The sequence below is a fragment of the Brienomyrus brachyistius genome, chromosome 3 (genome assembly GCF_023856365.1).
Source record: "Brienomyrus brachyistius isolate T26 chromosome 3, BBRACH_0.4, whole genome shotgun sequence".
NCBI classification, from domain to species: Eukaryota; Metazoa; Chordata; class Actinopteri; order Osteoglossiformes; family Mormyridae; genus Brienomyrus; species Brienomyrus brachyistius.
The window spans coordinates 23,615,990-23,688,078 of NC_064535.1; the positions used below are offsets into that span (position 1 = coordinate 23,615,990).

The following is a 72,089-nucleotide window of genomic DNA, read 5'->3' on the forward strand; positions in this document are numbered from 1 at the left end:
TCAAAACATTTCTGTTTACAGCACCGCAGTCGTGTCAATTAAATCTGATAAATAATTCAAACATTTATCTTCCTAGCCAGGGGAATTTTTAATCAAGCCTCATATTTGCTTTAAATTAGCACTGTCAAGTGAGCATTTGTATAAAATCCCTCAAATCATTAAAGATTTATCAATTGAAATCTGTTTAGATTATCCGCCTGTTAATTGGCTGGATGGAATCTCACAACACTCTGCAACAAGTGGGCGGGACTTTGAGAGGAGTGTGGCTGATTGGGCGCATCTGCGAGCTGAGGCTCTGAGGGTGCAGCCACAAGCTCTGTCTGCCCGGCTTATTTTTTACATTGTTTAGTCGCTAAGCTTTGTGCTTCCCCTTTAAATGCCATTAATACACCTGGATATTTTTCCAAAGCTGCTCAGGTCATGTACTTTATTGAATGGCGGAACGGCAGACCCCCCACACACACACACACAGACACAGACACACACGTGGGATTTAAACCATCCCTGCCCCCACGGGGTCGGCTATTTAACCAGAACGCCTCACATGAGCCGGTTCGCTTTTATCTAATGGCACTCGGTCAGGTGACCTTTGCTCTGGCAGGTGGCCTGTGTTTCTGTGCTGTTGTTCTGGGCCCAGGGAGCCACCAGAGCCGCCCTTGGCGTGGATGCCGGAGCAGCACAGGGGTGACAGCTGAGGCTCTATCGATAATTCATGCGCCCCGAGACGTACAGATGTTCCTCCGGTTCCTCCTTGGCGTGCGGGGGAGGGGGGGGGGTGTGCTACCGTGGAAACGGCGTCGGCACATCGGTGCGCGGAGCGGTGCTGTTTGCCAGATGGCGGTTAAACGGGGGCTGCAGTTTACCGCAGCGTGATTAATGGGACGACACAAACGGGCGCGTACGTCGTCGCCAGGGCCTGCACCGGATCTGCCGGCATGAATAAAACGGCAGTAATTAGAGCTACGCCGCGCCTCCCCGGGTCGCCACCAGCCGCGGGGAAAGCCCTCCACCGTTTTGATGTTCTCCTCTGCTCTCAGCCGCCCGCTCCGCCCTCCTCAGGCGCACCGCGCCGCGCATTTGCAGTGTCTTGGCGGGACGCGGAGCAGCTGCGGGCCCTTTGACGCGCCGTCGCCGCAGTTTGTTGTTCTCGTCGCCGGCATCGAGGTTTTAAGCGCAGTAGATGCGAGGCTGTGCCTGGAAGCTGCCATTCCCGCCAGCGGACGGAGAGGAGCTTCCGGGAACTTGGACGAAAAGATTCGGCCGCTCGGCTTGTGCCTTCTGTGACATCCGTAAGATCCTGACGGGGCGTGCGTACGCGTTCCGCTCGGATTGGAGTCGGAGGCAGATCCGCCCCAAGCCTGTCTCGCCCAGGAAAGCTCCGTGTCCCAGATGGGCCTGCTTCTGGCCCGAAGTTACAACCTGAATTTTTTTTTTTTGGTTTCTTTTTGCCCTTAGATCCAGATGCCAAGGGTCTTTCCGTGGACTGCTGGATGTTGGGAATTCCGCCTTGATGGAGCAGCCACAAAAGATGTCCGCCTGACACACTTCCAGTATCCAGTCCATCCCCAGGGGAGGGGCCAAGGACCGACAATGTGGGGCTCCGCGGCGTTTTTAAAGACGCGGCGAGGGCAATATAAATGAATGCATTCATTACGTTTATTTATTTAAATATATTCATAAGGGAATAACCCACAGGGAGTGGTCGCTCTCTTCCTAATGACATGCAAATGGAGTGTAATACCCGGCGTTTCGTTCTGTCTCAACTTCGCGGGCACATTTTGGGTGGCAGCACAGGGTGGGGGGCGGGGGGGGCGGGGGGCTGCCGTGCACCGCGGGCGAGCAGGATCTTTAATTCATGGGCCTGGGGGCAACGTGGAGAGATAGCCAGGGAGGAATGACACAGGAGTGCGTGGCACATTTCAAACGCTTACCTAATCTCCCAGACGCCCTTTGGCGAGCTGAGAGGGGCCCGTCCGAGATCTGCACCCATTCTCTTTTTGAGCGGTCATTGGCTACAGTTAATATTCCTCTGATCGTCACCATGGCGACTTTACGGAAATCGCTCTCATCAGAGCCTATAATTGTTATACTACCGCACGAAACTCGTTTGGCCTTTCCCACAAACTATCATTCTGCTTGTTGTATTACTATAATACCCACATTACAGCTTATTTATTTTTAAATTACAAGGCACATCACAGAAATGAATCCTATTTTTAATTAAAAAACAAGATGAATGATTCGACTCTGACATTAGCTGACGGAGACCCCAATCTACCCCGTCTGACTAATTGCATCTCTCCTGAGAGGCTAATGAACTGACCTTCAGTTTCAGCATAACACGAGGCTGTGTCAGGCCGGGAAGAATAGTCGCTCGCTCTCGCTGCGTACGTCCATGATGCACACTGCTCCTCATTTGAGGGAGCCCCGCATCTGGTGTGGTTCAGTTGACCAGTACAGGGGGAAGTTAACGCTGCGTTAAGGTGATATTAGGCTGTCGGAAAACATGCGGAGAGGGAGGCCGCCTTGCATTTGGATCATGCCGAACTGGCATCTGCGATGCTGTGTCAGGGCATTATGTAAGACGCAAAACGGGCCTGCTTGGTGTCTGAACGGTGATGGTGCGATTCACATTCCTCCGTCTGCAGTGTGTCAGGCACAGGTCCCGGGCAGGCGGGGAGCCACACTCCATCCCGAAACACTAAGCACACTGCAATTGTGATACAAAGGATCGATATGGTCATTAGGACATGGATATTTCCGTATAGTCCATGTTCCTTCTGCCTGTTTGCCATACAAAGGAACCTGCATTCTCACCGCGTCCCCCATGAAGACTGCATTTGCTTACGTCAGAATTAATTGCTACCAATATATTGATAAGAAATGCTGCTCAATTTCTCCCGCTTCAGCTAAGTTTCATTCACATGATGTAACCAGACGAAAACAAGTTAATATATATAATTTGGTTAATGGTGAATCATCGTTTATGCTTGGAAATCCAGATGGGTCACAGCAACGCTGACATTTCAGGAGACCCCGAATCACGTAATTAGGCATTTTGATGGCAGGTTTGTAAATCCCATTCTTGTCTATTGCCTTTTTTTCCCCTTGCACAGCTCACACTCAGATGTTAATCCCAGATGTTCCGGGGATCATATGTGACATTTAAAAGAAGATGTTAAACTGAAGAGGCCTTCTTTTAACCCTAAGCCACACCCCCTGCTAAGTCAAAGCCCAATCATACGTCTCCATCATACTCAGCCAATACAGGGCCCAGATTGTTTTTTTTTTTTCTTCTTTCCTCTGCCACCCAGCCATCTTCTAACCACTTATACTGGTCACGGTCACCTGGAGCCTATCTCAGATAGCATAATGCACAAGGTTGGGGTCCACCCTGGGTGCCATGCCAGTCTATTGCAGGACTTGCACACACACACAGGGACAATGTAGGGAGGGTGACTTTCTTAATTGCATGTCATCAAGAGAAAATCAGGGTGCCTGCAGGAAACCCACACGATTTGGGGAGAAGATCCAAACTCCACTCACAGAAGGCGGAAGCAGGAGTCTAACCTCCATTGCTGCAGGTATCAGTGCTGATCTTCAGCCAGAAAAGCATCTCAAGTCTCCCCAGGGTCTGAGCAGCCCCCCCTCGTCTAAACACCAATGTAAATACCACCTGTGTCTCCCACAAGTCATTGCTTCTGGTAGGTTACCTGGAATTGCAAAAAATAAAATTTTCTGCAGCTGCATATCTCTAATTATCTTTAATGACTGAGGTGAGGGACTGAGGTTATTGCTATTGTTATTGTTAATAAAAAATGAAACTAACATTGAAAAAGTGTTGAATCTAAATAACGGTCTTTTAAAATCAAAACTAGGCAAAGTTATTAGCTTAGACAAAAGAGCAGCACCGGCCATCCCTACACGCAGAACACGCGCTGTGCGTAGGGCCCCACAATCCATGGGGGGCCCCATTTTCCGCAAGGAGACGCATTCATTGCAAATGCGCAAAGGATGCGTGTTGCTGCCGTGAGGCGCGTAGAGCACCAAGGCAGGAGAGAATGAAAAAGACACGAGTAATCTGACACCGCACGCGTTTGCCGCGATGACTGACAGCAGGCAGCATCTGACCAATCAGCGGTCAAATGCGCCGGCAGGCAGTTGGATCCATGCAGGTGGAGAGATGGTCTCCAAACGGCAATATGAATCCGGAGCCAGCAAAAGAAAGAAAATGTCAAAACAAGAGGAGGCTCGTGCTTCACGTGAAGGTGGGTCTGTTGCTGAAATAAAAAAGAAAAACTTTGTGTCATAAAGACCCCAGCTGCCACCCTGCTAATCATGAGACAGAAGAGAGGATCATTCTACATGTGGACTGGAGATTAAATATTCCAGCGGCCCTGAATATCATTTATTGAATATCTTGTTAACTGCATTTTGTAATTGCCTCAAAATAAAATTCTACTTAGGGCCCCAATTTGGCCAGGGGCCGCCTTGTAAAAGAGGACCGCGGTTAAATAAACTAGTTTTAGAGTGTTTTTCTCCTTTTGGGTTATAAGAAGGGTGTTTGGAGACACTTTGAATACTGTAGCCTTGTGTGTTATCATCTCAGGGAGAACAGATTACAGTAGAATCCCGCAACTTAATAATAATCTAAACCTGAAATGAAAACACACAATAGAATAGAAATAAAAACTGATTTAAAAATGAAAACTGGAATAAAATCCACGCATAGGTCACCGTTAACACACACGCTGCAGATTGCCTCTCTACAGGTATCTGAAGCTATACGCCACGTGAGTTAATTAAAACTCATATTTTAAAAATGAAAGATTCTTTCGCATAATTATGCCGATATTTAATTATAACCTGTGTCAGGGCCTGGTCTCTGAGCTGGGTGAACATTCAATTAATCCAAATAGCCAAAAAAAAAGAAAAGAATTGCACCGGTGTGTTCAGTGGCACGTTAATAATGCATGCCCCCATGCGGTGTGTATGACGCGACTCCACATCATTCTCTTTACGGGCCTCGCTGATGTCAGTTTGCTCCATCAGAGTCTAACCTCATAACACACAGCCATCACATACTCTGATCATCGCTCCTGCTGCCTCCGGGTCTTCTTTAACACCGATGTGAAGTCTTGATCCTGTACGAACATAGTTTCTGTATAGACCTTGAATATATTTGATTTCTATCCATTCTGTTTTCCATAACTGCTTAGCTGACATGGGCTCACAATGAGTCTCAAGGTAGGGGACACCATGGACGGGGTGCCGGTCCGTCACAGGACACAAGGCAAGGGGACACCCTGGATCAGTGTACACACACACACACCCAATGGTCAAATTCAGAATGTGATCACAGCTGCAATGAAGCAATCAGATAGTCAGGTATTAAAATTATTGGTTTGACACCCTGCCACCAGTTCTATCCTTCCCAGTTCAGGACAAAGATGGCTATAAGCAGCAGGTCATGTGGAAGATAGGGGATGGGACAAAATACTCCCTGGAGAGGCCAGAATGGAATCGACGATGTAATCAATAAAAGTAATTAAATAACAAAACATAAAAAATTCATAACCAGAAGGACCTTTTTGCAACCTATTGCACCACCTAATTATTGCTTATGTATTTTTCCACTCCCTATATTGTCTTTTGTCTTGTACTGTCTCGTCTCCTATTGTTTGTCCTATTGTTTGTCCTATTGTTTGTCCTACTGTCCCCCCATGCACCTGTCCCCTCCCTTGTAGAGCAAGAATTTTACTTTGTTCCTCGGAACACATATGACAATAAAAACTTGAAAATCTTAGTCAATCACGGGACTCTAGTAACTAACAGATCAAAGTTTGTTTGCACGGCGATCGCATGTGACCACAGGAAATTCCTAAATGCGTCCATCGGCCGAGCCGTTAGCTCGAAATGTAGAGCAAGCAAATGCTTGTTAATTAAATGTGATCTGGCTCAGGGTTTAGCCCGTGCTAAGCGATGTGTTGCTTCATGCCGATGTCATCTGGCAGGCTCGTTACCTGCGCCGTCATGGCCGCAAAGAGCAATGGCAGAGTTTCGCTGGAGTCTGGAAGGTAGTGCTCCTGCTATTCCCGCCACACCCGCTACCGAGTATCTTGGCCGCCGTCAGCAGAAAACAAACACGCTGGCCTGCGGGCGGGTAATTGCTTTGGATCTCATGTTATATATCACAAAGTTTGTCCTTGATCTCCTGCACTTGATCTTTTATTCATTGCTGTCAAGCTATGTTATATGTTTTCCACTGACACACGTGTTGGTTGCGTGCATGTGCTCTGCAGCTGCTGTGAATCACATGACCTGGCCTGCAGAGTACACCAATTAAACAGTGTCAGATTGTTAATGTCCCCATTTACTGTGATGAACTTTGTTTGGGTTGTTTAAGGCTTTTTGACAGTGTGAAGTTCGTAAATGCAAAGAAATGCCTTTGTTAAAAACCTCTGGATTTTCGAAGCTTGCTGCTCTACATCAGGACACTAACTGGAATAAGTTTGCCTGTCTTATTGGTGGTGTCAATTACAATGTATGTGGTCATACTTGACGGGCAGATCTTTAGACTCAGTTGTGTAGCTAAAACAACTGAACGCTTCTCAGATTTCCATTCAGCAGAAATCCCTTCTAATTTTGGAGGACATTCAGTGGCTTAGTCAACGGAGTGGAAATATTAGTGATGAATAACCTCCTGGTTCCCATCGCAGGAAGATAATTGCCGTCGCACCCTCTGGACGATGCGAGGGTAAAGTGCTCTACTTTTAGTCACTTTTGATATAAGCGTCTGCTCTGCAGCTAAAATGAGTAAAACCTGACTTTCCTCTGCCGAAACAGAGCCTGACACCCAGTCCTGGGTCACTCACACTCTGTACGCACGTGCACAGCCTCCTGATCACACCAACCCTGCTTGGCTAAGCAGTTACTGAAAGTGGATGTGTGACTGGAATTTATTTTTTGATATACACACTTCTGCACTGTTTTGTTGTACAGAGGAGTGGTAGAGTCCATGAAGACCTTCTCTGCTCCCAGAGAGTAGGTGTTTGGAAGCGATCAGAGCTACCCTTCAAAAGAGGGCATGTAAACATTACAATGATGTCTGCCCTCATATGGAGGCTTGCTGTTCATCCAGATTCATAGCTTGGAATTGGACTTTTCTTCTTCACTTCAAAGCCTGACTTGTTAGGGTCCACATTTTTTATACCCCTGCCGAGACTTCTGTGAGGCTTCTTTGATGATCCGATCAGCTATGGTTCTGTATTGTTGCTCCAGTTCAAAGTGACACCTGCCTTTTTTTTTTGGGGGGGGGGGGTGGCGGGGGGGAGAGGGGGGCATGTCAAGATGAGAGTGGAAGGTATAAGTTGTGATTTCTTTATTCGAGGCGCAGAGCTGGAAAATAAGCTCATTAGAGCTAATTACAGGTTTCCTGTGTCATTGGTTTGCAGATTAACAGCTCTGACCTGCTTGATGCCTGACGCGAATATTTCACTTAAAATCTCACAGCTGGGGGGGGGGGGTGCAACGACCAATTAAAATGAAAGACACATGCCTCCACTTATGTCCACCCATAACAATATACAGCATATGCAGATACATAATACTGTACAATGTGTCCTGTAAGACAAGTTTGCAGACTGATGATTATCAGAGAGTGGCCCCAGCTGAAAGATGATTGGCTCCTGGAGTGCCCCCTCCCCTGTCACTCATCGATTAAAAATGCGACCGGAGCCACGCCTCACACGGAGCCACGCTTCAAGGCGGAGCCACTCCTCAAGGCGGAGACACGCCTCACGCGGAGACATGCCTCAAGGCGGAGCCACGCCTCACACGGAGCCACGACCCAAGGCGGAGCCACTCCTCAAGGCGGAGCCACACCTCATGCGGAGCCACGCATCACGCGGAGCCACGCCTCACACGGAGCCACGCCTCAAGGTGGAGTCACGCATCACACGGAGCCACGACCCAAGGCGGAGCCACTCCTCAAGGCGGAGCCACACCTCATGCGGAGCCACGCCTCAAGGCGGAGCCACACCTCATGCGGAGCCACGCCTCAAGGCGGAGCCACGCATCACGCGGAGCCACGCCTCACACGGAGCCACGCCTCAAGGTGGAGTCACGCATCACACGGAGCCACGCCTCACACGGAGCCACGCCTCAAGGTGGAGCCACGCCTCACGCGGAGCCACGCCTCACGCGGAGCCACGCCTCACGCGGAGTCACGCATCATGCGGAGTCACGCATCAGGCGGAGCCACGCCTCACGCGGAGTCGCGCATCAGGCGGAGCCACGCCTCACGCGGAGCCACTCCTCAAGGCGGAGCCACGCCTCACGCGGAGCCACGCCTCACGCGGAGCCACTCCTCAAGGCGGAGCCACGCCTCACGCAGAGCCACGCCTCACGCGGAGACATGCCTCAAGGCGGAGCCACGCCTCACACGGAGCCACGACCCAAGGCGGAGCCACTCCTCAAGGCGGAGCCACACCTCATGCGGAGCCACGCCTCAAGGCGGAGCCACGCATCACGCGGAGCCACGCCTCACACGGAGCCACGCCTCAAGGTGGAGTCACGCATCACACGGAGCCACGACCCAAGGCGGAGCCACTCCTCAAGGCGGAGCCACACCTCATGCGGAGCCACGCCTCAAGGCGGAGCCACGCATCACGCGGAGCCACGCCTCACACGGAGCCACGCCTCAAGGTGGAGTCACGCATCACACGGAGCCACGCCTCACACGGAGCCACGCCTCAAGGTGGAGCCACGCCTCACGCGGAGCCATGCCTCACGCGGAGCCACGCCTCACGCGGAGTCACGCATCATGCGGAGTCACGCATCAGGCGGAGCCACGCCTCACGCGGAGTCACGCATCAGGCGGAGCCACGCCTCACGCGGAGCCACGCCTCACGCGGAGCCACTCCTCAAGGCGGAGCCACGCCTCACGCGGAGCCACGCCTCACGCGGAGCCACTCCTCAAGGCGGAGCCACGCCTCGCGCAGAGCCACGCCTCACGCGGAGCCACGCCTCACGCGGAGTCACGCATCACGCGGAGTCACGCATCAGGCGGAGCCACGCCTCACGCGGAGCCACGCTTCAAGGTGGAGTCACGCATCACGCGGAGCCACGCCTCACGCGGAGCCACGCTTCAAGGTGGAGTCACGCATCACGCGGAGCCACGCCTCAAGGCGGAGCCACGCCTCACGCAGAGCCACACCTCACACGGAGCCACGCCTCACGCGGGCCTCTTGGCCTGTGCCTTTGGCTGCTGCCTGTCCCTCGCTGCCCTCCGCTCCCATTCTGTCTGCTGTTTTGTAGCCGATCGGCAAGTGCGGAGCCCCAGTGGCCCAAAGTCCGTGGCCACACCGCGGAATAACCCCCAGAGCTTCATGCAGAAAGTTTGGCCCATATCTCTGCAGTATTTTGCGTTTCACTCTCATCCATCAGTTCCCTCCCGGTGTCAACCTCGGTTTTCTGCCAGCCAACAAAGATCCATCCTTCTTCCCAGTGCTATTCCAGTGCCGGGGTTCTGGGAAGCCTGGAGCCTATCCCTGGAAGCACAAGGCAATGGAACGCTCAGAATTTCGGGAGACACACACACACTACAGCCAATTGGTCGACCCCAATTTGCTGCATTTTTGGGAGGTAGAGCAAAGATAATAAATAAACTAATAAAGTAAAAAAACTAAAAAAAATACAACACATCATATGGCTGGTGCATCAGTTGTTAGTGCTGTACCGTTACAGCTCTAGAGTCATGGGCCCAGTTCTGTGTACATGGGGGGTTGGGGGGGGCGCAATATAAGGATGAATATGATGATATAAGATGGGGAAGGGCAGACCAGCCACCCCTACGGCAAGATCTGCTCATTTCACACCTACCTGTCCAAGTGCAGCTGATTTAGTGCAACATCTCCAGCTGATGTGGGTACCTCGGAAACCACGGCCGCAGTTTAAAAATAAGAGATGCTTTATGGTGAACATACCCTACGGCCTGTCAGGATCCTCAGGCCTAATGTAATGCTGGCCCACAGCACCCACTGCCATTTCCGATCGCGCAAGTTTTAAAAAAAAAAATAAAAAATCAAGTTTTTCAAAGGTGTGACTTCTGAAACTTACAGTGTCCCTGGTTTAAACTTTCTCCCCAGGGGGTTGGGATGAGGAACTTCTGGAGAAGGAAATGTACCCCCTGAGGGGGGGGCAAGGTGAATTCTGATTACAGATCAGTGCAGTAGTGAGTCAATAGTGTGAAGTGAAGACCTCTCTGTGTACTGAGCAAATCTGCAAGATGGATAATGTGGGCCCTCCAGCCTATACCATTGACATGGATCCATTGTAAATCATTCTGCCACAGACCTGGCATGATTTCTACAGTACATTAGAGTGAGAAGATAGAGTTCACCCAATCAATGAATAGGGTATATTTCATATCATTCACCCAGTCCTTATGCATTTATATGAGCTGCGCTGTAAATACAAGTACCACTGCTTTGTACATGTGGGTCACAGGCAGTGTCCACGCTGAGGACAAATTCAGATTAACGGTCTTTGAACAGACAAAATAAAAGCTGATTTTTATGGTGGGGGGGAAGGGAGGATAAAGCATCATTGAAAGGCCCAGCTGAAATTCATAGTCCACCATGATCAGGCGATGGAGCGCGTGAAGATCTTCTGAAGCTGTGCGAAGCGTGTGTGAAGATGCAGAGCACATTGACGTTAGTTATGGCCAACAAGACGCTGTTGCAGAGGTTACCGATTCGGGTCTCAGGGGGCTCTGCTGCTGTTGGCCCCTCGGGAGAGATACTTAACCTGAATTGCAGCAGTGAAACTCCCAGCTTTATAAATAGATTGACCTCCAAGTAGCTTTCGACAAACGTGTCAGCTGCGCAATTAAATTATAGTGTATACATTACACTGAATCAATTTTAATGGCGGTCCTTCTAGTATTTCCCATACATGCCGATAACATTTCGTCATCCATAACCCACAGGTATACGAGCGTTACATCTCCAAACATCTAACATATCATAAACATAACCTTGCTATCTACATCGTGATAAAATTGCACGCATTCGTGGGAAGAACAAATACAAATACAAATAAAACGCAATTAATTGCAGTGACCTAATCGACCTGCCCGGGCAGCGCTCTCCAAGGAGCGCCTCGGGTACTGACGCCGCCCTGGATCCCCGTCCCGGTTCCCGGCTGAAGGGGTGCCGCGGTTCGCCAGTGACTGTCGGAATCCGGAAATGATGAAAAAGCGCCTGGCGAGGGAAAAGGTTGCATTTCTCCAGAGCAAAACAGCACAGGCGATCAAATCAAAGTGAGTGACTTCGGTAGAAGGTGGCAGCGGCCGGGGATCGGGCTCCAAAGCGGCTGTTAGAAAGGAGTTTACCTGCAATCAGGAAGGCAGCTGACTGTGATCTGTAAGAGCTGACATGTTTCGGACTTAAACACCCCGGGTGTGTGTTTATTAATGTCACTGTTACATGTAGCGAGGGCCTGTACACGTCTATCAGTTTGTATTAACGCAAGTATAAATTATTGAAATACTGATTATATAGCCTACTGTTGTTTTAAGGGCTGAACTAACCTTATTAACTGCCCTGTCTTCATCTTGTAGGTCTGTATTGTATTATTGTATGAAATTATTTTGTACATGTTAAAAGATCTATGATAATCTTTCTCGGTATAATATTTTTCGGAAAGTTACTTTCTTATGTGAAAGGAAGGGTGGATAAGAATGTCCCAGGAGACAGCGTCCCCCTTGAAGAACGGCTCCTCCGTGCGGGATGGTCTGCTTCTTTTTAACGGTAAGAGAAATCCCCAGAAAGTCAGCGATTCATTGCGGATTTCAGTACGGTGCCGCTGTGGATGTGCGCTCATTAAGTGCCATTGCCTCTTAAATCGGTTTGGTCTCCGGATTAAACTGCGCCTGAAAACGGCTCCGCGAGTAATCCAAATTAAAAGATACCTTATATATATATATATATATATATATATATATATATATATATATATATATATATATATATATATATATATAATTTATTATTTATTATTAAATATATTATTTAAATCAGTTCCACTTTTAGTTGCTGCACGATTGTATATAGCAAGATTTTATTAACAAGTTATTTTCCATAATAAATTACACGTTCAGGTACTTCGAGTTAAAAACCTTTTAGTATTAAAACGTGCCTTATATCGCTGGTCATTTCGTGTTGGTTTACATTATAACAAGAAAAAGCCCTACAATACATTACAGTGATATTGTATTACAACGCCAAAATATCCCCATAAATCGTTAAAACGTTTTTATAAGCCCAAATTAAGATATTCCATTATTATTACAATTGCAGAATTGTCATTTTGGTTGTCACCTTTTATTATATAAACGCATATCTTAACTATTAGGCCAATAATTTATAGATATTATATAAAGGTTATATACCTATAACAGTTTAAACAAAAATGCATAGAAAATGGTGTTTTATGGCGGAACAACCTTTATGTGAGTTTTTCAGGAGTGAGTTAATTCGGTCTGACATGAACAAATACCAGGCGTAATAATGTTTTCATTATTTCTAAATAAAAACTGAAGCAACGCTCTGCGAATATTAGAGGCAAGCACGGCCAATTATAGTTGTTTTAATTAACTTGCTGGTTTCCTTTAAGATTATCATACGTAAAATAAGACGTGCCCATTTTTAATCAGCAGTCGAAACTGCCTATTTATACCCGGCATCATTAGGACTCTGTCAAAAATAGCAAAGTAGGACAAAGTAAGCAATCAGGAGAGCTGCTGGCGAATGGCTTTTCTGCGGGACCTTCAGAGGCACCCCTCCGAAGGGCTGTAAATGGTTTGGAGATCGGCCGATTTATTTCCAGCGGTAAGCGCTAAATACTATGATGCATCGCAGCCGTCCGCAGGGGATCAAGCGCCTATCGATCTGTGCGGCGGCGCGGCCAATGCGGCCCGGGATGAGACCCTATTTATCACCGTGTCGGGGGTGCTGCCTGATCTTATCCCATCCGCGCGGCACATGGTAGCAAAGAGGCTGCACACGGGCGCGCTAACATTACAAATACTGTGTTTACACTGGGAACTGTACCGTGTGATGGATGAATCATTTTTCATATCCCTCCTAAAGAGTACTGCTAAGGCGGGCATCTGGTCCATCAGGCTTGTGTTGTGGTTCACATACCGGGGGAACTGCCACTTTCCTTTTCATTTTTTTACGAGGGTCAATTGTTATCTGGGGGCTTGTTCAGGGCTCTCAAGCTCTGCTGGCGGCTGTCAGCTGTGATCACCTCTGTGCCTGGAGATTTTTTTGTAGAAATCGTCAATTGTTGTGTTTGACATCTTGGACACCGCGAATATGTATTTCACTCAGATGCAGCAGTTGTTGTTTAAAAATAAACGCAAACACAACTAAATCCTGAATACATATTAAATATATATTGAGACAAATAAATGCACATTTCTTTCTTAAAGATATATTTACTTATACACTATTTGCAGCTAATAGATTAACATAGATAAGCATGTTGAGCGATAAGAAGAATTGATGCCAGCATAATCTTTGCATCTTGTTATATGTTTTTATTTGTTGCTGTATTTGGGAAGACTATTCCTTGTATTATTCACCCCCACGAAACCTGATGTGTGTCTTGTTTACAATTTAGTTCCTTTGTTGCCTTGTTTACTTCAAGAAGGATGTGGCTTTGCAGACAGCCCAGCTGACTCGGAGGGAAGACCAGGAACCCTAGCTTCCGCTGAGGAATTTCCAGGACCTTGGGATCACGTGACCACTGGAAGTTCCACTAATGGTGACCTCGTTAGAAGTAAGTGATGTATAAGTGCGTGGTTTAGTGTGGGAGGAAGATCTGAGCTCATCATAAGAGGATACTGGGTGGCATGGTGACTCATTAGTTCACACTACTGCCTTCTGTGTCCAGGGTTGGGGGTTCGAATCCTGCCCTTGTGCCGTTTGGAGTCTTCCTCCGTCGTGTGGGTTTCTGGTGTGTGTTCTTATTTCTTTTTATAGTCCAAAGACCAGCACTTAGGATAACTGGAGTCTCTGACTTCCTTATGGTACGTGTGTCAGGGCCTGGTTCCCTGTCCGAGGGAACCCCCTCGGGTAGATTCCAGGCCTTCTTGACCAGAGTTTGGAAGATGGATGGATGGATGGATGATTGCATTAAAAAGATTTAAGATTCAGCAGGTAACAACATTCCGCTGCGCTGTTATTTTGAAAAAATCCCCTAATTCAGTAGCTACTATATACAAAAAACAAAAAGTTTTGCTTATATCTAATATGCTGTTGATGACCATCCCATGTTTACTGAGGAGAGCTCTCGTGTCTGTGAGCAGGACATCTGCTTTCATACCAATAAGAAAGTTAGTGAAAATATTCATCTGTGAGCAGTGCATAGGTAGATAATACAGGCCAGAAAATTCTTTGAAAGTTGATTTGCAATACAAGCACTTGGCAAGCAACTTAATAATAGTTTTATTGTATGAAAACCAGAAAAGCGAGTCTGCAGTCTAAGATCAGAGGGTATAAATTATAGATAGTCTTCCCTGGGTCCTTTGAACTAGCTCAGAAACTGGTGCTGTTCACATCTGCACTTGTTCCGAAGCCTCCGTGAACCTCTGGCTGCTTGCATGTCTCCAAACAAAATGTTTCAATAAAATTTCAATATTGATAACTCAGCTGGTACCGTTGCCGCTCATCACTGGATTTTTACATGATGCAGTGATTCTCCATTCACAGTGGAATGCGAAGGAACAGAACATCTTTGATTCAGAACTTAATCCTCTTTCCCCAATAGCAATAATGATATGAAGAAATAAGGTGCGCAGTGTGAATGTTTCTACAGTCGGACTAGCAGGTGAACCGATACTCTCAAGGCTAGAGATTTGGGTATTGATGCTAGGTACCTATCCCTACCCATACTGTGGGAGTGCCCTGTGTGTTTGGGGCGGGTGGGCGTTCCGGACGGATCTGGTTCTTGCCGGTGCTGAAACCAAACTTACGCCCTTGAATGCTCTCTTTTTCAGGTGAGTGTTCACCTGCAAATTGTGACCTTTTCTTGGAAACAGTTCTGGGCTGGTCAGCTTTGATCCAGTTTTGGGGATTCCCTTTCTCAGCATTTTGGATCTAATTAAGTGCACGGCCTGCTGGCTTCCTGAATGTCATCACTGCCTGATAGGAAATGACCCACTGCTCAGCATCCTCAGGAACCCGCACCATGTTCCACAGATGGTCTGACAGCTCTGTTCCTACAGGACATCCTCCAATTTGAATAAGAAAGGATGAAGCCTCCTGTCTGTTTTTCAGCTCTGAAGGCTGTTCACCTCAACATCATGCATTAGTGCACGTCGCATTTTTGAGCAACAGTGATACCAGGTCAATGTTCCCGCCCCAGCCTCTAGACCCTGCCCTACCCCCCCCCCCCTCCCCCTTTGTTTCAGGGGAAATGCGCCGGCACAAGATGATGTAATGCGATTACTCCACCCTGCATTGTAGTTTATTAATCTCACCACAGTTTCAGGAGAAGCAGAGGTGTAGTGGTGTTGTCTTGGTAGTAGAGTAATTCTAGCTGCCTACCTAGTACAAACTTAGGCTTTGTGACCAACCTGTTGTGGATGGATTTACTGTTGTCAATCCTTGCTTGGTTTAATCACTTGAAAGTGGACTGAATGTGTCAGAGATTGACAGCACAGAAAATATACTTCATAATGTTTTGTATACTGTATAGTGAAGCGGTGCTTACCTTTGTGTCTGTATCTACTTGTGAGATAGTGAGTGGGTGGCGTCTGATGAGATACATTCCCTGGTCAAACACACGCAGCTGAGAGATGAGAACATCGGCTGGGCTTTTTGTACAAGGGCTGAAGCCTGGGAGTCTTATGGAACAAAACTTCGTCTGCCTTTGACGGAGAGGCTTGTGCTCCTGACAGAAACGGCTTTTGATATTATTTAACGCATTGGGGTAATTCCGAGCCGATCTTGCCGCAACTGAAGCAGGGCTTCGAGCTGCCCCGGGGTCTTCAGCCTGTAGGCCTGCTGGCTCCCTGCACGTCCTCGGCTGCTTGATCCTGTAATTGGTGCTGGCTCAGCGTGTGGGACGTATCAGAGCAGGCCTCGCCCTGGCCTGCAGGCCTCCTGGTGCGCGTGGGGAGGTCTTGGGCCAGTCAGGTCGGGTGCTGGGGGGGGGCAATAAAAGAGGGCTGATAAGACTTTTTGGGGATCGCACTAGAGTGTCTGTCTGCAAGAGTACATTTCAGGAGAGTCTATATGTAGCATGCTTTGATTTAATCCGGATTTTTATGTAGATTCGTCTTATTTAGGGTTGGTGTGGTGGTATAGTGATTAGCCTGGGGTGTGAAGTTCCACCATGGCTCCAAGTGTGTGGAGTTTGCATGTTCTCCTTGTGTTGTCTTGGTTTTTATTCTGAATACTCCTGGTTTCTTAAGATGTTAAGATGAATTGGGGTTACCAAAGTGTGTGTGTGTACGTGCCCTGTCATGGGTTGACATCCCATCTTGGGTTATTCCCTGCCTTGTGCTGATAGGCTTCCCCCCCCCCCCACCCCCCGAAACCTTGTGTAGGACAAATGGGTACAGAAAGTGGATGGATGGCTTATTACTATTTAAAATGACCATGTAGCTGCCCCAGATGTTTTAAAAGTGAACTACAGGGCAGTAAAATGCCTCCTGAATGTCGTTTTTGGTCAGGAAAATAAATAATTCCTGATTAAGAGGCAAGCGGGCATTAGCAGAAGAGACTGAGCGTGAATGTTGCTGGTGTGACGCACCGTGAATCTACACGCCTCAGAGCCAGGATGTAACATGCAGGGAGGATGGGGGCTAGCTGACTGCTCTCCTGAAAGCCTCTGCACCTGTATTGCTAATTGAAGCCGAATCATATTAGTAATCATATTAACCGTGGCTTTGTGGCTGGAAACAGCGGTCGCAGTGACGTTCCTGGAGAGACGTTTAGAAAGCGTGAGTCATTTTAATCCTGCCAGATATATTTTGAGGAAAGTCTGTAACATGACTTTGGTTTTCATGGATCTGTAGCTGGAGAGCTTCTCTTGGAGCCGATGCGTTAGCTGTAGCAAATTGTGGCCCGTTTAGGTATCTTAACATTGCATTATTCATTGAACTGTTGAATACTTCAAAGTGTTCTCCCGGATAAAGAAGAACAGATATTTTTATCTTGGGGAAATTCTGAAGTGAGGCAGTAAGGTCAAGTAATGTCGCCGCGCTTTGCAGAAGATATTAACCTCTTTCGCGCATAATGGGGACTGTCTGCAGGAGATTGCGCCTTTAATTTTAAAATCTCAAGGTTGTTAGCTTGGCTGAGGGACGACCTTTTGGCCGGGAGCTTTTCCGTGGAAGGGGACGTGGCGTGTGGAGGAAGGTGGTTACGTTGATGTAGCGCTCCAGCAAAGGGTGCCGTCGATGCGTCTCAGATGGCTCGGTGACCCGGACTCTGACGGTACGGCGCGGACTCTGACGCTAGTGTTGTTTGTGTGATCGGGAGGCGTGAAAGTGAAATTTTGCCCGTGACATAGTAGCGTTGCTGTTGTGGGCTACATACATTGACCTTCGTTGACCTTTATGACCTTCACGATGGTTTTTTTTTCTTCTCTTAAATTCCCTCACCAACCTTTTACCCAAAATCTGCAAAACATGCAACTTACCAAAGAGCGTTAAAGTGGGTTTTATTAGAACTCTTATTTTTCTTACGGTTGTTACATCTATAAAATGCTATTCCAAATGCTTCAGAGATTGGCAACTTTTGATTAAATTCTGATGCAAATTTTCGATATTGTAGAATTGAGTCTGATTGTCGCTGCATTAGAACTTAATCTTTACTTTAATCTCAAGACCCCTGGCTACTCTGAAATCATCTGTTAAAACTAAGAGGCCATTAAAAACAGAGGAAATAATTTTCAAGTGATTACTTAGCAGTGGGCCATGGAATCATAAACTGTATAAATAGGGTGAAATGTGAGTACAAGGGTTGATTAAAAGGCTATTGTAAGCCTTCCTTGGCGGTAATTATTTCCTCATTCTGTTGTTATAGATGCATTTCAAAAAGAATTTCATTTCACTTCATTAACGTCTTCAGAAATGTAGGAACCCGCGCGAAATGTTTTCTTGTTATGAAGTGAGGGGGAAAGAGTAATTACTCACAAAGGAGGCAAAGAGCGTAATAACTGCGAGTGAATTTCCTCATTTTCATCAGGAGAAGTAGGTCTTTACGGATGTGGAAAATGGAAAAAAACTGAAAATGGAACTCTCGCTTAACTCTCGGTGGCATGGTGGAATCCTAGTCCTGCTTTTGACCATCGGTACCGGACTTTTACAGTTGCCAGGTGGCGGCTGTACTGTGTTTTTTTTCATGTTGTGTGACAGTTTTCCTGAAACGTTGGGCTGTTACTATGTATCTATCTATTTGGTGTCCGTAGAGCTTGTGATGATTCAACCACGATGGAGGAAACACTTGACAAACTGAGAAGAGCCTTGGATGTGGATGGTAAGGACCAGAGAAGTGGCGTCCAGTGAGGCCAGCATCCAGTGCGGCCAGCATCCAGTGAGGCTCATATCCAGTGTGACCGGCGTCCAGTGTGGTCGATGTCGAGTGAGGCCCTTGAACAATGAGGTCAAGTGAGGCCTTGTTCAGTGAGGTCGGCGTCGAGTGATGCCTGTGTCCAGTGTGGTCGATGTCCTGTGAGGCCAGCATCCAGTGAGGCTCATATCCAGTGTGACCGGCGTCCAGTGTGGTCGATGTCGAGTGAGGCCCTTGAACAATGAGGTCAAGTGAGGCCTTGTTCAGTGAGGTCGGCGTCGAGTGATGCCTGTGTCCAGTGTGGTCGATGTCCTGTGAGGCCAGCATCCAGTGAGGCTCATATCCAGTGTGGTCGATGTCAAGTGAGGCCTTGTTCAGTGAGGTCGGTGTCGAGTGATGCCTGTGTCCAGTGTGGTCGATGTCTTGTGCCTGGCTTCCAGTGAGGCTGGTGTCTGGAATGACCCTGTGTCCTCGTTCCTCTCCCATTATCACAGCGGCTACATCTTTTCCACAACCCCTCTTTTTTTTGCGACAAATCCAGCCTTAAAAAACTCCCCTCCGTATAATTGTGCAAACCCCTTAAAGCAGCCTCGCCTCAGAAGGAACACCTGTAAAATTGAATTAGGTGGTGTGTTCATAGGAAACAGCAACTGTAGTCATAACAGTGGCATCGCCTGGAGACTCGACACTTCCAAAATAGCTCTGTTGATTCAGTGTGAAATTAATACAAAGGTTTCTCGCTTGCTCGAGTTGTGGGGGGGGGGGGGGGGGGGGGTCGTGGATACGAGACATTTGAGGCCTTCTTGTCTGGCACGGCCTCCTGTTTGTGTTTTAACACCAATAATGCCCCTCTGTGAAAAGGCTACACACTGTCAGAAATCCTATGATATGGAAAAGTTGCACGGCAGCATGGTAAATCAGCTTAACGAAACTAGTGGGTGAAAATACTACGGCCAGTTACCTTACCATCAGTACAAACGCCCACTTTGTCAGCTGATACTGTACATATTACTTATGGAACACAGGTCATTGAACCCTTTCTGCTATCCATATCCACCTTATCCATAATCATAATCATACCGCAATCCATTTTATTTATTTATTCTAGTTTTGCTACTGTTGTGCACTTGCACGTGAATTTTTCGTTCCCTTGTACAGGTGCTCCTAGACTTACGATGGGGTTATGTTCCGATGAACCCATTGTAAGTGGAAAATATCGTAAGTTGAATATAAATATGATAAATAAATAAGTAAATGAATAACTGCTGTCACTGGATAGCTAAATAGTTATTGTAACTAACTAAATACCAGTAATTTAAAAATAAATAAAGGAATACAAGTTTATTTGGCTAGAAACAAAAAAACATCATACGGTACAGTGTTAAACACTATATCGGATGCTTACAATCATGATAGTTACGATCACTGCTATCGCACCATTGTCAAAATATCGTAAAACCACCCACATACAGCGAGGAACATCCCTACTTACCAAGTATCAAGTTATGTGACAAAGTGATTTGATTTTGATGTTGCCGATCTCGGTCCCCCCTCGCCCCCCGCGTGCATCTTCAGGCGAGTTCACATCCAGGAGTGTTCAGCAGCTGTGACTGTGTTTGGTGCCATTAACACAGGTGTAGTAATTAAGTAGTACAGTCCAATAGATAATATCAGAAAACTTGGGGAATATCACAGGCTTAATTACAATTTCAGCTTTGACATCAAAAATATACTGTAACATCACAGTCAAATCGCTCATAAAAACCTAAAAAAATCTGACAGGGTAAAGGAGATGGATACAGAAAGAATATTGCAGATCTAAACTGTTTCTTTAAAGCCTCTTTAAAATAAATTAAGTACTCATAGTAGCTTAGGATCTTCTTTTATAATAACAATTTGTAGTGGTGGACAGAGAAAGATAAGGTTTTTTTTCTTCAAATTTAACTTCTTTTTTTACATATGGAAGAAATGCAAACAGTTTAATTAAATTACAGAAACCTATTTTCGAGCAGTTTGACGACAGATCATCTGCTTTCATATAACACTTAGATGGAATGGGAAATGAACCGGGTACAGTTTGAAAATATTAGGCTGAGATGACTCTGGCATTTATTACCGCAGGAAAACTCGCTGTCAGGTGTTTCAGTCAGACTTGTAATTCTGTCACCCATAATTGTTTCATAGGATCAGTTTTAATTAAGATTTCGATTTGTAAATTTCTTGCGTCATACTCCTTCACAACAAAAACACTCATTCAAAACAGCAGTCGGGTGTGACAGTCAGCTCTGCGCTGTGGATGTTTGCCTCAGTCTCGTTAAAAGGCGTTTTTATCTAGCGTGGATTGGCTGCTCCATCACCCAAAAGCGTTGTGAGAGAGCAGACTTCTGGGAGCCGCTGGTGGCCTGGTGTCTCGCCCGTGATCGCCGCGGTCGCCACGTTGCCTGTGCTGCCTCACCATCAGCCTGGCAGTGTGCAGAACTGCCCCCCCTCCCCCCCCAAAGCCATGAATGCACACGCCCCCCCCCCCCCCCAAAGCCATGAATGCACACGCAGCCCCTGCTGGTGGGATTTGGCTGGGTGATAAGCTTAAAACCATTTCTGTTACTGATCTCTGGTGATGCCCCCCCCCACACCCCCCAGCCCTCTTGTGTGTGATGGTTCACCACTCCTCTGGTAGGTCATCCTGCCCAGCTGTCCTGATGGTTGGAGGATAAATGTGTGTGTGTGTGTGTTTATGGAGGGAGGGGGGTGGCGGGGGAGCGGGGTGCTTCTGGAGTAAATGGGAATGTGGAGGGGGCTGCTGAAAACTGGCCTCCATACAGACGGCACCAGCAACTGCGCCCTGTGTATGTGTGTGTTTTTTTTTATTGTAATTACATCGTGGGGACCAGATTTCCCTGCAATGTGATAAAAACTTTTTATCTTGTGGGGAATAACCCATTACATCTGTGAATGTAATCAGAAAACGTAAAATGCCAAAGTCTGTATTGAAATGCATTCTGTATTTTGTTTGGTTGCTTATGGGTAGGTTAGGGCTGGGGAGGTTAAGGTCATCATGGCTGGCCTTAGAGTTACGGCCATAGAAATGAACTTGGAGTTCCCATAAGGACATGGATACAGGGACTGTGGAGGTGTGTCTGCGTTGGGGCGGTGATGTCTCAGTTCTGGCTTCTGCATTCATGGGGGGTGGGGTGCACAAGCTAAAGAGCAGCGTGATCCCTTCGGCTAGAGCAGTTAAGGAGCCTGGCCTTCCTCATTAATTTACATCCATCCATCCATCTCGCATAACTGCATATCCGGTACCGGGTCGCAGGCCTTGCCTGGAGCCTCTCTGGGGAAACTCACCTTTAACATCCAGGTGTGTAAAAGCTCTCCTGCTTCCCGTAAGTCGCTTTGGGCAACATCTGTTACGGCTGAAGAATCATAAACAGAATAATAAAAATAACAAATAACAACAGCGGTAAGCAGCGCGGTAAGCAGCGCGGTAATCGCGGCGGCGCGACGCAGGCAGCCTCCTGTCTGTTTGCTGCTGTCAGCATGGCTGGGGCCCCCTAACGACCCGCCCAGGGGCCGCTCTGGGCCCTGACACACGCGGGGCATGGATCCCTCGAAAAGCCACGTGCTGCTCTGCCTGGTGTCAGGATAAATTACCGCTGCCGTCCTCACACTGCTTTGCTGGGGTGTTACTTAGTCATTCACATACACACAGAATGCAAATATATATGTGAGTTTGTGCAGGTTTCCTTAATGTGCCCCCTGTATACGCGTCGACCGCCTGGCAGCCGAGGGCCCTGCTGCCCATTTACTCGCCACGTTTTCATGGGGGAAAAGGGAGCCGTAATTCTGGCCCTGAATCCCGTCTGGGCACGGCAGCTCCCATCCGTGACGCTGCCCCCCTGCGATTAAGGGATGCGGTTCACCGGGCAGGACCCATCGCTGGCTCTTTGCCATTTTTACAGCCATAGACTCTCTCGCCATCACCCACCACCACCAGCAAGACCCCAGTCTGGACACTCCCTTATGTCGTAGTGGGATAGATTAATCATTGGAATTGTACATTCAGTAATCAAAGGATAATGCGTGATTACCTGCACATTCAGCCGGAGTGGACCGGTTCTGGTCAAGACAGGAGAGCAAAAAAAAAAAATAAAAATCAAGCACAGTGTTTTAAGGTGTCTCTGTTACTGTAAAATGTAATTAACCTGAACACAGACAATCCAAGGGTCTCCCCCCCCTCCCCCCCCCCATCCCTCTCTCTTTTTTCCCCACTCAATCAGTAGCGAAAATTACCAAATTTGAAATTAGTAAATTCCAGACACCCCACACTCCGTGTCATTGTTATCAAGAGCAAGCGCCGCATGGAATATTAAGCGGCCTCTTGGAAGCCGGGCATGCGCCGCCGGTTGCGTCCTGAAGGGTCGCATTTAAATGATTGTCAGGGAGAATTAAAAGTGAGCTGTGGTGGAGGCCGGCCGAGCCGAACTGACTGGCCCTTCACCGCCAGGGCAGCGACGGGCTGCAAATAAGACGTGAGTGCCTCAGATTCCCTCCAAAATGAAATGTTATCCGCGGCGATCGGCGGAGGAGGAGGAGGGTTAATAGAGTCAAAACAGTTCTGTCACATAACATGTCATCGGTGCTGATACGGGCTTTTATCAGACAAGACAATTTAGTTCCACTAACATGCACAGATGGCCCACGGTTCGAGACGTATAATAAATAGTCCTCTGTACAATCAGTCATTATGCAGAGAGCGAATGATGATCTGTCACCACATGGTCTTCTTGGGCATCCTGTCAAGCGGGGGCGTGGGGGAGCGGGTGGTAAATCAGCCCCTCGGAGATATTCCAGCACAAATTTTAGTTAGAGGGTTTCTCCCATTTTTTGGGTCTCGCTCCATATCTCACATGATTAGGATTTGACCCCAGTGCAGTGTGGTACCGTCATTTCCTTTCTGTGTTTGGGCTACAGGGAAGCAGTTTTTGTTCTGGGTTGCGCTGGTTTAAGGGGCTCTCAACATGACATGTGGAGCATCTTTATTTCGTCCAACCTGGCTCTAAACTTGGGGAAGGAGAAAGTCTATCTTTGCGAAGGTCATATATATATGGATGATGGAAACCATGGGAATTATTGTGTGTGTATATATATATATATATATATATATATATATATATATATATATATATATATGTATAATAATTCCCATGGTTTCCATCAGCCACAACAGTGGGGATGAGATACAGTTTGTAATAGAAAGATGTCCATTCGAATTCAAAACCCCCAAGCACTGTGCTGCTGTTTGTGGGGACATGAGTGCCCCCAGGAGAAATGATGAAAATCCATCTGCTGGGTCACATTTGCATCTCGGCGGAGCCGCCGTCCACGTGTTGGCGTGTGCTTCGTAACACGCGTGTTTATGTCCGGCAGCTACAGCTGAACGGACCCCAGGAAAAATTAGCCCGACTGTAGAGGATCAATAGCTGATGACTCTCCATCCATCCAACTACTTATCAAGTACAGGTTCACACTTTTTATATCTTCATATATAAAGATCTTGGTACCACTTTACAATAAAGCTCCCTTTTGCCGCCTATTAATAAAAAGAAAACTGTTATAACTTGTTTAAAATAGTCTATTAATAATTTGCAAACTTACAACCTAATTAATAACCAGATTACAAAGCATTCATAAACTCTTTATATGGGTAGTCTTATTGTAAAGTGGCACCGAGATGCTTTGTATATGAAGATAACGGTGACCTGATATATAGAGATAACGGTGAGACTGTCACCCTGCTTTCACTCAGTGTCACTCATGTGGGATTCTGGCCTGTCACTGCTGGATTGCAGCTCGGGGGCGGGGAGTGACAGGGGGACGTGAGGACACGTGGGAGGGTGACAGGGCTCACCACCACATCTGGCTTACTCACCTCTCTCACGGCTCTTCTCCACCTTCCCTCCGGTTTCAGTCACTCTGCCTTGTTTGTTGTTTGTAAACAGGCCATGGAGGTTTTGTTTGTGTCACTCCCCCCCCCCCCACCACCACCCCCGTGGCTGTTTCTCCGAGCGGAGGCAGATTGACAGCCTGGCACACCCACAGAAGGGCTGTCTTTCACGGGGCTGTGTGCCATGTGAATAGGGGACGTGCTCGCTAAACCTGCAGGGCCTCGAATCACCCAATCAGCTCCAGAGACCGAGAAGGCATAGAAATACAAAAGGGACCAGAGGGGCCTCGCACAGATCTGTTTGTGTAGGTGATATTTCCATGCTATTAAATAAAAACAGCCTCTTTTTAAATAGCATTTCAAATGAATTTGCATTGTTTAGTGTCTGCCTGAAGATTTATGCCAGTGTTCTTCCACAGTGAGGAGCGCTTGGTGTTGCGCCTCTGTGTCCCAGGTGGGTCTCTGCTGGTTTTCCTCTGTGGGTCTGAAGAGAAATGCCTCACAGATGGGGGGCCCGCAGACCCCTAAACACGGAGGGCCGTGTGTTTTGCCTGTCCTGTTTTGTTTGGTCCCCTACTGCTGTTTCAGCCGCTTACTGTTTCTCTTGTCCAGCAATGAGAAAATGAAATTTATTATCGAGTAGAAAGGCTTAAAATAAAAAAAAAAAACTGAACGTGGATTTTTGTTCAAATGAAAAGTAATTGGTGCGCTAATTGAATAATGGAGATTTGGAGCAGAAACCTTCATGTGTCTCGCTGGGGGTTGAGACCCTGGTGTGTTCCAGTCTGCTCTCCGCGTGACTCGCCTTCCCCTGACAAGTAGCAGTTTACAGATGCCGGCATATCCAGAGCAGTCGTGGAATGTGCCGGAACGATCCGGCCCGCTGGGCCACACTCATGACAGACCCGCCCCCCAGTGCGGGAGGTCTGCCCGAGACTGGTGACAAGTGGCAATTATATCTGTGTGTTCTTCCTGGAATCCGTCAAGCACACGTCTTTTAAAAAGGGAGAAAAAAAATCTCCCCCGGTATTTCAGTCTGTCATGTGCCATTTGTGGGGACCAAATTGGAATGGTGCTTTCAGGGCAGGTTTAGCGCTCTCTGGCTCCAAGGTGGGTGTGTGTGTGGGGTGTGTGTGTATGTGGGGTGTGTGTGTGTTTTGCCTCTTCCCTGGACTGCACTGCATTATTTAGCCACAAATCCCCCCCCCCCAACACCACCATCACCACCACCATCCCAGGGCTTGTCGATACGCAGCCAGGAGGAGAATTTGCGAACACGCTGTTTTAATGCGATGTGCTGGGCCGTGTAAGCTCAACATCTCCAACCCCCCCACCCCCCGCGACGGGCTCCCGCGGTAGACCGCAACCTTTTCATTTTAATTCCTGATAATTATTTTAATGCAGGCAGCGTGCTCGTATTTTATTGCTCTGGGATGTTTTTTTTCTTCGCTGCGTTCACGGACCCGCTGCTGACACGTTGGCGGGCTTAATAACAACGCCGGTGATGGCCGTTTGTAGACATGGCTTTGATATCACCAGAGAACGAGAGAGTAAGTATCTAATTAATAGTCAGATTAACAGTTAATTCACGAAATGGGTGAATTAGGGCACTTACAGTGTGTCTGTTTTTGAAGCGTTTCCGGCTTCGGGTCAGTGATTTTTTGTGCTGTTTGTCTCGGCTGCTTTGGCACTGCGCATATTGCCTGTCACTCCCTCACTCCGCCTGCCGTTCCCGATGCCGTTCCTCTGCATTACGGGAATTTCCAGCATACGCATTTGCCAGGTTTGCATGGGACCCACTTTCTGTCTGGCTCTCAGCCAACTTAGGACGGCTGAACTTCAGCCTCATCCCTTAGGTTCTATGTGACCTCCACGTCATCGTCACGTGACCTTGTGTTTTCCGTTCTTGGCTCGTGCTTTTATAGTAGCGATGAACGACGTCAAGGAATTTCAGAAAGTTGTCGCTTTCACTCATACCTTCACACTGCAGTCCACAAGGTGCCAAAAATGTACACTTAATCTTTTCATTAGTCGCATAATTAAACTTATTTATTTCTGCACCTTTCCATTAGGAAGAGGTCGTTAAGGCGTAATTACTTTGCCCTCGTTACCGATTGGTGGGAGAGAAACAAATGTTGTCTGAAAACAGTTCCCGTTATTCCACCATCGCGGCACATCTTCCCGCGGCCAGTTAGAAGATTACCGAACAGCATCGTGATGGATGTTCCTTGTCCTGGCATGCAGTGGCTTAATGCGTGGATAATGTGTTATTTGTGCACCGGAAAAGGCCGCATGCAGCGGAATCCATATTTGTTTACCGCAGCAGGCGTTCGAGCGCAACCCAGTTAACGCCATCCGCGACAGTGGTGCCAGTTTAATTGCGATGTTTTATATTCCTGTCAGTGAGGCTCCTGGGCGGGGCCTCGTTAGAGCGTGGGCGGGATCCGGCCTCTTGTTAACCGTAATTGCGTTCGTTTGGCGGCATGCGGTGGATGCCGGCCGCGGAGGGGGCAGGACAGGGCTCTTCCAATTTGGGGGGAGTCTTGGGGGGGGGGTGCGCGGCTCACAGCGGCGCTTTCATTAGCCGCAGCGAAGTTTTCCCTGCGATTATCTAACGTGCAGCAAAATGCATTTTTTTTAAAGTAATGGAAAGAAGAGAGTTAGGGAAGAAGAAGAGGGAGGAAATGGTGAACATACAGACAGGAGATGAATTATTCAGACAGGCTCATAAGTCATATGCTGGGCTGCGGCTTTTATAATGCAGATGGGACGTAATGCTGAGCTCCCCGCGGAGCAGATCACGCGCCCCCCACTCCACCTGGGAAGGTGTTGCCTCCCCACTTATCTGACGGCCCTGTGCCTGTGGGGGTGGCATGTGGGGGAAACTAGGGGCCCCGATGCAAGCAGCCTCCCATTGAGGCATTAAGTTACCTGACATCAAGGGTGATTCGAGCTTCTTTTTTTTTTAATATTGGGGGACCATAATTCATACAGGAGGGCCAATCTTATCATTATCCAATGATATGTTTTGAATAGGTGAATGACAGGTGAGGGAGCACTCCCGGGGCCAATCAGCTTTCAGCTGGGGCCAATGCGCCCGTGGTCCCACTCTTGCACACGCCCCTGCATGCCATATTGAACTTCTTCATGGACAGGAAGACCTGAAGATGCTGGCGAGTGGCGTGCGCAATGTTTTAAAAATAATTTTCACTCTTACAGATCAGCCTGAGCCTTTGGACGTGGAAGCCGGCAAGGGAGGGGGCGGAGTCCCCCTGCACAGTCCCGCGACCCGGCCCAAGAAGCAGCCCGTGTCTCACAGGGTGCAGCACAAGCTCCGTTCCGTTGGCAGGGACAGGGGTCACTCTGTGGACTCTTTGCCAGAAGGTACGACAGAGCGCGAGCGTGTCTGTGTGTGTGCATGTGCATGCGTATCTATGCACGGCCTGAAACGCAAAAACCCCCTAATGTGGAACATTCCGGGTAAAGCGGGAAGCCATCACCCTGATCTCTTCGGCAGCAGCTGAATGGCGCAGACCCCTGGGCCTCGGCGTGGTCGTCTCACTAATTATCCACGCCCTCAAGCGTGCTGTTCGGAACTGCCCAGGGGGTGGCGCCCTCTCCCTCGGCCTCCTTGCCACCTCAGCATCTATTTCGGGCCCTTGGTGGGGACTCTGTAACAAGGCCCCCCGCCCTAACGAGGGCCAGCAGCGATGGCTGGGAGATTATTGCTGGTCACCTGACGTGTGACCTTTTAATGAGGCCAAAGACAATGGGGCAGCGTGCTGGGCTGTCATCGGCACCGCGAGCGCAGCGTGCTGTCATTAGTGGCAGCCCAGCCCCCATCTCCCCCCCCCCCCCCCCCCCCCATCCCCCGCACCAGGCTGTTCCTCACACACTCGCCTTCCCAACTCAGACGATCCATTCCCGAATAATGGACTGGGAGACTTATTGCCTTGTTGTGTTTTTATCGTTCTCAGCAGGCTAACAGATGTTGCCCGACGCGTAGTGCCTGTGAGGTCAAACGCGAGCGTTTCCCGCGTAATGCATTAACGTGTGACGCATAAGTGGTGCTCTGTTGACAAGCTCTCTCAATTCGTCTGGGAGAAAAATGCACGCTAGTAAGGTTTTTGCATAACTAGCTCTCTGGAAAAGGTGATCTTTTCAGGAAAGATTATCAGGAGATTACAGGGCTGAGCGTTTGGGGACAAAGCAGGAGTAAATAAATCAAGAACCCTAAACATTCCACATCCCGCTTTTAAAATCCACGTCATATGCCCATCTGTGTGACTGCAAGTAATAAATTTAACAGCATTTTATTTACTTATTTATCTCTCTTACAATGTTTGGCCTGGAATACTGACCCATTGGCACAGGGAAAGCTTAACGTGGGTGTCCCCCATCAGGACGATTGGAGATCACTTCACTTCCTCTGAAACACACGTTATTCAGGGGGCTTCTGGCTATTCTGCCTATAGTTAGAGCCAGTCCAGCATCACTGACACCAGGTTGGTTCCACATATGCTTTGGTAGCTTCTCGACTTTCTTGTTTGTCTCATTTTCCTGACCGCCCCCCCCCACCCCCCCTACTAGCCCCCCCCCCCATCTTACCTCTCTGGTATTCTGGTCTGCTCACATGGGACGTGATTGTGCATGCGTGCATGTGTGTGTATGCATCCTCGTTTACACTTGTGCATACCTGCACTTCTCGGTGGGTGCATGCATACTGATGCTTGTCCTGGGCTTGGCAGCGTGCTGTGCATCCCTGGTGCTGTCCTGTCTGTTCTGCCGATGCGCGGAGCTGTGTCTGCACCTGTTGGGGGCGCTCTCCGGTTGTGTACGCCCAGTGTGCCACTCCTGCTGCCCGGACTGTGGCCAGTGTTGTGCTCTGTGCCATGAATCCACCCAGGACCTGCACTGCCACATCCACTGCCACTCTGTCCTCACCGGCCCCGGCTGTGAGTCAGCCGAATGTCTGGAGTTCTGCCTCGAGTGCGTCCAGCTATGCCATCGTGGCTAGCATAGGCACTTCCTGTAAGTGATCATGCTGAGCCATGCTATGCTAACAGCTCAGTCGCTAAGGCTAGCATAGGCAGCCCTTGTAAGTGAATGGGCAAAGCCATGCAGTGCTAACCGCTCACCTACCAAGGCTAGCACACGCACTTCAAGTGAATGTGCCAAACTACGCTATGCTAACAGCTTATCCAAGACTAGCATAGACTCATCCCATCAGCCTCGGTCATGTTGTGCTAACAGCTTAGCCACCATGGTGTTGATCCATATGATTGGCAATAAACAAATAATAACACAGCCCCATATCTGCTAGTGCCCTGCAAGTAGCACAGTTTCTTTTAGGTTTCATGCACGTGTACCTCTTCCCAGCAAACTGCTCATAGTATGTAAATAGTTGTTTCGGTAGTTACAGGTCGTTTAACTCCATCAACAGATCCGTGAATTAAAAAAACATTTTTAAAGAATATTCTTCATAAAGTGGTGAGGTTGTGATCAACCTCCAACTGGTGAGCGGGCTTTATTCCTCTCTGTGTCCTGCTTGCCATCACATTTGCTGTTCGCTGTGTTGTTTTGTCGTTTCTCTACTCCGGCACGCTGACAGATCTTGCTCACTGCATGCAAGCCATTCAAGAAAACGCCCCCCTGTCTGACTGTGTCTGTAGCGCGGTCCGCTGTCGCACAACGGTTTTGCGTCAGCTGACTCGCCGTTTGATGTCGGTCTTTGAGTCTTTGGGCACGTCCGAGGTCATTTTCCCGAGTCGCCCTCACTGCTTGCCCGGCTCTCGAGAGTTGGGGCACGACCACCGCAGCTCCTTCCCCCTCCCCGGCGATGTCAGTTCGCCAAGCATGTTTCCCCGTTATAGATCCGTCCGTCCGATGCATGCGGACCGGCTGTCTGCTCTTGAAGACTCCAGCTAATCAGAGCTGATGAATTATACATCCAAGTGAATATCTGAGATACTGAAGTACATAATGTTATTTATTTATATAATTTTCATTGTATGAATTAAATATTGCCAAGTTTAGTCTCGTGAGCTTCTTTAAAGTTTTTGGAATTTTAATTAAGATTTATCTCCTGTTTTTATATATATATATATATATATATATATATATATATATATATATATATATATATAAATATATATATATATATATATATATATATATATAAATATATATATATTGCTGTTATTGCTGTCATTATTGACAGTGAAACGCCCAGACTCTGCACGCGCTGTTTGTCAAAGAACATCCGCATCTTAACTGTGCACACTAGTGTCAGTGCTGGCCTTCTGTAAGGGGCATTAACTTACGCTTTATCATACGGCTAGTGACACCCCATAAGAAACATACCGACGAGGTGCCTCCTGTTTCCCGGTTGGCCTAACTTTCCGGCTGCCCTTTGGTAAGCCTGCTTGGAGCGCAACAATGCTCCTTATCACATTCGCACGCACAGTGCGAACAGAAGGCACAGAATGACAGGTGGCCTGAAGATGCCTTGTGAAAGCGATGCTAATGCTAAGGTACGTGGAGAAGGCCGTAGCTGGCATGTGGTAATATGTGTGGGTGTGTTGCACTGGCAGGTAGCATGCCCTATGTCTCCCTGATAGGGCCATATCCTGCATGTGGGTGGAGAAGTGGGCGGGGATTTAGCATTGATGGGCGGGGCTGATTATGGCAGTGGGTGGGGCAAATCTACTTGCCAAGCATATTATTGCCATGAATAAATGGTCCTCAACGTCCATTCTCCCCAGGGAAGGGGGGTACTTCTTGGGGGGAGGAACGTTTCATCTGAGGACCTCTGGCCATGTCCTACGACAGTCCCCTCGATCTGTCTTTTGAAATCAGATTTCAAAAAGAAGTTCCTTCGCTCTCGAAATGACAACAAAAGCAGAAGGGTGTCGAGTGAAGGCCTGCACTGTCTGTCTGTCTGTCTGTCTGTCTCTGTCTGTCTGTCTGTCTGTGCGTGCCGAGAAGGCTCTCTCACTGTGCCGAGGAGGCGGTAATTCGCCGTTACACTAAGAAGCCACGCAGAATTTCTAAAAAGAGGTTAAATGTTAATCAGGAGAGAGGAGCGGGCGGCTCGGCAATCTGCTGGAGAAATTCGGGCCTTCGTTAATCAGCTTTGCATGATCAGCCTGTGCGTTGGCATGATAATGCCGCCATTATGGCGGGATCTGTTAATCAGTCCCTCAAGTGGAATTCATTCCGTTTGAAATTCTTTGGGCTGGTGATTCTTTTCCTCCCCCTCTCCAACACCCCCCCTCCCCAAACACACCCCCTCCCCCATTGTAGCCTCATAGCATACCCAATGTGCGCAGAGAGTGGATGCCATGCCTGTAGGGTCTCCTGGGCATACTGGGAAGAGGTGGACTCCTGTACGCTCTCTTGGCATGGCTTTCTACGCATGCTGACTGCGCTCCCTCTGATTGGCTCACATGCCTGCCAATCAGCCTCAGCCCCGCCCGGTTTAAACCCTAACTTTTGACTCTTTATGACCTGCAGTTAAACTTGTCGTCTCCCCTATAGAATCGTCCATCCGGCCAGTTAAAGGGTGTCGTTAAGTGCCAAGGCCCCCAGGAAGCATCTCCCCTTAATGCTGCTCTGTTCTGTCCCCGTGTGCGACATGCGAGCACAGACTGCTGCGTGCACTGCGTGCTGGCCTGCCTCTTCTGCCAGTTCGACAGAGTGTGCGGCTCCTGCCTCTTCTTCTTCTGCTGCTGCTGTCGCTGCTGGCGTTACTGCGAACCCGATTCCAGTGACCCAGAGGACGGATCCGATTGCACCTGCGAGTCTTGCTGCGGCCTAGTCGGATCCACGGAATGCCTGGAGTTCTCCAAGGATTGCTGCGGGATCTGCTTCCCCACGTAGGGCTGCCGGAATTTCACCATCAGCCTCCCGGCTTGTGAAGTGGCAGCCGGCCCCTCTGATTGGATGACTCGGGAAAGGACCGAAGGAGAGTGAAGCTTTTCAAAACAGGGGAGTATTGAAATGTTTTCAAGTGGCATGTATGCGGTTCTAACAGGGATTTTTTGCTGCTGTGTTAGAGACCTACCCTAAAACATTGTTACCATCCAGCTATTTTCTCCTTAGCCGGATAATATTAAGGAAACTTTCTGAATTCTCTGGCTATGGTTTTAGCATTGCTGGTTTCTGGTCCGTACTCGCTGCACCGTCACTGATCCATGGTGCCGCCCCCCCTGTACACCAGAAACGCACAGTGTGACTTTAGGCTCGTTTTTCTGTAACATCGCTGCAGAACAACGGCAAACCCGGGCTGTGAGTATCCTACTCCCCACGAAAACCATAACGGGGAAATTCACACACATACAAAGCGCAAGTATAAAACAAAACGGTACAACAAAATTCCAAATATCTCACAGGAAGAACATCAACAAACAACACATGTCGCCACAAAAATAAACCCGCGATGAATGCTGGGGCACTGACTGCCACGCCTGCCCGAGCACCACTGGTGTGCAAGACCATGAACGAGGATTCTGCAGGTGGCCCTGTTTCTGAGTGATGGCTGATTATCGTTTTGGTTGAGATCTGTTATGCGCTAGGTCTCATAACCTCAATTTCAGTGGAAGGACACGCAGAGCACCGAGGGCCCAGTTTTATTAATGAGAGAAAGTGGAACTTTAGCCGAACTGTGTAGGGACACAATTGGCCTGAACGGAACATTCATTTCTTTATGCTGCTAATGGGGGAGCTGGCCTTATGCGACACGCTCGCCAGCCGAATCGCACCCCTGGAATACATCCCGGAGTTTTACCTTGTTCTCATCGTTCGAATCGCAAACATTATTTTCTGTAACGCTGAGCTGCCTTTTTGAAGAGGGCCGAGCGCTTTGATTTCTCTGAACAGTACTTAGGCTACGGAGTGTTTATCGGAAGCTCAACGCTTTGATAGTGACATCTGTTTAATTACGCGTTACACACTTAACCCAAACCGAAATGCTCCCCAGTGTTTTTTTTCATTTCCAGTTTTCTGTTGCCAGATGTATTTACTTATTTGTGTAGCGCAGCATGAGTAATGCCGATTAAAACCCTGCTCGTTAGGACGGGGAAGTGATATTAATTAGCCACTCGTGTCGCCTGCCGCAGCCCCAGCCGACATAAGCGGCTTTAGTGATTACGAGCAAATGAATTACGACGCGCAAATAGGCGACGGCCAAAGGCGCTTGCCGAACCCGTACCCCTTGCGGGACGGCGAGAACCTTCGCATTCGGAATCCACGACTCCAGTCAGCTGCGTGTCTAAATGCGGCGAACGGTTCTGAAATTTAGGTCACTGGGATAAAAATAGGAGCCAATTAGAGGTGCTTAAAGTGCTGAGGTGGCCTTTGACACGCGAGGGACCTCATTTTCTCTTTCTTTGGTACCTTGAGAAGGTTGTACCTGCAGTGGAGAGCACTTGGGGATGGTTCGCTGTCTTTCAGTCTATTCTCATTTGTGTACATGAGGCCTGTTTTTCTCTCTCTCTCTCTCTCCTTTTTAACAATGAGTTCCATGTGGAATTTTTGTTTAATCATCTTACAAGAGTTTATTTCCCTGTAACTTTATGAACGTCTAGTCATTGTCTCATAATTTTCGCCATGACAAATTTCTGTTCATTTTCAACTGGATAGCATAACACCGTTTTGGAAATAAAGCACATGTGAAATAAAAGCTTTCGATTTCTTACATTGAATAAGAATGCAGAGATTTGGTACGGTGTGTGTGTGTGCATATTTTTCTTCATTTTCTTAATTTTCTGAATATACTCTGTACCCAAATGTGTGATATTCCTTATTTCTTGGCACTTGTGCACGTTTTCCCAAGTTTGTATTTCTTTAGGGAATGCAGCTTGCTGCAGACTATGGCGGTGGCTTCCTTGCAGTTGCCTCTGGAACTTGTGGTGGACGTACCCAGCCTTGCCTTTAGTTCCTGGTTTTCCGTATCGTGCATCTCTGTGGCAAAGCCTTTCTGCCACAGTGAGTGTGAAGCTTTTGACCAATCGGAGCTTTTGGGGGAGCCGCCGTGACGCGTTTCGGCCCTGTCCTTCCCATGCTATCCTCACTGGGATGACCTCCAACGGGATTCTTAGACCCCCATGTGGGACGACCTCAGCAGACCTCAATCCAGAACTCACACTGAATCGCTTCACATGGAGGAATCTAGCAGCACTTGCTTATTTTTGACTCTATTATTATTGTAACTTTTTTTCTGGAATCTTTTCATGAGGCTTTCAGGGATCCTGATGTTTCTCTATATGAGATGTACCTGCCTTCTGCACTCGGTGTGGTTGCCCTATTTCATTTTGGGTTTGACCCTTTATGGGCAAAGTGATCCTGTTACATTGTTGGTTTAGTTATTATATAACCAAACACACCTGGAAAACGCAAATTCCTTTCAATCCAGGCACGTTGTAAATTTAGCCTTGGGGCCTCGGCAGCAGTCGGCAGTCAGTGGTTGAATTCACAAGTAAGTACTATAATTAGAGTTTATAGGGTTGTCTGTTTTCTTTAATGTGAAATACATTGACCTTTAACCTCTGGTGTCTGGCCAAAGGCTGGGGATTGGTCCTAAGCCCCGTGCTGCAGGGGTGGAACCAGCAGTGGCTAAACGCAGAATTACTAAAATTGCTGTCATGTGTGTATGTTCTGTCCACACATGAAAACACAGCATTCCGACATTCCATAGAATGGCCACCGGATACCTTTTCTCAGGTGCCTCTACGGCACCCCCTGCTGGGTCACTTCACACTTTACCCCTTCTTCAGGCACCTTATTAATGTTCCAGGTAACCCAGTGCTGACCCTGCTTGACACTCCCCATATCTGCCCCTGTAGGTGTTTCCAGTCCCTTCGTATTTCCAGTTCAGGAATTATTGTCTTATTTTACTAATGGCATCAGAATATCCCCCCAAAAGCAAAACTCTTTAATGACATGGGAGGATTTTTTTTTTAAAAAAACGAGCAAAAAAACATCTCCAGGTCTCCAGGTGAGTACGCTGTGACCTTTTACAAAAACACCCACCTTTATCCTTCTAATCAATTCACCCCGTTCCCTTCTGTGTGAGTACTCCTAATTTTGTGATTAAGACAATTCCATTGTTTCTGTTTTCAGTCTGGAGGAATATGCCTGTTCTTAGACCTGAGGTCATTTCCCTGACAGTATTAAGTAAGTCATTAGAATGTCGTTAAAAATGCCTGCGCCCCCCCCCTCCTGTGGCACCCACCTATGGCCCCCACGTACAGGGAAGAGCACAGATACCCCCCTCACTGTTTATCTGATAGGGGAATTAGCTTTAATTTGCCCGCTCATAGGAGCCTGTTTGCATTATTATAAGTCCGTTTGTGTATCTATGCGCGTACAGTCGACAAACCAGCATGTTTAAGCCCTTTCTCTGCCTGATCTAACACCCTGGTGACAAAGTATGGCTTTGTAGTAGACAGATCTTTCTTTTCATTTAAGAAATTTATCATTTATTTTGTTACATCCTCACTGTATGCTAACATCCTGCCCAGAGTTCTTATCTTCCTGGTGCCCTGTGCATTCTGGGATAGGCTCCAGGCGCTCTGTGACCCTGTACTGGATGGACTGATAAATTACTGCACCAGTGGAGGGAAAGGGCTTGCAAGAGAGCACTTTCATTTTCTGGGTGTTTTTGATATGGGAAAAAAAAGAATGCGATGAAGTATCCACTCGTCAGACTCGCAGCTTAAAGTTCATGTCCCCGAATTTGACCCTTCGTGTTCCTGTCGACGTTTCCTGACCAAAGCTGGAAGTAATATGAGTGATTTTTTTCTGTGGGGTAAGCAGAGGTCCAGTGGCCAGCCAGAGGTCCCCCTTTAACCCACTGTGCGTGTGAATGGCCTGTCGCCCAGATCGTGGCTGAAAAACACCTTCAGCTTTGTGCTTCCCAGTGTGTGGCTCAGCTTTTTGCGATGTGTAGATATGTAGTAAGGGTGCAGGTATGTGGTGGGCCACACAGTCAATCAGCAGTAATTACTAAGGCCAGAACTGGCAGCTAACAGGGGTGCCACCGGAGATTCTGGGCCCCCAACCTAGACCAATACAATTACCTTTCAAATTTTTTAGGACCCCCTTGGGAATCATCCGATTGATTCCCTTTTATGGAAACCCCAGACTGACAGTCCCGCACTGTAAGGTGGTTTTTTGGCTGATGAGAGTTCTACTTACACAAAAATGTTCTGGGGGCAGGATGAAAAATTATTGGTTCAGAGAGATAACGAATCGGATTGTAGAGGAGGCGAGTCCAAGACATCTGATTGGTTCAGAGAAATAACCAATCATTTTTCGTTCTGCCCTCAGAACATTTTTGTGTAAGAAAACTGTGAGCTGTTTTTTTCCAGTCCCCAAAAGCTCTCTGTTGATCATATATATTCAACACTGGTTTTCAAAGGCTTGTGTTCACATTCGCTGTTTGCCTTCATTATGCCGGATTCAACAGAACCTCCCTCCTCCAAACAAATTACCTAATGTGGTTCTGGAAAAGAAACAGCTGAGTGGTAGAACAGAGTCCTTTTCCCTTTTTGAAAAGATTTATTCTCCTTCAGATGCTGGTCTTATTAACCAGCAGTGCATCATTTCCGCAGCATCGTGTCGCGAGTCATTTTCAGGTCACAGATGTGTGTTTTCTAAGCAAAGTGTCACCCAGTTTCATGTTAACATTTTTAATATTTAAAAGGCCGTGCGCTGGCACCCTCGCAGAACACCTCACCACCGTTTAATCTTCCCATCACCTGGAGGCACACTGACGTGGCAGCGCCGAAACCGCTGTGCCGCGATCCCGAACAGAGCGGGACACCGACGCCGGGATGCGCTGAGTTCAAAGCCTCTGACAGCGTTTTTTTTCTATTTTCTCATGTCTCGGGTGACAACGCACCTGCCTTTGAGAAGAAGGGAGAAAAAAGACAAGGAGACAAATGCTGGGGGAGCTTCAGCGTTTTACACACTTTTTTTATCGCTCTCTTTTCCCACTGATCTAGATGCGTGTAAACAAGCCGGCCGACGCCACACTGTCATTTCCCACATCTGAACGAGAGCATGAATGAGATGTCAGGGTAAAGTTACGCACTTTCAGCAGCAATTTGTTTTGAAGGAGACGGGCCGTGGTGGAGGAGAATCGCGAGCGACGTGCGCATGGTGGCCGCCTGCTTGTTTGCTCGGGCTGTCAGTCACCCGCTGATTCGGTGATCTGCTGCTTCATACGGATGCCGGGTGGTTTCGCCTCGGCCATGTGGACCGACAGCTTCCCTTTGCTAAATGGTTCTGGGGGTGGGGGGTGGGGGTCTTATACCGATGCTCTGGGCAGGTCACAGTGAGGCGGGTGATGTTGAAGTGAGATGCGTTTGAATAAGTCATCTTTCAGACAGACTGCCCCCCCCCCCCCCCAAATGGGTGACACCGAAGGTGGATTGCAGAGAGATTACTCATGCGTGACTGGATCAGATGCCGATTGTGGGTGTGTGATTTCTGCAGGGGCTGGAAAGAGGCCCTGGCATTTGTCACCTGACCTCACTCCACCTTTGCCCCCCCAACTGACAGAAACGTTGTCAAAAACAGGAGGAGTTTGTACTAAACCGGATGGGAAAGTCTTGAGTTCCCGGTTTTGGGGGGTGTTGCACAATTTATTTGAGCAGATTCATGCAGATCTGCATTAGTTACCGAGACGTAAACCACCTTGCTTAGATACTCCCACGCAGCGGTATGTCACTCATGGTTACGCCCGTGCCTGCCTGGCTGATGAATTCCATGCATGGTGCCGACCGCAGCGGAGGATGCGTCACCCGTTATGCGGCTCACTGCCTTACAGGCTTACGTCGCAATATATGCTGCGGTGTGCGGCACGGTCGCACACATGCAATGAGGCGGCTAACGGCGGTGCGGTGGTGATATTCAGCCAGTAAGCCTGTGCATTTCGCCGTTGTGCACAGAAATGCACCCTTTATATTGTAATGCCTCGTCCACTTAAACGCACCACCTGGGAGCCCACTCGCAGCGGGCTGACACTGCGGCCGGCGGTTGCAAGGCTTCGCCGCGAGCAGCAGTCGGCCGAGGGCTGTATTTACTTATTTTCCCATCGTAATATAATAAGCAGCATCGTGTGGGCTTGGGGAGGGTGCGGCACTCTCGTAATATCCTTCCCCATGTCCTTCGCACTCGCAACCATCAGTTTATCCATTACTGCCAAGGGGGTACAGCCCAGTTGTCCCCGAATTACACAATTGAGCTGTGGCACTTCACCACGTTTTGACAAATAAGGCGCGTAGACGTCCCCCGGACTCTGAGCTGTTTATCTCCGGCCTGGGGAAGAGCGAGGACTCACCGCTCGCCGGGGGGGTGGGTGGGGGTTTCTAATGGCCTGCCCCAGGGGCCATTACATGCCCAGGGGACATCAGCGTCCAGACCAGAATGCTACGCACAAATTCCGGCCGGGAGTGTAAATATCGGCTTTCCACCTGCCAGTTTTAATATGAAACCCAGTTGACAACATTTGCACAATCCCCCCCCCCCAATCGCTTGCCATCTACAGAAATAGATGCACCCCCTCAGCGGCCCAGTACATGGGATGATATTGTAAGAGAGACCGTAGCACACCGTAATCCCAGCGGATCAAAGAAGTCATCACTGGGTATTTTTAGATCGTCTGTTGGGGACAGAATATGCTGTGTTAGTACCATGTTTTTCAAATAAAATGCAATGCATACACAGAGCATGCCAAATTGAGGACTAACAAAGGCAAAACGATTATGTAGCCATCCATACTTAAAAAAGACGTGTGTATTTCTTTTCCCTCTGTGGTGCATTTGTAACCCGAATAATGTGAGTCATATGATGGAATTTCACTGTTTGAGACAGACTTTGGAATCATGAAACATTGTCAGTGACTTGCGTTCTGTGATTTGACAAGGTCGGACTGTTGTCTGTGGGGTCAAAGGTCAGCAGGCGGCTAGAATGGCATGGGTGAGGATATGTGGGCATTTCTTGGTCTGCGAATGTTTGAAATGGTCCAGTCCGATTCTCCGTCTCTCAAAATCTAGAATCAAAGAAGGAGAAATCAGCTGCAATAGTCATGGGTCTAATTCCAGGTTAAAAATGTATATGCTAATTCGTTTCATTAGAGCATGTGCCTCTTGTTAATAAATTAACACGTGGCAGAAATAATTCAGCTTTAGTGTGATGAATTTTTCTGTGAGTTGTCAAGTGTAGCATTGTTCGGGGGGGGGGGGGGGGGAGCTTACACGCAGATGGCAATACGTACAAGCAGCTTGCTGCGATGTTTCAGGATCCCGTCACCTTTCCGAGTGTCTGCAGAAACCTGCCTTTTCCTTTAAATTATGGAAATTTCGACTCCATGAAAAAGGGACTGGCTGATTTAAATTTTTCTTTTTGTCAAATGTAGGTCGTGGCTTCCTTTTTACGTATAAGAATATATTATATAATGGTGATACAAGACCCAATAATTATCTTTGTTTTCAGCCATGAGAGAAAAAAAAAGCATGCATGAATCTGTGCATTTGAGGTTCTCATGTTCTGAATATGATGACTCAACGAATTACATACCCACCCCTGCCATTGTCCTGTAAGAGGCAGGAAGAATGGCTTGATGGGTGGATGTATACCTTTATGTCCACATATCTCACATGTAACGCGCGTTTTCTGCAGACTGCCGAGAGTGAAGGTAATGAGCTGCCTTCACTGTCCGTTTTAATAACGACGACAGGAAAACCCAGAGAAACCCTCTGCGGTCCTCAGGGGGGGGATCCTCAGCGCCGCTAACCGGCAAGAAGTCTTAATTAAGCAGGCCCTTAATACGTGGTACTTAAAAATGCACTTATCTGCTCCGAAACACATTTCAGCCGTTCGGCAGTGGCAGCATGCCTGTGTGTACGAGGTCTGCCCCTCTGTTACAGTCTGAGTTACTAATGCGACGATTCGTTTAAAATAAATAAGCACAGTTGTTCCTTCTGTTCATTTTAATAGTTAAACAGCCCCGTTTCGCAAGATATCCGAATAATAAAGGTTCCTCAGAATTCAAGCACAGTCGGTGCAAAATGTACAATTTGTGTGATTTGTACGGTTCCAGAGCAGATCTAGTTCATTTGCTCCTTTTCTGCGTTGGCTTGATGATCGCGGGGATTTTTTACCTCTCCATACTTGTTCGCGGAGATTTACATAGAGAATCCCAGGACTTTCACACTTAGAGGATCTGTTTGTCTTCTTCTGGGCGCGGGGATGTTAGATGTCAAGTGAGTGCCAGGCAAGTTTTAATAACGCACATCTCTTCAGCATCTTCTGTTCAAACACTCCACCACAGCGGAGCCTTAACAAGAGCTCGCCGTCTTTTAATTAACTCCGGGGCTAATTTGGTACTTAATTGACTAATGAGGAGATTTTGTTTTTCATAATTTGCTTGAAAAACCGTTTCCAGTTAAGCTTTTTAACGCAGCCAGAAGGAGAGGGGGACCTTCGGAAGTGGACCCAGAGTGGGCCGCATTAGCTGTTTAAGAAGAGGCGGTCCTTTCGGTTGTCGTAGGTAACACAAGGCTTCCAGGTATTTCTTTTGTGCTGCTGTCGGGTCTGCTCAGATCTGTCCATGTCTATTCGGGTCCGCTTGGTTCCGACAAGCAATTAATAAGTCACTTAGCTGAGATTGCAAGTAATAGCGATCAAACGTTACTACAATAAAGCAGAAAGCTATAGGATGTAACAAATGTTTACATTTACAATTTTACAGTTGCATTTTATTAATTCAGCAGACGCTTTCATCCAAAATGATGTGGATTTTTTTTTTTTTTTGAAAGGCTGGGTCGTACAGCCGCTGGAGTGACTGCATTCAGGGCCTTGATCAAGGGCCCAACCACCACACAGCCCCCTTTCCTAACACAGGCGTAAATCCCTTTTTATGGAGACACAGATGGGCATGATTGCAGTTTGATCTGTGCAACGACTATGCGTGCAGTGAGCAGACACTTCGGAGTGCTCTGTTGGAATGCGAGCGGGCTGCTCGCTGTTCTAGGTGTATGTGTGTGTGTGTGTGTGTGTGTGTGTGTGTGTGTGTGTGTGTGTGTGTGTGTGTGTGTGTGTGTGTGTGCGCGTGACGCCTTGAGAGGCCGATGCTGCCGTTCTGTGAAAACCTCTTGGCGAGGTGACATCACGCTGCTCCCTCGCGCTCCAGGTCGGCCCTCGCCCCGCGCTTTTCCGTCTGGATTCGCCTGTGGCATGCTGAGCCACACCTGTCATCATTCTGGTAAGAGAGTGGCACAAGTTATGAAGTCAGGGGTCAAAGGTCAGCACAGTGGGCGTCAATAGACGAGACTTAGGCAGAGTGGAGAGAAACGGTTCGCCCTGGGCCTGCTGTACGGACCACGTCTGGCCCCCACCTTAGTTACTCCAGCCTGCTTGTTTGCTCCCCACCCAGGAAATGAATACGCACGCCAAGAATTCCAATAAATAATTAGCTCTCCTGTGACAGGGTCTGGAATTACTGTGATACATTAATTGGGCAAAATTAGCATGAATTAAGGCAAATAAGTATAACGTGTAATTTATTACTTACTGAGCACAGTTTAGCTCTGGAAGGTTCCAATTTCCCCCAAGATGGCTTTAACTACTATAATGCATTCCTTAATTTACTCTGTGGAAAATCAATTTTTTCAGAGTTCATTAAGCACCAATATGTTACAATACTTCTCCCCTGAGCGCACATCTACAAAACATTATGCAAATTCCTGGCAGGGTATTCCCAGTATGTAAATAGTGCTAACACCAGTGTTAGGAAAGCGTTGTTACTGAGGCCTTTTGTTTCTCCTCACGCCTCTGTGTGTTTTTCTTTCCTGAAAATGAAACGACTTGCGCATCATTCACAAGAAAAATGTAAACCTTTGTCAGGCCCCTTTACGGAGATCTAATCAAAATGTTCTGACCGGTTGGGTGTGAGATACACCCCTATGGGGCACAGTCCAGGATGCCAGAGAGTGTGCACTGGAGTTCACCTTTCCACTGGCAGTGAATTCCTGACATGTCTGTGTGGCTCTGCTATCAAAAGTATAGAAGTGTGATTCTGATTTCCCTGTTGAAGAGAACAGGTTGATATACTTGGGCCTTGCTGTTGGGTTCGGGCACTTTATAGATGACCTTTTTCCTGACGTGACAGGGCTGAACGGGTCCTCTTGCTGCCTCTTGCTTTAAATCAGCACTGGGATATAGTCTGTGTCATTCTGGGAGCTCTGCATTGAGCCCTGGGCCTGTATCTCGCAGAGAAGGTCATGGACAGGTACCCTCTGGTGCTCCTAACACCTCTGCAAGTCCTGCTGTGGTCCATCCACCTCGGAAATGACATCGCCTATGGGAAATGAGGACTGAGGATCTAGACTGTGAGCCAGCGGTGGGCTTGGACTGAAGACCCTTTCGCTGTTTTGCAGGTCAGGGCATTTTGAAGGAAATTGGAATATATTATGGGTGTAATGATGTTTACCGACGCAGGGGTCCTGCTGTTGGACTGGTTGTGAACTGACAGTTGACTAAACCAGGGATCTCAAAGTTCGAACCCGCGAGATGATTCAGTCCCGCCTACGACATGCCTTTTTAATCATTATTAAATGAGCTGCCAATCGATCGAGAACATTTATTTTTTTTGGTCGAGCTTGGGACCTCTGGCCTACATTCTGTGCTCACCTCTCTTAATGGTTAACGCACTTACATTGTCACGCTTCCTCGGCCATTTTGCCACGTTCCTCTGTTCAGACAAAGGAGGAAGCGAAGCAAAGAGCAAGTTGACAGAGAAGACAGGAGAACACCCCGCGAAGACCCTCTGAAGAGCGGGCAGTGGGCCTGCATGCTCCACTCCTGCACTCCCTCTTTCTGTATCGCTATGGTTTCCTTAAAGCTACGGCGGCAGAGTGCTTTTCTGGCTTGTTAGAGGCTCTCAGAGATACCGCCACGCGTCTGTAATGAGCTGCCTTTCTCCGCCACCTTATTTATTTATTTCTCAAAGAATTTATGTCCCTTGCATGCACAATAGATTTATTTTGATCTGCTAAAAAAAAGAAAAAAGAAAGCAAAGAAAAACGCCAACTGGTAACAAGTGTTTATGCCTGTCAAACAGCGAGCGGGTGTGATTAAACGGGCGCGTCGGTGAGACTACAGAGCCCCGCTCACCGGGTTATTTGTAGACGCCAGGCACTACTGTAGATAGCGGGTGGTAAATCACGTCACGGGCTTTTTATAACTTCAAAGCATCTAGATTGATTACTTTAGGCTGGCGAGCTCGTGCGTAATGTTCAGCGCTCCGGAAATCTGTAACAATCCGTGCCGCCGTCCATCCGATTGGGTTGTAACTTATGGAAAAATGTATTCCGGCTGCATTTGTCAAAGTTGAATACCAGGGCCCCCAATCGGTCGCGGTTTATGTTACTGGAAGGTCTGCTTTTCCCACTCCGCTGTTCCTTTGCAAATGACTGCTTGTATATGCTTAGCGAATGTTGGCTAAACAAGCCCAACGCCGAAGTGCTCAGGCCTGTCGGATTCGTAGGAGACCTGGGGCTCAGTGTCAGGTAACCAGAAGCCTTTTTTAAACCCCCTCGGGACTGAACCAAAGTGTTATTAGTAGTGAAGTGCAGGGGGTTTACGGATTGGGCCCACTGATGCAGATTTGGGCTCCATACTTTCGCAGTCTTGTCAGAACCCTGTAATTACCCCCCCCCCACTGACCTCCCGGCCAGGTTACAGTAAGAAGGCAAAGTGTGTGTAAGTCAGAGACTGTGTGTATACAAAAGAGACCCCCCCCCCCCTCCCCCGTCAAATGCTGCTTTGTAATTTATGAAGTCCCACCCCTAGCACGTTTGGCAGAAAGCAGGCTAGCCTCACACTCTGCATTCGACCACGGTGCCCATACCCAGGTCTTTGGGGATAGCGGCACTAAGACCCCTTGGCTGGCTCTGCACGGTAATTTGCTCTCTAATGAGTTTCCCTGTACTGCCTATGGCCAGGTGTCTCTGCGTAATGAAGGGAACTGAAGCGGCCTTTAAAGGATGTACCTGAGAGATTGATCTCAACGTGGCTGTCCCCTTGAAGGGTCTCCAGGCGCTCTCTACCCTTGAGTGTTATCCTGCCTTCCCCCCCCTCCTCGTTTTTCCATGTCACATGGACAGTTTTTACCTCACATTCCTACTGTCATTGTTTGTTAAAAGTCACCTCTTACATTGTGAGGCATGAGCGCTGTTACCGCATTTGGCTTGGGCACTCACAGGCCCAAACTCGAGCTCGCAGGTCGGGAAAACGTCCTGGCATTTTTGCCCCACCTTAGCAGACCTGCTGCTGCTAAGCTACCATCAGAACCAGTCTTGAGCGGTCCGAAATTATGGACAATGCCCTTTTTTTTGGCCTTCCTTAACCAGAATCTGTATATTTTTTCTGACCACCGATTCTCTGTTGTTTGTGGGAATTTTGTTTAGACAGAAATGTTTTGACAGCAGAAAGAAAAGTTATTGGTTTAAATGATGGTGGGTCCAACCAATGAGATGTCTTCCAGTTGGTTGGACCCGCCTCCTCTACAATCTGATTGGTTATCTCTTTGAATCAATCCTCTTCCACCCTCAGAACATTCCTTCTGCCCTCGGAATATTTTTGTATAAGTAAAACTCTCACAAGCTTCTCTCTCTCAACCAGTCTGCCATCCGTTGCCAGTAACAGGGCTAGCGGTAGCCAGTATGGTAATTGCAGGGACCCCCCCCCCCCACCCCAATCGCTGCATCCTTTACATGCCTGGCTCGATTTAGAATTTAATCTCTGTGAAGGGATTAGATTTCATGCTCACTTTAAATTTCAAATGCTCTGTGGGAGTACATGTAGCGTTCGCAGGAGAAAATCCCTGTATTATATTTCATAGTTTACGAACCAGTGGCCAGTGGGCTTCTGATACGAATGCCGGACCTGTAATCAGGGGCGCCGGTACGCATCTGGGGTGCTGCGTGGATTTCCGTGTACCGGTGCGACACCGGAGATTCCAGCCCTGCATTGTGTCTGTGTCCGTGAGACGGCTGCCCTCGTCCCTGGCAGCCGGGTGAACCTTATCGGGAGGGCAGAGGCCCCTGGTGAGTTTCAGGGTGGGGATGTACAGCAAGCCCCAGCCAGCAAGGCTGTTATTCCCTGTGAGTCACACGCTGCTGTCTATTGGGATGTCAACAGCAGGTGTGACGTTGATGGGTTTCTCAAGCGACAGCATCACCTCTAGGGCCTATCCCAAGCACATGGGGGGGGGGGGGGGGCAACACATCGGCAATCAAAAAATAAAGCCTCTGACTCCACATCCTTCGCCCCGCCCTCTCCCAGAATGCCTTTACTTCCACAGCTCTTCAGACAGTTCTGTGTAACTGAAACTCCCATCTGTACGTACATACACACTCAGAACACACACTTTCCTGTGATTGGTCATCTGCAGAAGCACGGTCACCAATGGGATTCTGAGGGTGAGTTTCCGTGTCCCCGGTGTGTTAGGGGGTGTGTCTCTGTGTGCAGTCCGTGTGTGAGCACATGTCCTGGTCTCTACACAGCATACTCATGCTATCTTGCCCCAGGCTGCCCTCCAAACCTTCAGCCCGTCTTTTTTAATCCTCTTTTTTGCAAATGATGAGTAGCCCCGTATTATTGGCTATTGGCCCAATGTATAAAAAAACCATGGAACAGGATATTCTGACAGTGATTATTGTGTTTATCTGGGTTGCACCACCTCTACATATTTATTGTTGTACTTGTCATCCATCAACTTATATTCTGTTCAGTAACCTGATCGTACTTGCATCCAAAGTCCCATAAAAACCTTAATGAAATATATCAAAAGGACCAAAGCAGATGTCGCGGATGTTAGCAGACATGTTTTACTATGTGTCCGGCCTGCTTTGGAGGTTTAGTTAAATCTTTGCGGTATTGTGTCTTTTGTGTTATACAGCACATTTGACTTTTCCCCTATAATGATCAAGATACATCCACACTGGCTTAAGTCTTCACTTCTGGAATGTAACATGGACGTAAGATGATAAATACCTATAATTGTATTAATTGTATTACTGTAAGCACCTTGGTTTGTATTTGTGATCTTTGTTTCGTATTTAATTCGTGTCTGACGGTGGCCTGAAGGGCTATTACACAGGTGACTGTTTGCTGCGCATATAACAATCAACTCCTGAATCCTGACTCCTGAATGGTGCATTTATTACTGCATAAAACCATCTGGAAGCAGTCCCAAGTTCTCCTCGCAACGTCGGACGAGCCTGTGTATGAAAGGCACTTCAGAGCGTAATTGGAAATATCCACTTGACTTCCTCATATGAGTTAAATTGTATTTAGCGGCCGAGGGCTGAGAGCCGGGCGCCTTGTTGTGTAGCGATCTCCCGCGATTTCACGCTTTGCTGATAGGAAATCGGGACCCCGCGTGTCGGTAAATGAGCAGGGGATTGTGGGAGGAGAAGCCTGTCTGTTATGGCCTCAGGAAACTCCGCCAACAACAAGGAAAATGGGCCGGTCTGGTGATGTCATGGGCTGGAAATGCAGCATAAACACAAAGATGAGATCGGAAGGTCCCGCATGGAGGCAGCTGGTTTCAGACGCACCTTTTCAGGAAGTGTTTCTTACCATATTTGTACCCGTGTGGTTTTTAGAATACATTGAGCATATATATATATGTGTGTGTGTGTGTGTGTGTGTGTGTGTGTGTGTGTACTGCAGCTGAGCATAGAAATTGCAGAAATGTTCTTTTATGACAGTGAAGCTTTCTGAGATATGCAGACACAGTGATTTCAGGATTACAGCACTTGGGCTGAACTTGTCCAGGTCTACAGTGTCGTTTCTTACCGTCTCTGTCAGGAGCTGTGTGAGCAGGTTCCTCTGTGGGCCTGTCCTCTCTGTTATGTCTCACTGAGCACTGGGATGAAATCTTCTTCACCCGTTACGGTCACCCCAAAGCTTAATTTGAGCCGAATGTCTCCTCACAGTAGCTTTGACGCGATGGGCTCATGCTGCCTTGCACACCCGCTGCTTACCTCCGCTGTTAATATTCCCAAATAAGAATTGAAAGGAGCCCAAAGGTAACTCACCAGAAGTCCGTTCGGTCTGGAAGAGAGTTCGAGAAATCCTGCTCGATTTAATTCACATTCTCATTCCGACATTTACAGGACAAAATATCCTAACGCCATTAAACATTTTTCCAGTGTGGATTTTTATGCTTATATAGCAGATTTTTTCCTTTTATAAATAGCGCACATACATATATATATGTATGTATGTATGCATTTATGCATTCTACACTACTCTCCCCTTCGTTCCCCATGAGCGTCTCACTAAGCCTAAGTGATTGTAATCATTCCCAGGCTCAGCGCCTAGCCCCCCCACTCCCGCCCCGTTCCCCACAGAGACCAGGCACCCACTGCGATGGCCGCCAGGGTGCTCCGTGGTTCTTTTTGAGATTAATAACCCTGAGCAGTAGGGTGGGGGGGGGGTGTAATGTCAGACCCCCCCCCAGAGGCAGTACGGACACCAGGAAGGCAGAGGCCAGAGGGTGGTCCTGAATGCCTCCAGCTTCCATGATTTGATCCCCCTCGCTGGGGCTATTTTGTCCCCCTGGTCAGTTTACTCTTTGTCAGCGGTTCCGTTGACTCCTGCGGTACCAGCAGAACTGGTCTAAAGTTCATCCGTAGTCCACTCCACCATTTAAAGCAATTACATGAGGACGGGTGGGGTCCGATTAAGTACAATTTTGCCTATAAACTAATGCTAATTATAGGCTAATAATTAGCCCATGGTTAGATACCATGATTCTGGGAGCAGGTTCTGGTGAAGGACATTAACCTCACCGACTGATAGTGGCCCCTCACCAGCATGCCCCCCTCACCAGCATACCCCCCTCCCCTTTGGAGCTCAGGGCTGGTGGGGCCTGACCTTTACTTCTTGGAGCCGAGCTTGATGTTGATCCAGAGGCCCGGCAAACAGTGCCCTACGCAGCCTTCACCATACCCCCCCCCACCACCACCCAGGAGCGGGCGAAACACAGAGCAGCTCACTGCGCCATGGAGGTACGTCCTGCTCAGCGCCCTAACCAGAGTCCTCCTCTGCCAGCTCCCACTTTAAAGTGAGGTCACTTCGCCAGAAAAAACATCCATAATTCATTCATGATACTGTTGTTTTATCTTGGTCTCATTAAAAGTCAAAGAATGACATATAGCTACGAGAACGCTGCACGGAAAATAATATGGACTGAACGTGTGTGTATATTTGGCTGGAATCGAGAAGATGCTTAGCCACGGGATCAGACATAATTCCTCCTTTTTTCCGCTGTCCTAATAGATCAATTTCTCTATATAAATTCGTCTCGAACGAACTGATTAAACAGCACAGTGTCTCTGCGTTGAGAGGCCCATTAGACATTTGTGACAGTAAATTACAGCACATTTACAATCCAAATGAAATTTCATAAGGGAGGGATATTGGGAGCCGCCCCGTCCGTCTTCGAGCCTCCCTGCCAACGTCTTTGTCTCTCGTCTGACAAGTGTATCACATCAGCGCCCCCTGTGGTGGACTACGGCACCTGCAGGGTCGAGTTGTTCGGACATTCTTTCGCTGGTGTGCTGAATCTCTGCCACGTCCTCCGATCAGCCGTCATCTCCAGTCAGACCCAGCTCTTCCCTTCAGTGGGGGGCGTCTTTGCGTCTTTCCACCCAAAAGGGCGGGACACCCACCTGGCCGCCTCCCCTTTTTGCCTCACTTTTTTTGTTGCCGTTCGCCCCCTAAATAATGAATCATCCAATCAATTTCTTTCTCTGTGTTTTGGGCCCCAGAGCCTGGGGTGTGTCAAAGTCGATTCGCTTGATCTGAAGGGCCGGGATTAACCCCCCTCCCCACCCCCACCCGTACTCAAACCACACATCTCCATGGCAGGTCCGGCGCAGACCTTTACAGATAAGCACCCCATTCTTTCCCAGAACATGCTGTTGAAAGATTCCTGTTAGGCCAATAATTATTGGAACAAGGCAGTACAGCAGTCTGCCTGCGTAATGAACCACGCAAGGACAAGACCTGTACAGCAGAATCGATGTCATGGAGGGGGGGGGGGGGGTCCCATGCCCGGGAGTATCAGGGGTTGGTTTTAAGCAGAGATAAGTACACAGCCCACACTTTTGTAGGTGTGTCCACCTGCCTTTCAGGGTGATGCATTTCCCATAGTGTTTGGATGCTATAGCAGGCAGAACTTCGGCAAAATTGAGTATCGACTACCAGTGTCCTTAACTGGTCTCCACCACATTCAAAGGCGCCGGTCACGTGATGCGTGGAATATAGTTAGTGGTTACCAACTACTGCTGGTGAGTTTTTGTGATGCCTTAGCTGCTTGCATTTTATCTCTGCATGACTTGCATCAGGGTTCAAGAAGCAAGTTGGGTGGAAGTGGCATGTGATCTTTATAGCCGTGAAGAGGCAGCCCCCCTGAAAAGGAAAAGGGAACCACATTTTTTTTTTTTTTTGGGGGGGGGGGGGGTGATCCAGGACATGTGATTTGAAGATATCTGTCTCTCACCTTGTGAAGTCGACAGGTGATGCTCTATCCATTGTAACAACGATGAGGAGAAGCAGGCTTCTGAAACAGCACTTCAAGCACAAGTGTCAGAATTTACACTGCTCTTTGTCTTTTCATGGGGGCGGCTTAAACCCTGTGTTTTCGTACTAGCTCTACGGGAGACAACCTCTGGCTTGGCCGGGGATCATTTCATCTAAAAGGCGTGGTTAGCCTCTGCCATAGGAAGATGACAGGAAACTGCACTTGGAACGATTTCCTTTGACACCACAAAAAATTTGACAAACGAGAGGTGGCCTTAACTGGCAGGATCATGTGGGCCATCTTCACTTGTACCGACTCCGGGGTCTGGAGGATTATCATTAATGTCGCTACCAAAGCCACAGACTCTGCCCTTATCAACCCCAACTGCCTGACACCAACATGGCCGGCACCAGTATGGCCGACACCAACATGGCCGACATCAACATGTCAGACACCAACATGGCCGATATCAATATGGCCGACTCCAACATGGCCAATATGTGTATTTGGATCATTGTTTAACTTATGTAGTGAAGGTACCACTCACCCTATAACAGTAGTGGGACCATCCTGACAGGTAAAAATCATAGGGAATCCATGTGAATATTTCCGTAGGCCACGTCTCCATCCACATGTAACCATGGACACCGGTGAGCCTAAAGCCACCCCATACCACCCACGAGGGGATCGAAGCATAACCCACACAGTGCCTTTCACACTCCTGCTTTGTTAAAATTCATTCATACCTGTTATTCACTGCTGCCTGTCATGTTACCAACCCTGCTGATGGAAACCAGACCCACCTTTGGATGAAGTTCATTGTCAACAGAAAGGTTGGTTTGCAAGGTCATTACTGTGCCTGAAATATGTCTACAGTATACATTCATGCTGCATGACACAAAAGCACATTTGTTGACATATAATTTAATAAAAACCTAACACATTATTTGCAAATTACCAGGGGCTGCCATAATGTGTGTATTCTGGTCATATTTTCCAGTTTGTGAAAAACATCTCAATATCAAGTGCTTGTGAAAGACATTTTCAAATTTTACACAGATTTAAGACAATAAAATCATTTTGTATGCAACATAAATGTGAGTAGTGATGAGATGTAATGATTCTCAGCACCATTGGAATATAGCACTTTTATGACATATTATAAATGTGTGTACAATTTAAATTGAAAAATTAGCTTATCGGATGAAATATTCTGCTCTTCCTTCCAGTGCTTGGAAAAGTGAGGAAGGAACCTAAAGTTATTTAAATGATTGGCCTTTTAAACAAATGTCTCATGTGTACATCATATATTTGTTATTATTAAATTTAAATGAAGTGTGCTATATATAACACTGTTAGAGAATATCATTAACCTAGTAGTGTTAACCTCCACAAATAATTAACAAAGTATTATTAAAAAAGACAATTAACTTGAAGTGTAAGTCCTGAAGTATGAGGCATTTTATTGCTTTGTCCCCTTGGGTTGGATGCGCTGAAGTCGCTGCCGTTCTGCATTTCCATAGCATGCATTCGCTCCATATATTCTGCCTTGCATTGAGTTCTGTAGTGCAGTTCTTTCTAAGAACTGAACAGGGGTGAGTTTCCCAAAAATATAGCGAATAAAGAACAAGATATAACAGATGCACATTACTTAGACAATTAGGTCTCCTGCCGATAACCATTTTCGGCAGGTTCAGGTGGGATTCAAGAGGTTGCGAATAGGACTGAGCGTTCCATCTTCTGCAGCTAATATGCCTGCAACGGAAACTGTATGCAGTTGTGCATATGACGCAATGGAATGCGTGAACGTGATCAATGCATGCACAGATCTGGGCACAGCAGCGTCATGGATGGTCTGCAAGAATCCATCGGTGGCATAGAAGCAGAGAGCTGTCAGAAGATGCATGACGGACTGAGGGCAAAATTCCGCTTCTGTTCTTATTTTCCATTTATCCTGCACCAGACCAGGAGGCTCATTATTTCACCCCAGGCCTGCCTGTATTTCCCTGTGAATGGTGCTTTGCTGAGATGGTCCACGGGCTTCACATCAACCCGCAAAATGGTTTTTAAACAAGCGGCTGGGCTTCCTGGGCGGCGCTGTCTCAAACGCCGTCTTGGTTTAGTTGTGCAGTTCTCTGCCATTGCTGGTCGTGAGGTGTGATTCGCCTTCCCAGTTCAAAGGATGTGACTGAACACATAGCAAGTTTGATTGGTTAGCTCATTATGTAGCCAACCAGGGTTGTTTGGCATTTATGAATTGTGCCCCAGTCTGTTATGAAGTGGAATAGTAATTGAATTGGCCACGCCCTGTAAGATATTGAATTGGAATTTGAAGTGGAATGAGAGGAAGAAGAATTTCCTTTTTTTATTCAAAGAAATTCAATGACATCAAACAACTCAGGAATGTCATTTAATCTAGGAAAATATAAATAATTATACAATAAATGTACTTTCCAGATGGTAGATGTATATATTGACCTTACATATGTATTAGTGAGTGAAGTGAACTTTTCTTGCATGATTGTACGATCAAAATTGTGTAATTGCTTTAGCCCATTCTAACAATATGCATCTGGATTTTGTCGGCCCTCTGAGTCCTTTTTCCATGGGCAAATACTTATTGTTCTTGCATATATAACTGTTCACGTAACACGCATAGCTGTTCCGGCAGGTGCTGGAACAGGGGGGCGTGGCCGATGGGTGGTTTTTGTGGAGTGGGATTCAGTAAATGCTGTTTATGTTAAACACGTCATTCATATTGGAATGTTCAGCTGTATTGTTACAGGTGCACCAACACCAACATGAATTTATGTGAAATCAATCCCATTTGGATTGTACTTCTTTATACTCAAATTCGAATTGAGATTATGCACCCTGTTCTCAACCAATTTCATTAATTGAATTTGAAGTTCAATGTCAATCTCAATTCAATTCTGAATGGTGCACAATCCTGTTATGTACTAAAATTGCATGCAGGTGTTAAAATAATGAGCCCATTTGGTGCTAATTTACAGCCGACATCATAGTTTTATTCGGCAACATTGACCTTATTGTTATTAATAGCAGCATTTTTATGTTGTCCAAGAAAGAGAATCCAGGAGTTTTTGCCATCCGTATTGGTCAATCTTTGTGTCTCTGTGATTGGACGGCAGGCAAAAGTTCAAATATAGAACGATCTGAGCACTGGTAAAATTACGAACAAGATTATGAACTACTTTACTTACGAATGGTTCTGAGAAACACTTGCTAATTAACGATTTATCTTAAGTGCTAGATAGCCAGCTACTTAATGTTACAAAGCCTTCAGGAATCCCAGCCCAGGTAAACAGGAAGAAATGAAGTAGTTTATGTCGGTTTGTGTTTTATTTGACATTTTACAGGAGAGCTGCCCTTGCCACAGTCTCCTAAAAACATTTCACACATTCCTGTCAGCAGTGATGTGTGAAGCAAAGCGGCTCCAGCTTTTCCTGGTGTCTGTCTGCTCAAGTCGCGTGACAGCCAGCACCGTGGCGACGACATGTTCCGGAGGATTCCGCGGGAGAGGACTTTCTCCGGTTTAAACAGCAGTAAGTGGAGGCGGGAGACGCTGGGTGTCCCTGAATGAGGACATGTAGGAGGGCCACCGAGTCAGACTAGGGGGCCCCAGAGGGCCCAAGGAGCAATGAGAAACCCAGCCTGAGACATGCGGCGTGACGAGAAGGAGCCCCAGACCTGGATCTGCCTGCATCTCTCTACACCAGGTAGAGGCGCTGGAAGATCTTTGCTCAGTCAGCTTTCCAAAATGAGGTGAGGTTTTCGGAGGTGACATTCCTTGGACTCCCCCCGGCGCGTGGAGACATGGGCGTCCCCCTCGGCAGGGTGGAGGGCCACACCAGACCGAGATCTCAGACAGACGTTATGTTGCTGGACCTCCTCGTCACCTCCTGAACCAGATGGCTAATGGCCCGCGGCGGCTAACGATTTCCCCTCATGTTTGGTTCAGGGCACAAGCAAGCGTCAAGCCCCCATGAGCAGTAAACACTTGGGCTGCTACCCGGCAGAGGGCAGACTGCTACTTAACCCTGACCCCTGCTGTCCCATCACCCTAGGTCGCATGTGTAGCCATCCATTCCAGGCCTTAACAGTGATGCTAACTTATAAGAGTTTTGGGGTAGCTGTACGTAGCTGTAACATGACAATTTTAAGGAAAATTGTTTAGAAGTTCCTTCCTCTTAGCGTGTTTTGGCATTGTCTGAGGTGGGCGGGGGAGGGGGTTGGTATGTACCGATATGCAGAAATGCTGGATGCAGACACACCTCATCATGTGACCGGTGTCCGTATGCCTCTGAATGGTGTTCCCCACCTTCAAAGGGGCTTCATTCTCCAGCTGCCCAAACTGCGCAGGAGTGAAGGTTTGGAGAAGCGCCACCCTTTGAGCACAAAGCCCATCGCTGCTCCCGCAAGCTTGAAAGAAAGGCATGGGAGATGTCTTCAAACTGGCAGATATTAGGTTTAAGTGGGGATTGTGGGTGTGTAAGGCCAGGGGATTGTGAAGCAGCTCTCACTCGATCTTGCTTTTGAGTAGGAGAGGGGGAAAAAAAAAAGCACACAGCTCTCTTAGCCCTTCGTAAACTCCTGGCAGGCTGAAGCATCGTGTCTCACAGAGCAACACCTCCCTCCCAGGAAATGCCCTCCACACAAATGGGGGAGTGCATAAGCATGTCACATCTTCCCAGCAAGCTGCCTGCATCCCCTACCGCTTCAGGTCTGCATGCAATATTTACTCAAGTCTGGGAGTGAAACTTCAAGGTCTGGTCATTTGAAAGAGCAGGCAAATCACTGATTGTCTCTTGTCCTCATAAAAGAGAATATTTTCTAGGACATGCTAAGAGACAGATCAAAACACGCTTTCTGAGGACTGACACTTGCAGTGGTACTGACGCGTTTTATGTGAGACTCATTAATAAAGATGCACCCCCGGGGAGAGAGACAGGGGAGAAAGTGTGTGTGTACAGAACTTTTCCCCCGTTTGAAATGTCAGGTGCAATTTCGGAGCTGTGATCTTCAGATAACAGCGTTCAATCACCCCCATTGTGCGGCTGTTTTTCACGTCTCCATGCCGATTGCTGTGTCAATGACAGGTGTTTGTGTTTTAAAGACCGATATTGAAAGGAGCACAAAATCACCTGCACCCAGCTGCGCCTCTGCCTCGGAATCGCATCGCTTAGCACCAAGCCGTGCAGATCACTGCGCCTCAAAGCGGATGTGTGTTTGAGGCCCTTGTCTTCAGATTAAGATCTAATTTAATTAGCTAGCAATTCCTGCTCGGTGCTCTTAATTGTTGCTAAGTGATATTTCATAGACGTGCACCGAAAGATTAGCGTCATTAGATTGCTTATCAAAACTCTAAGCAGGAAGCCGCTGTTTGGTTCCGGTGAAACATTAGAGAGGCTTTGAGGATGTTTAAATATCTAATATAAACTCGATAAATACATAAATTTGCAGTTATTAAAGGTTCCGTGACTGCATTGCGTCTGTCATGGTATCGTCGCGGAGCGTTATCACGTGTGTCACTTCCTCCGTGCCCAAGTTCTGATGGCGTGGGCCGTGTTTACGCTGAAAACAGCACGGTTTGTAAATAATGCAGAGTAATTTATGCAGCCCCACAGCGCAGTTTGCGAGCGCCCAGGATGATAAATGTATTTAAACTTCCAGAGATAAAAAAGAAGCACTTACTTAGAATGTAGCTTTTAGCTAGCATATTAAATGTGTCACCCCGTAAAATGAAGTCTTGTAAACGCTTTCAATATTTATGTTTTGCTATTTGTCAACTAATGTCGGATGATGAATTAATGAACAAAGCTCTGAAATTGCTGGCTCTGAGAATCATGTTTGCAGCACATTTATTTTTTAACAGCCCCCACCCCATACATCAGTTCCCCCTCCCTTACATGGGAGCCGCAGCGGAAATGAGTAGATCGTGTTGTTTTGTGTCATATGATACCATTCGTTCCTCATAAGGTATCAGTTTAGCCTCTTCAAGCACCGATGTTAAAAAAGCCAGCACACGAGCAGCAATTATCTTATTAGCAATTAGCCTGATGATGAGGAATTGTTGTGTTGTTGATCTTGTGATCTTCATTATGAATGAGGCTGTTACTTTTTTGAAGTGCACACTAAGCATCCACTGCATTAGTGCTGAAGGGCAGCGCGTAGTGCATAAAGGTACTAAGGGGTGCTAAGGTTTTACTAACGTAAGTGCTTACAAATACCTATGCAATGCTAATGTAGGCATGACAAGGACCTTATGCAAAGCCCCTAAAGTTACACAGTTACTAAGTAGGAATGTTTCTACTTCATAATGTTGAACCCCGTGTGGTTTTGAAGCCTCCCTGGGCCTCGGTTGTGGTACAGTCCTGACATTGGGGAGTCTTCATTACTACTTCAACAGACGTCGATGGTAATGATCTTTGGCGAACGAGGAGATGCCCAACACTGGAATGAACGTGTGGGATACCCCACCATGGTGTAATCTCACAAAAGGCGTCGACGAGAACGCTGCCTTCCTGTGTGTTTGGCACGCGACTCCGTGTGCCCCAATCCCCCTGACCGCAGAAATTAAGCTAATTATTGGTGATGGACAGCGTCGAGTCAGAGATAAGCACAGCTGGAAGGAAGGTGCAGTGACAAGGCGTGATGAAGGCTCACAGCTAGAGCAATAGGCTCCAGATTTAACCCCAAGTCATTAAAATGAAAGGTACCTCTCTTCTGTAGATCTGCATCTTTTCCCAGGAACGTCATGGCAGAAGCCACAGAGTGCCCCGTAAAAAGAAAATAGCATACATCTTAAAGTTTTTTCAAATAAATTTTTGCATTTGATTATAGTTTATGGCCTTTATCAACAGTAGCTTACTTTGCTGATGGTTATTTCCAAATTTTCTTGATGCCAGCTGGTGCAGAAATCTTTGAGTGTTTGTGTCATTTGGCGAAATTAAAGTTAAAGTATCACTATTGTCATCTTCAGAATACAAATATAAAAGATCATCCATCCCTCCATCCCTCCATCCATCCATCCATCCATCCATTTTCTGAAACCGATTATCCTATTCAGGGTCACAGGGGGTCCGGAGCCTGTCCCAGAGACTATGGGTGCAAGACAGATAGAAGAGTGACAGTCTAACAGTTTAAACATGACATACTGAGATGGATGTAAGATGTCAAAAAAGACAATAAAAAATACAGTTTAACTGTGTGGGTGTGTGTGTGTGTGTGGGGGGGGTGTCTGTGTACATATATACACACTGTTGTCCAAATGGCCATTTGTTGTATGGGCCGGAAAGTGCAGTAATAGATTATGGTCTGAAAATATTTGCAGACTGTTGTGGAGCAACTATGCCTAGACTGTGTCTAATTGCAAGCATTGTGTGTGTGTGATGATTATTAGGCCATATGACCAACTTCATACACATGCATGTCACATGCAGGTGTGCAGTGGCCATAGGTCATTTCCATCTAACAGAAACAGTCATGGTGCTGTTGGTTGTGCATCACATGAAAAGTGTGTTACGCTACAAGATCATAATGCATTTCTTCCACGGTCCTCTAGATATCCCAGATGTAGGAGGGCCGTAGCATTGTCTTCTGCATTGTTAGCTCTTTCATTAGGCCTTGTGGAGAAGAGCTCTGCCATTGTCTTTTGTTGTTTAATTAGCCAGCTAATGTTGTTAGTCTGCGCGTCAAACCCTTCATTTGTCTTCCTTAAAGAGCTGTTCTCTCTCTTTTTTCCCTCCCAAGGAGAAGCCTCTGCTGTAAATGCGTGTGGAAATACAACGTTAATTAAATCCTAATAAGCGCCGTTTGATAGCAGCTCATCAACGGCCGCGGCGAGATCGTTAGGACCGGCCGAGGGACCCCCCCGGACACGTTTCGGATGGGCTTCTTATTAAAATAAATGCCTTTTCACCGATTTTTTTCCCCCCCTCGCCGCTGCGCTTCCGCGACATTTTACTCTATCGGCCAAACGTGTAAGCGGATAATATAGTTTGTCGTACATGAAATTTTAGTCCCTTATTGATCCCGGCAATATTCCTGAGCACTTAACCTTTACATTAGCCAAATATGAAGCGGTTTACTCTATGTGTGTTTTTGACTGCGTCCTCTGGTGGCGTCCGTGATCAATAGCGCACTGTGCTGTGCAGTTAAGGAAGTGTCCGAGAAGGACTCCCACATTAAACCCAGGGTTCCCATCAAGCAGCTATATAAAATCCACTGAAAGCCGTTGCTCAGAGACAGCAACGTCGCTATAAGTTTCAATGCAGGAGCACTTAAGCCCTGTGTATTTCACAGATTGCAGTCTGGCATGACTGGTCGCCGACTGCGGCCATCTGATTGGGCGAGAACCGTAAGAATAATATCGTTTTTAGAGCCACTCGTTAAACCTCCTCTGCACTGCATTCCTGGTGAGTCAGGAAAGATGAAACGTTTCTATATAGCTGATGCTTGGCCCAATCCCGCTTCCCTTTTGTTACTTTGTGCACCTTGTTCGAGAGAACAGGAGAGGAAGAGGAATGCTGAGTTTAGGGACTGAAAAAGATGAAGCCAGCTTTTTCCAGACAGACAGATGTACCGAAATATCAACAGAGACACAAGCTGTTGGATGCCTCCGCCATCATACGGGACAAGCTGTGTTAGTGTCACTGATGTCTCAAGGTTCTCATCCCAGAAATTATTCTGTACTGCAAGAAAACCTCCGCTTGGGTGGCAGACGGGACCGTGTGACGGTGATGTGGCACCTGACAAAGAAGTTGGTTTTCCAGAAGTTTCCAGGAGTTGGACGGAGCCAAGACAGGGCTGTGACCAAGACAAGGATGGAAAATGGGGAGCTAATTTCACGGACGAAATAAGCCAAGGCGACCTTGAGTTGTCTGCAATGGACAGGGGAAGTGGTTTCGGGATCAGCGTGTTTGGGACAAACCGTTGGCTGGTATCTGGGATATCAGGCTGGAAAACAAAACAGGAAATCCAGCAGGAAAGGAACAGCTGGAACCAGTCAATACCAATGCCCCCCAGTCACTGTGCCATGAGCCCCCCAGTCACTGTGCCATGAGCCCCCCAGGCTTTAACCTTTTTTTGCCTTATCAGTTCCTGGCCTCCTACTATAGTTCAACTTTGCATGTGCATCTAAGACTGTATGTATATATCTGTTTTTTCTGGAAGTTAAGGTAGCAAAGGCCTGCCTGGTTAACAAAGAGCCAATAGAGGCCTGCTTGGTTTAACAAAGGGCCAATAAAAGCCTACTTGGTTAACAAGGGCCAATAGAGGCCTGCTTGGTTAACAAAGGGCCAATAGAGGCCTACTTAGTTAACAAGGGCCAATAGAGGCCTACTTGGTTAACAAAGGGCCAATAGAGGCCTACTTAGTTAACAAGGGCCAATAGAGGCCTACTTGGTTAACAAAGGGCCAATAGAGGCCTACTTGGTTAACAAGGACCAATAGAGGCCTACTTGGTTAACAAGGGCCAATGGAGGCCTACTTGGTTAACAAGGGCCAATAGAGGCCTACTTGGTTTAACAGAGGATCAACATTATCTGACTTTATTTCCATATTTTTGTCATACACGTGGGTAAAACAACATTGACCATTGTGGGATCACATCAGAGCAGACTTTGAGATGTGATGGAAATAAATTCCCGAGTCAAAGCTATAAGGCACCCTGCCATCTTGTCCGGATTCGTCTCATTTTGAACCTGCAGCCATGTGGTAATTAATCTCTGCCCTAGGAGAGTGACCCTGAGCCACCCAGCAGCCAACTGGCATAGCATAAACACATGGGACACATCATTTGCAGTGGTGTGTTCATTTACCTCGATGCAATGGCCTCCCTGTCACGTCCCCCAGTCCTTCACTGGATCGGCAGTTAAATAAATGGGTGTATGAAATTTCTCTCTTTATTCCTGAAGGACATCTAAGGGAGACAAAGGCTAAACCGGAGACACTCTCCACCATCAGCCGAACCAAAGAGACACTGTTCGCCACTGGCTGAACCAAAGAGACACTCCCTGCCATTGGCTGAACTGAAGAGACACTCCTCACCATTGGCTGAACTGAAGAGACACTCCCTGCAATTGGCTGAACCGAAGAGACACTCCCTGCAATTGGCCGGCACCCCTTTGTTTTGCTGACTTTCCTCTGATTGGTTGTCGCCGATGTATTTCCACCTGTCCGTCCCACCTCTCCATTCTGTATGTTTGCACATTAGAATGTATCACGAATAAAAGAACGCCCCCCTCTTTAACGCAGATAATCTAATTAGCACAGAGCAGATGGTTATTAGGAAACGGCAGCGGCACTTTTTATGTCCCAGATGCCTAGAATGGGAGCTGGGGGACGTCCTCTAGTTTGCTTATTCTCTCCAGGAGAATCACTCTCTAGGGTTAGTGTGAACGCTGTCTGCCTTAGGGTGCCACTGTGAGGTAAAGGAGTTTAAATTAAAAAAAAAATAGATGAGATTTGAATAAGTCTGATTAACCAAAGATGAGGAATAGATTTCGAGTTGCAATTTGGCACTCCAGCACGGAATATCTTTCATGTTCTTCTGCCTAATGATTTATCCTGGGTGTGAGGGGGTTAAATGATCTTTTTAAAGTGTTCTGGATCAGGGACTAGTGTCCAGATGAACTGTTGTTGTTCCTTTGAAGGGTAGAGAAGTGGAATAACACCCTGTTTTTGAAGGGGGGGGGGGTATCTTTCTCAGACGCAGGAGAACCTCAGTGAGCATGTGCCCGATTGACCTCATCCTCTAAGATGTCCACGGCCAGTAGTAGTGCTGAGAGTGCCATGTGATTAGCCTGATGAGGGGGACGGGCTGTTTTGAGGTAAAGTCAAAGTAAACTTTATTGTCATTTTGACTTTGACTTTGACTTTGACTACAGTCATTAGTCCTGCTCTCAGACTGATGTCTGGAGCTCTGAATTCATGGTGGCTTCTGATGCCTTCAGTTAGCTGGTGGATCTGGTTTGCTCTCCGCTCCCCACGTTGCCTTGCACCCAGCCACAGTCACCCATCCATCCATCCATCCATCCATCCATCCATCCATCCACCTATCCTGGTCACATGGTGGCCTGGAGTCTAATAGGCTGTTCCTCTATCTGTTTATACGGTTGAGTGTCTACGTTGTGGTTTTATATTTAAGGCGTGGCTCAGGGAATTGACCATTTTAAGTTTATGGTCCTGGTTTGACCAGCACACCTTCTCCTGGCAGACGGAGCTCTGGCCGTGGCCTTTTGAAGTTTGCTCTGTGTAAAGTAAATAACTGGGCCTTCCCACTGGACGCAGAGAGAACAGAGACCGGGGATCCATAAGGATACGGGACACGGACGGTTTTCCTGACAAATCTACTGCCTGCGATTTTTAAGTCGAAGTGACGGTGTCATTTCTGTCCGTTAAAATGTGCCTTTCTTGTACGCTGTTTTTCTGTTAGTCTAAGCAGAGGAAGTATGGCCCCAGATTCTGCGGGAAATATATTAAACAATGAGGTCAATGGCTGAGTTAATTAGGTCTCAAACTCTAAATTTACTCTTTCTAAAAGAAAATAGATTATTTCTTCATCAACAACATTTAAGGCATCATTAAGGGAGTTCTGCTCCAGCAGCCTCAGGTTAAAAATTTTAACAAGCGCTTCAGCACCTAATCTGTGTTATTGCCAACATATGTAAACTCTACGATGCTAATTGCGTTCAGCTGCGAATAGAACAATATCTAATTGTCTGCAGGATTAATTATGCGCACGTGCAGACCGCGTCTCTATCCAGGACCCTCATAAATAATAACAGGTACCAGCAAACAGATGGGGGGTCTCCTCTCACTTGTGTTGGACTGTAAGTGTACCCCCCCCCCCCCCCCCCCCCCCCATGCAGATTTCCGCCTCTTGTCACAGTGAGTAATTACGACCCGTAACATTGTTGCAGTGATTTGTTTGTCCTGTTTTGCTTCAATCCGTTTCAGCGTTTTTATTTAATATTGCAATAAGTTACTATTATTGCTTTTGTCTCTTTAACGCACGGCTTGTTTAATTGCTTCTGAGAGTCGCGGTCTCTGTAGAAGTGCAGGAAAATAAGACCGTGTTTGTCAGACTCAATGTGACAGGTTTTGACTTCAAAAGGAATACAAGATGTAAGGGAAGGAATTGTTTTCCTTTGAAAGCCGCCCATACAAATCGCCGATTCCTTTCTTCCCGCTTATAAGTTGTCACGGACATTATTGGATACGGCCTCACCCGTATTTCTCAGATCGGCGTCCCAGTGCACACTGATTACTACGCACTGGCAATGTGTAATTGTCCAGTACGGAGAAAAGGTGCTGGTTACGGTAAACCTGAGTTATTGAGGCCGTGCTGGTGCTTCCTCATGCAAAGCTTCCCGCTATAATGACCAGCTAGTCCTTCTTATTGTTACACTGTGCCTGATGCGTGCTGATTCACTTCTAGGCTCATATGCGATCATTTCACAAAGCTGCGGTAATTTTCTGACTTCTTGCGCACATTTTACGCAGTGGAGGAATTGCTGTGTAACAGAATAGCGGTAATACTTGCGGTGTACCGTAACGTGGCAGGGGGGCCTATTCAGCCGCGTCAGGAACCGTTTCTGATCACTTTTCTCCTGTTTGCACTGTTTTCGACAACTCAGTTTATTTTATGTGAATACTGTTATATACTTCTGTGTGTTTATACTTACTTACGGCTGTTTTACTGGCCTCTCATTACTAGTGTCTGGCCTGTGGGGTAATGCTTACATACGTCATCGCTCCCCCCACCCCTTATTTTAAATCATCATTTGTTACCTGTTTTGGGGGCAGTGATGTGAGGCATGTGGCACAGAGGCAACCGTGTGAGGCTGTCGCACGTGCGTGTGTGTGAGCGGGAACGACAGCGGCGATGTGACGGACAGGAGGCCGGCCTTCTCGAAAAGCCCCTGCACTGAAATGAAAGTAGGGGTGGGCCGCAGCCCAAACAGGGGTTCGTGAGAGTGGCACGTTTGCATAAGGAATATTAATACTCATCAATTTTGTATTGACCTTTTTCTCCCCCCACCCCCCACCTCCATTCCACTCTGCAGTACAAACAGCAGGGCTCATCATTTAATACCCCAGGTCAGGAAATATGGAGGCAGAAAGACAGGCAGAGGGTAGTTAATGAAAGCGGTCTAACACTCTCGTCAAACCTTTAAGTACTGCATAATGAGCTCCCCCTTCTGAGCTCTTTTTTTGCCCCCCCCCCACTGTAGTCCTCAATTCCGCCCCCCGGTCCCGCTCGCTTGGGCCGCAGTCTGTTGGCGTGCAAAAATGCTGGCGCCTGCCTGGAGGCGTGGCCATGGGTGTAGCTCAGCCCATCATCGGCTCATGTGCCGTCTGACTGTACCTTGGATGCGGCGCATCTCATTGGTTAAAGCCTGGAGGTCCTGGAAGGTGACCCCTCAGCAGCTGCAATTAGGCCGCTAATCGTGCGTCCCGCCAAACATGCCTATCTGCCCATCTGCTCTTCCATCATCCAGTGCCCCCTGCATGTCACTCTTCCTCTGCGTGTGTGTGTGTGTGCGTGTACATATATACATATGTGTATTTTTCCTTCTGGAATATTCATTCACCTGAACATGTCTTTTCCAAAAGCAAGGCATAATTACGGTGATGAGGAGTCAGTCGACTCTTTGCATCAGGACTCGCAAACGTTTCTGCAGCATTTTACTAAGGTGGTGGTATGTAGCATTTGCATCTCTTTCTTGGCTGCGCTGTAAATCCTGGGAGTGTCACACTGCTGGACTGAGCATGAGCAGGCCAGCACCTTACCTTGATTTATCATGGTTAAATTAAGACGCTCTTTCTCCATTACCCACCTGTCCTACATGTTCCTCTGCAGGGTTACTGGCTCTAACGCGGCTGAGGATGCTGACTTGTACCCTAAACCGCTGCTGCTTAAAGTCTTGGCATGCTAGGTTTCCAGCTCTATTCTCAAACAGGGTGCTACCCTGAACTCCCCCTGTCTATAGGGCTAAAGGGGCAGAGACCATGAGCACAGCAGCTACCAGGAAATGTGAGCGAATGACCCTTGATGTCCAGAGAGTACAAATGCAGACCAAGATTTTGTTTCAATCACGAGTTGAGTCACTCTGTGACTGTGACTCCTTAAACTCAACTGGTTGGTTGAAACAAAATCTTGGCCTGGATTTGTACTCTCTGGACCTGAACTATCCACCTCCACATTTTCCATCTGGTCTTAAAGGAACATCACCCTGCTACTACTATGATCCTGATAAACAACCCGCTTAACTGACACCTCCTTTAATAATAATAATAATAATCTCCAAGCACTGGTGCTTTGATTTGCCTTAATCGATAGCCAGCTTGGAAATGCACTTCTGCTTATTCATTTCTAGGAGACCGTCACCTACTGGATCGAGCGGGAGGGTAAACAATGGTGATTAGAAATGGGGGAGCGGAACCGCATTCACACGCCAGACCCGTTTCCAGGCACGGCTGTGTAAAGAAGACTCGTGAGAAATTACATTTCTGTTTTGATTTAATTACAGCTTTGCGCCGGCCAATCAGACGCATGCACATGGTGGACGCCTGGCTCTGTAATTATCTCCTGAGGTGCTTTTGTCTTAAGGGCGGCATTCAGACATGAAGCGTCTGTTTTGAGGGCCGCTCCTCTTCCGTCTGTTACTTGTAAACTATATAGACGAATCCCTTATTTGTTGTTCTCTGTGGAAACATTGGCTGGAAGGTGGAGGAGAGGGTCAGGGAGACAGGAGCCAACCAGGCCCTTATTTTTTGGTCAAGTGGTGTTCGAGGTAAACAGAAAGCAGCATGGTGGCTGTCTCTGGGCAGCTGTGCCCTGTCTCCTTTGGCTGTGTTGCCTTCCCATCATGCATTGGTTCGGGTCACAGTGGGCACATGGAGTGCCCAGCTCTGCCTGTGGACTGTGCTGTGAAGGGAACGATGGCAGGATATAGGAGGTTATACCCCGGTAATGAGCCTGATAGCGAAAGGAAACCTTTTCCGGTGCCTTCCGCAGCTACCTCCTATCGTAGGAGCAGACTTATACTTTTTCCTAAAAAAAAAAACAAAAACAATCTGTAACTTTAATTCCTTCAGTTCCCACCACCCTTCCCAGCAAGACAGAATCAATAGACTCTGTAGTCTAATCTAATGACCTCCAAGAACTGGGCGCAGCAAATTTCAGTTTTTGGGGAGATTTTGAGGGGGGGGGCTTTTAATAACCCGCCCCCCTTCAAGCTTCGCTTCCAGTATAACCGGCTGCTGGCTGTGGGGGTGTAATACTTTGACAGGAGCCCTCATCTCCTCTCTGCCCCCCTTCCTAGCAGCAAGTCACCATCACTAATCCTGTGGGCACTGTGGGCAGACTTGTGAGAGTCATTTTATCATTATTATTATTTTATTATTATTAACATAATCTGCATAATAATCATGATAAATAAACAAAATAGCAAATTATTATTATTTATTATTTCCTGCAGACTGGCATCCCGTCCACTGACCTCTCATGCCCAGTGCTTCCTTGGATGGGATTTTCTCTGGAGTACTGGAATATACTGGGGGGGGGGGGGGGGGGGTCACGGTATAACCGGGGGAGGTGGCCCAGTGCCAAAATGTCAGTGTTGCCGAGGAACCTTTGCTGGAAATGCACTGTCAGGCGGCTCATATGTCCAGGGACAAAGGAAGAGGACCTTCTAGGTACAGCAGTGGAAATGGGTTTGAGAAATGCAGCAGGGATCCGTGAAGCTGTGTGCGAGTCGGGACAGGAAGTTCCCCAGGAGCAAGTCATAGATGGATGGATGGATGTCAGGGTCAGATGCAGGTGAACAGGCACGGCCGAGCCGAGCGCGCGTGGTCGTCACCTGACTGCCACGCCCCCTCTCCGGCATCCTGCCTGACATTTACCCAGCATGCTCTGCACTTTCCAAGCACATGAAAGCCACTCAGAGTTCCTGGGTCCAGGGGCCGCGCCCAGTCCAAGCGCTCCAGTCACCAGGACAAGGCCGGCAAACCCCACAGGCTGATCGGCGCCACCAGGCCCGTGCAGTGAACCCCCTTATCTCTGTGTGACCGCGGTTATCATATCTAGTGAGTCGCCCGGTCGCCCTCGCATCAGCAGGCAGTCGGGGCCGACTTGCGAAAGTGCCATTTGTTCTTTCCCGTCGCTCCCCCACCCCCCGAAAGCCCCCATTTTGTCCTCCCTGAGGATCGTTTGTCTTTCGGCCGAGGACTCGCTCTGATGCGCCTGTTCCTTCAGACGATTACAAATTCGGAGGCACTCGTCTCAAAACCCGGTGATATTTACCCGAGCCGCAGGTTCTGTGTAAAGTTGGCTTGTCATCCATTTCCTTTGTAGTGAGAGCACCGCTTTCTGTAAGGAGCTGACTGCCAGAGCTTTTCTTTCTCATCCCCCTCTCCAACTTCTCCTCTGCTCTCCAATGGCAACGATCTGTCCTTCTGCAATTAATCACGCTTCCATGCCCGCTCCTCAAATGAGACCCTCACTTACCCCCCCGAACACTATCGTAATGAGTCGCCCTTATTTATCATTGCTGTAGGGCTGTGTGCGGTTTAGGTGACTGTCCCCCTGCTCCCCCCCCCCCCTCAAGTCCAGAAGGTCATCAGTTCAAATCCCATATCTGGTAGAGTAATATTATCATTGCTGAGTTCATAACCCCAAAATCTGTCCCAGGGGTGCTGGAAAAATTACTGCCCCTGTACTCTCACCTGTGTGTGTCTCACAGGACATGTGGGACACATGAAAGCCAAACAATTCCTATGTACATGTACTTGTATCTTCATTATAAACTGGAACAATTCATCATAGGAGGAGCTAAAATAAAGCGTCGCACACAAGGCTGCTGGGGGTGTCCCAGACTTGGTGGGGGGGGGGGGGTTACCGGTCCCGCAGCTGCTGAGTTGGTGCTCTGGATGGGCTGCCCTTGTTTTTGGACTCTTCCTTCCCGGCGAATGTTCCTTGAAAGTGGCTTCCTCAACCCTGGTTGGCTGAGGAGCTCACACTTCCTGTGCAGTCGGTGGGACCGCCCTGTACCCGCACGTAAATCACCCGCTGGAGACCTGCTGGAGACCCGCTGGAGACCCGCTGGAGACCCGCTGGAACACTGCAGCCTTCCGCTTCTGGCAGCTCTCCTGCCGACACCCTGACTTCCTCAGAGCGCTGTCTTTCCTCTTCCTCAATGTCAGCCCCAGAGGCCACAGAAATTGACGCATGCCCGTCCTCAGATGTCACTGGCACGCGTCCCCTGGTCCTCTCCTTGAGCAGATGGCCCCACCATCTCCGCGGTGATGTCGCTCCGTCGGAATGCGCCACATGCACCCCCGCCCGGCGTGACAAAATCATTAATTGACGTTGTGTAAACTGGCAGCGAGGAGCTTCTCGCGCAGCATGGCGGCTTGTCGGAAGCTTACACATGTTAAAGATTAATCTACTGCCTTCAGGTAGGTTACATGGAAATCGCTGTTTGGGGGAGGGGGGGGCTTCTCACTGTTTTGTGGAGAGGGGGGGGGGGGCCCATTAGTTTTTCCTGGGCAAATTTGTTTTGTCCTTCAATGGTCCTTTGAAGGCAGGACGTTTCAAGCCAGAGAGGAGTAGGAACCGACCGCATTCGCCATGGTATCGTGTCTCTGTTATGACGCCGTGTCTGTCCGTTTGTCCGTCTCCTGGCTGAGAAGCGTAGGAACCGACTGCATTCGCCATGGTATCGTATTGGAAAGTGTAACTCTTACTGGCGTAGGTGAGCAGACATTTTGAGCCTAAGGAGCTGAAAGTCACAAAGACCAAGAGACTTCACAGAAGTTCTTGTGAATCACCAGTAGCTATCAACAGCTAACAGCAGTAGCCTTTTTGGAAAAATCACAAGTCACCTCTGAGCTATTGAAAGGTAATTCACATAAAGCCTTTTTCTCCCATGAAAAAGACAGGAGGGGTCGCTGAAGACCCCCCCCCACCCCAGCACCCTTAATTTTAGCACCACTGTTTATTGGCAAAGACATCTTCATCCTTTATTTATGGATGTTTGCTCCCTGGTGCTGATGGAGTAGATGCCCCCCCGTTTCGTGGTATCACGCAGAGATAGTACTGTGGACTGGAAACGTCTCCCAGAAACGCCAAACACGTGTGAGTGTGATTGTAGCGCTTAGAGCGACATCAGCCATATGTCAGTCACGCATCTGTCTTTGCATCCTGTCTTCTTGGGGAGAATCTACTCCCCCCCTCACAGTCATTTAGCTGATGCTTGCACCAATCACATGTGGTGTGGATTTAGTTTGTTGTCATGCTCCTACCCAGCATGCACCTCTGCTCTCGCATATTAAACCGGGGCCTGTACTGCTGTTTCCACTGATTTCACCCAAACACAAAGAAACTCACTTTTAGAAATGAAATACCAAATTAATAATAGAGTTACATGAAGGCGCTGTCAGATATTAGCAATGCATTATAAAGGGATAAATAATTAATAACTGCTCCAGAAGCCCAGAAATAAAGAACATTATTTAGTTCCAGTCGCTGTTAATCATCTCCTGTACAGAGAATATGAAGTTGACCTGCGTCAAAGGGGCACTTTCCGTCTCTTCCGTAACATTTTATTCTCAGCTAGACTTTTTTTCACCAGAATTTACTTGACACGCTCCCCTTCACTGCTCATCTCCGTCCATCATCCGGCCTATACTGTAAACCACGCGCTCTCTGATCCACGTCACTCCCTCATTCTTGCATTATTTACTGTAGTCTGAAAATATCTAAAAACAGAGTGCAAATCGAGAAATTACGGAATGGGGAAAAAAAATCATTTCGACACTTTTTCTGCATTCTTACAAATTCCACATCCCCCACAGTGTCCCTGTAAAACCCAACATCTACAGATCATTCGAGATGTTCCTCCATCCTCACAGTGTCCCTGTAAAACCCAACATCTACAGATCTTTCGAGATGTTCCTCCATCCCCACAGTGTCCCTGTAAAACCCAACATCTACAGATCTTTCGAGATGTTCCTCCATCCCCACAGTGTCCCTATAAAACCCAACATCTACAGATTTTTCGAGATGTTCCTCCATCCTCACAGTGTCCCTGTAAAACCCAACATCTACAGATCATTCGAGATGTTCCTCCATCCCCACAGTGTCCCTATGAAACCCAACATCTACAGATCTTTCAAGATGTTCCTCCATCCCCAGAGTATCCCTATAAAACCCAACATCTACAGATCTTTTGAGATGTTCCTCCATCCTCACAGTGTCCCTATAAAACGCAGCATCTACAGATGTTTTGTCCACGCTCCTCCACAGTATCCGTGTCACGTATGAGCTGATCCCTCCTTGTTCATTTTCTCGTCCCTTCATTTTCATTAATCTTTTTTGAGAGGCTTACACGATCTGTCCCAGTCGGGGCTGTTCCCACAGGGTGAATTACTCCTGAGGTCCTGCTGCCCCTCCCCTGTATCGGATTGACCCCGCCTCTTGTTTGCCACTTGGTGTGTAGTGCGTTGCTTATTTAACGAGATGCGGGGTGACTCGGTTCCCGGGTCGGTTCCTCCCATAGCGACTCTGACACCCTGCCTGAATAATGACCCTCATTATGGAGCCGCTGACAGCTCTTGAAAGGCCTGATTTATGAATGCGGCATGCGGACGGGCCCCCGCACCGGCCCCAAGTCTCGGGGCCCCCGCTCCTGGGGCAAGATGCTGGCCCTGCTGGGGGTTACCAAGCTCCTCGCACTTATCTGTGAGCAGGCCTAATTTTCAACCACTACGATCATTCATTTTAGGCCTGCTGGTCTTCAGTTTTTCCCGCCAGTTGACGTGGTCGACGGAAACATGGACCGGGTCGAGAAGCATCGACCAGGTTGGATATTCTTTTCTGGAAAAAATCCACAGAAATTTTAGTTTTTGTGTGATTCTGTTTCTTGCTGTCCTCCTTTTCCTGTCGTGATCAACAAACACACCAGCCCCACAAAACCCGGCACGGCACCAAAGGAGAATCCTCCTCCCCCAGTACGTTTTCTGGCCAGTCCCTCATGAAAGTTTCATCCTTCCCATGAGGTTGACCCTATACATATTAACCCTTTTAAAAAAATCACACATATCAAAGGGTGTGTAAATAAATGATAAGGTATATTTTTGCCCCAGCAGAATCAATTAAGCGAATGAGGAGTTAAATCTCTCCGAGGTGTCTGGGCCGGCGGAGGCCTTGAGATTCCGGGCGCCGCTGTGCTAGGGGTGGGGTTTCCAGCGGATATGCAAAAAGCAGGAGGCAGATGGCTGAGGAGCTGTTCGCTAAGATAGAGCCGTAGCTGCTTGTCAGGATCCAGTGGCTCGCTGGTGATTTATGACCGCCTCCGAGACGTGCCGGGACGGGCACCTGCGGAAGCCTTTGTTTGATGCAGATGCCCGTTTGACCAACGCGTCACATACTGCAGTGGTATCAGAGCCTCCGATTGTCTGACAGTCACGAACGAGGGACGTCGCCGAAGGTGGCCGGGGAAAGGGAAGACAACTCGGGGATGAATAGACTCGGCCTCTGCATCAGGCATTTGGTCCCCATGCTTCCTGGGTCCCTGTAGACCCAGCTCTGAGCCCATGCATGTGTGTGTACACATACACGCCAACATGGAAACCGTCACATGGCAACATGCACGTATAAGGGGAGGGGAGCCCAGAATTGTAGCGGGGGTCAGCACCGGGCCACATACTGTATCCAGTTGTACTTAAATCAAGCCGTTATAACGAAGTAGAAGCTGTCATCCAATCAGAAGTCTCCCCCGAGCCATCTCCATAATCACGGCAGGGCCAACGTGGTGCAGAAACCCAACACAGCGGGGCCTGCCACCGGTGCAAGGTTAGATGTTGCCAGATCATTAAATAGGCAGGTTCATTCGTTTTAATCGTGCTCCGATTTTATTTTCTTCCCGTTACCTTATTGCTCCTTGCGTGTCCGTACCTTCAGGGAGCAGCGGGCTGATATTGGGACCGTCGGCCCGGAGTTCATATCGGAAGAGAACGCGGAGCCCGTGGCGGGGTGCTGGGGCCTCGCTGGCCCCGTTCAATAAGGGACGCTAAAAGGCTGTTTAAAAGGTGAGCATTATGCTTTATTAATTTTAAATATGCATGAGATTTCGGAGCAAAGTGCCGCAGATGATGGCGGGAGGCGACGGCCATGACTCCTTATTTTCAAATCATAAATAATTGAAGGCAGGGAGGTAAAAATCACAGGAGAAGCGCGGAGAGGGGGGCCTGTCTGTGACCCCCAGCTGACCTGGAAGCTAAAAGTGATGTTGTGCAGTGGATAGACGGGCGACTCGCGAGCAAACAGGGTAGGTGGCCTGCATGTGATCGGGACAGGGCAAAGTAATTGGTGGGTGGCGGGGGGGGTGTTGACCTAAAGGGGGGGTGCGCTCCCCTTTAGGACCCGGACACGCTCTATTCTCCCCAGTAACGCAGACGGACCCTTGCAGCTCTGCTCTGCTGGCTGACCTGGATGATGCAAGATCCTCTGGTCACAGTGCGTCGCTGTAAAGTAAACATGCAAACAAACAGGAATATATATATATATAAATCCCCCAACTTTGTTCTGAGTCTTTTCTTGCATTTTTTAATTGATTTAATTAAGTTTTATCCAAAGCTACGTACATTTTCGAGAAAGCCGGGCCAGACAGTCCCTGAAGCACTTGAGCAACTTTAACGAAAGTTCTTCTGCATTACATGAGGACTGAGTGAGTTTTGGTTCCCAGTACCGTAACATACGATGAGGAAGTCTGACTTTAGGTCACTGGCGGTCTTATCCTAAAAGAACGGTCCAAGGTTCAGTGCCTAACTCAAGGGCCCACCTGTGATATCACGCTGCCGACACTGGGATTTGAACCAACAACCTTCTGACAAGCGGTTCAACATCCTAACCTGCTGA

The 72,089-nt window shown here is 47.8% G+C and overlaps 1 protein-coding gene across 19 annotated transcripts; it reads left to right on the plus strand.

Moving 5' to 3' along the window:
• The first annotated feature begins 11,161 nt into the window (after positions 1-11,161).
• On the plus strand, positions 11,162-34,216 carry LOC125738203 (myoD family inhibitor domain-containing protein-like). 19 transcript variants are annotated; one of them, XM_049006918.1, is made up of 6 exons: positions 11,164-11,426; positions 11,729-11,813; positions 13,720-13,848; positions 27,754-27,918; positions 28,938-29,039; positions 32,183-34,216. In XM_049006918.1, the coding sequence occupies exons 2-6, from the start codon at positions 11,744-11,746 to the stop codon at positions 32,413-32,415; spliced, it is 699 nt and encodes a 232-aa protein (XP_048862875.1). In that variant the 5' UTR covers positions 11,164-11,426; positions 11,729-11,743; the 3' UTR covers positions 32,416-34,216. The 19 variants fall into 19 exon arrangements, with proteins under 19 accessions (XP_048862882.1, XP_048862884.1, XP_048862875.1 ...); XM_049006914.1 differs by having other exon boundaries at positions 11,167-11,426; positions 13,717-13,848; XM_049006915.1 differs by having other exon boundaries at positions 11,167-11,426; positions 11,733-11,813; positions 13,717-13,848.
• Positions 34,217-72,089: the final 37,873 nt, after the last annotated feature.

Coding starts and splice junctions, on each gene's coding strand:
- LOC125738203 (XM_049006914.1), top strand. CDS start 11,744: ATGTCCCAGGAGACAGCGTCCCCCTTGAAGAACGGCTCCTCCGTGCGG. Junction 11,814..13,716: donor TGGTCTGCTTCTTTTTAACG/GTAAGAGAAATC, acceptor GTTTACTTCAAG/AAGGATGTGGCTTTGCAGAC. Junction 29,040..32,182: donor TCCAGCATCACTGACACCAG/GTTGGTTCCACA, acceptor ATGCGAGCACAG/ACTGCTGCGTGCACTGCGTG.